The sequence below is a fragment of the Salmo salar genome, chromosome 05 (assembly GCF_965601325.2).
Source record: "Salmo salar chromosome 05, fSalSal1, whole genome shotgun sequence".
Taxonomy (NCBI): Eukaryota; Metazoa; Chordata; class Actinopteri; order Salmoniformes; family Salmonidae; genus Salmo; species Salmo salar.
The window spans coordinates 6,537,867-6,609,955 of NC_138295.1; the positions used below are offsets into that span (position 1 = coordinate 6,537,867).

Below are 72,089 nucleotides of genomic sequence, written 5' to 3' on the forward strand. Positions count from 1 at the left end.
AGGACCATGTGATACAGGACACGTCTATTTCCAGGACCATGTGATACAGGACACGTCTATATCCAGGGCGATGTGATACAGGACACGTCTATATCCAGGGCCATGTGATACAGGACACGTCTATATCCAGTACCATGTGATACAGGAAACATCTACTTGTACGTGTTTACATCACTGCAGCTCAAATGGAATCTGCATTCATTTTTTTATAAAATAAGAACCTTTGAAAAGTGATCAGCAGTGGCAGCTTATCGACCTTGACGATTCATCATTAATGCTGAGTTTCTACTAGTACGAGGAGGATGGAGAGGAGAGAGTCATTATTCTGTATGGCTGACTGCCTGCATAGAGAGATTTTTCCCTATGAGACGCTGTGAGATGTGGGGGGGGGGGGGCAGTGCTGTGTAGGCAGATGTGATATGTGTGTGTGTGCATCATGTATGATAGCATAGCGTGAGGGACCCTGCTACTTGAGACGGAGGAGATAGTGAGGGTTGCGGTGAGGGACCCTGCTACTTGAGACGGAGGAGATAGTGAGGGTTGCGGTGAGGGACCCTGCTACTTGAGACGGAGGAGATAGTGAGGGTTGCGGTGAGGGACCCTGCTACTTGAGACGGAGGATAGTGCTGTCGTTCTTTTCTTCCCTTCCTCAGAGATTTACTTGGTTAAGCTGTGACCTCATCATGCTGTACGTATGATACCCACCCTCTCCCTCCCTCCCTCCCTCCCTCCCTCCCTCCCTCCCTCCCTCCCTCCCTCCCTCCCTCCCTCCCTCCCTCCCTCCCTCCCTCCCTCCCTCCCTCCCTCCCTTTGGTGAGGGGCTGGGGCTGCCTACTCCAACATTATCAGCTACTGGATGCTGGGCTGGGCATGGGAAACATTTCACATTTCTGTTTCGGTTCCTGTGTGTTGCGTGAGCAGTGAGGACACGGAGCGAGTGAGCGAGACCCGAGAAGAGATATGAGGGAGCGTGTATCATCGTGCATGTGCATTAACTTAGCTAACAGGCAGCAGCAGGAGCAGCAACAGCTGAGAGATATATAGAGAGAAAGACAGAGACAGAGAGAGCGAGAGAGAGAGAGAGGATGGAAGAAGGAGGAAAATAAGACCGGGCACAAGGAAACAAAAGCTGCAGAGAGAGAGAGAGAGAGAGAGATACTGTTCCCTTCTTGCCCTCCACTAAAAGAACAACAGAGGAGGAGGAGGAAGAAGACAAAAGGAGGAGGGAGGCGTACAGTACTGGACATACTGGAACTGAATTCATAGGCTCATTTTTCTTTACCCTCCTCCATGTTTTAGGGGGATTCTACACTAGTAAATTTGACTGCTGCCTTCTTCTTCATCTTTAAAAAGAAAGAAAGACAGAGAGAGAGAAAGAAAGAGAGAACGAAAGAGAGAAAGAAAGGAATAAAGAGAGAAAGATAGAGAGAGAGAAAGAAAGAGGAGGATGTCAGGAAAGAAGGAGTTTGATATGAAACAGATCCTCAGGCTGCGTTGGCGCTGGTTTAGTCATTCATCCCAGAGTTCTGCCGGTGGAGGAGGAGGAGGAGGAGGGGGTGGAGGAGGAGGAGTAGGATGCCTCCAGGAGAGCTTTGATCACAGAGGGACCCCAGTCCAGGGCAGGCTGAAGAATCACTCCCGGGACAGAGGTGGCAGTGGAGGGGGACTCCGGAAGCAGAACAGCAACAGTCCGGTCCATAGTATCCTGGCCCCCATGCCTGTCTATGTCAGAGCCAGTAATCAATCATGGCAACAGCAGAATATTATTCAGCACCTGCAGCAGCAGGACGGCCACGAGCTGCCTAAGAACAGCAGCTCACCTAACAACACCAGGAAGGAGGACTGCTCCAAGAGCAGCCAGGAGAATGTGAAGAGTGTTGAGGAGTCCTCGGAGACGGATGCAAGAGACAGGTATGTCAAAGCAAGAGACTGGTAATGCAAAGCAAGAGACAGGTATGTCAAAGCAAGAGACAGGTATGTCAAAGCAAGAGACAGGTATGTCAAAGCAAGAGACAGGTATGTCAAAGCAAGAGACTAGTAATGCTAAGCAAGAGACAGGTATGTCAAAGCAAGAGACAGGTATGTCAAAGCAAGAGACAGGTATGTCAAAGCAAGAGACAGATATGGCAAAGCAAGAGACAGGTATGTCAAAGCAAGAGACAGGTATGTCAAAGCAAGAGACAGGTATGTCAAAGCAAGAGACAGGTATGTCAAAGCAAGAGACAGGTATGGCAAAGCAAGAGACAGGTATGTCAAAGCAAGAGACAGGTATGGCAAAGCAAGAGACAGGTATGTCAAAGCAAGAGACAGGTATGTCAAAGCAAGAGACAGGTATGTCAAAGCAAGAGACAGGTATGTCAAAGCAAGAGACAGGTATGTCAAAGCAAGAGACTAGTAATGCAAAGCAAGAGACAGGTATGGCAAAGCAAGAGACAGGTATGTCAAAGCAAGAGACAGGTATGTCAAAGCAAGAGACAGGTATGGCAAAGCAAGAGACAGGTATGTCAAAGCAAGAGACAGGTATGGCAAAGCAAGACACAGGTATGGCAAAGCAAGACACAGGTATGTCAAAGCAAGAGACAGGTATGTCAAAGCAAGAGACAGGTATGTCAAAGCAAGAGACAGGTATGTCAAAGCAAGAGACTAGTAATGCAAAGCAAGAGACAGGTATGTCAAAGCAAGACACAGGTATGGCAAAGCAAGACACAGGTATGGCAAAGCAAGAGACAGGTATGGCAAAGCAAGACACAGGTATGGCAAAGCAAGACACAGGTATGTCAAAGCAAGAGACAGGTATGTCAAAGCAAGAGACAGGTATGTCAAAGCAAGAGACAGGTATGGCAAAGCAAGAGACAGGTATGTCAAAGCAAGAGACAGGTATGGCAAAGCAAGAGACAGGTATGTCAAAGCAAGAGACAGGTATGTCAAAGCAAGAGACTAGTAATGCAAAGCAAGAGACAGGTATGTCAAAGCAAGAGACAGGTATGTCAAAGCAAGACACAGGTATGTCAAAGCAAGACACAGGTATGTCAAAGCAAGACACAGGTATGGCAAAGCAAGAGACAGGTATGTCAAAGCAAGAGACAGGTATGTCAAAGCAAGACACAGGTATGTCAAAGCAAGAGACAGGTATGTCAAAGCAAGAGACAGGTATGTCAAAGCAAGAGACAGGTATGTCAAAGCAAGACACAGGTATGTCAAAGCAAGAGACAGGTATGTCAAAGCAAGAGACAGGTATGGCAAAGCAAGAGACAGGTATGTCAAAGCAAGACACAGGTATGGCAAAGCAAGACACAGGTATGGCAAAGCAAGAGACTGGTATGGATGGAACTGAGTCACAACAATCATAGTAATGTTAAGAACAAAGTTCAGTGAAGCCTTAGTCGGTTGTATTTTCCAAAAGGTAAGTGCTTTGGCACCTTGTTTCTGTTCACAGTACGCTACGGTAGAAGTTCACCATATAAGTCTGTATTGACAAATGTCAACATGTTAGCCTGTTATTATTCTAAATAGGTGAAGGCCTAAATTGAGTTGCATTATTTTATGTGTCCATGTATATGTGTTATATATTTTATGATACATATTGTCAGTCAAATACAAATACAATGATCAGGTTTGTTTTGAGTTTTTTTTTGTAATTGAGGGTAATTTTCAGCATGAGTTCCCAATTATTAACTATAGAGTAGCTACTAAATTAGCTCTGTAGCTATCATTTTCAAAATGAACTCCAACTGGTACAGCTGTCTTTATAACTCACCTGGGAGGTAGTTCACTGGTACAGCTGTCTTTATAACTCACCTGGGAGGTAGTTCACTGGTACAGCTGTCTTTATAACTCACCTGGGAGGTAGTTCACTGGTACAGCTGTCTTTATAACTCACCTGGGAGGTAGTTCACTGGTACAGCTGTCTTTATAACTCACCTGGGAGGTAGTTCACTGGTACAGCTGTCTTTATAACTCACCTGGGAGGTAGTTCACTGGTACAGCTGTCTTTATAACTCACCTGGGAGGTAGTTCACTGGTACAGCTGTCTTTATAACTCACCTGGGAGGTAGTTCACTGGTACAGCTGTCTTTATAACTCACCTGGGAGGTAGTTCACTGGTACAGCTGTCTTTATAACTCACCTGGGAGGTAGTTCACTGGTACAGCTGTCTTTATAATTCACCTGGGAGGTAGTTCACTGGTACAGCTGTCATTATAACTCACCTGGGAGGTAGTTCACTGGTACAGCTGTCTTTATAACTCACCTGGGAGGTAGTTCACTGGTACAGCTGTCTTTATAACTCACCTGGGAGGTAGTTCACTGGTACAGCTGTCTTTATAACTCACCTGGGAGGTAGTTCACTGGTACAGCTGTCTTTATAACTCACCTGGGAGGTAGTTCACTGGTACAGCTGTCTTTATAACTCACCTGGGAGGTAGTTCACTGGTACAGCTGTCTTTATAACTCACCTGGGAGGTAGTTCACTGGTACAGCTGTCTTTATAACTCACCTGGGAGGTAGTTCACTGGTACAGCTGTCTTTATAACTCACCTGGGAGGTAGTTCACTGGTACAGCTGTCTTTATAACTCACCTGGGAGGTAGTTCACTGGTACAGCTGTCTTTATAACTCACCTGGGAGGTAGTTCACTGGTACAGCTGTCTTTATAACTCACCTGGGAGGTAGTTCACTGGTACAGCTGTCTTTATAACTCACCTGGGAGGTAGTTCACTGGTACAGCTGTCTTTATAATTCACCTGGGAGGTAGTTCACTGGTACAGCTGTCATTATAACTCACCTGGGAGGTAGTTCACTGGTACAGCTGTCTTTATAACTCACCTGGGAGGTAGTTCACTGGTACAGCTGTCTTTATAACTCACCTGGGAGGTAGTTCACTGGTACAGCTGTCTTTATAACTCACCTGGGAGGTAGTTCACTGGTACAGCTGTCTTTATAACTCACCTGGGAGGTAGTTCACTGGTACAGCTGTCTTTATAACTCACCTGGGAGGTAGTTCACTGGTACAGCTGTCTTTATAACTCACCTGGGAGGTAGTTCACTGGTACAGCTGTCTTTATAACTCACCTGGGAGGTAGTTCACTGGTACAGCTGTCTTTATAACTCACCTGGGAGGTAGTTCACTGGTACAGCTGTCTTTATAACTCACCTGGGAGGTAGTTCACTGGTACAGCTGTCTTTATAACTCACCTGGGAGGTAGTTCACTGGTACAGCTGTCTTTATAACTCACCTGGGAGGTAGTTCACTGGTACAGCTGTCTTTATAACTCACCTGGGAGGTAGTTCACTGGTACAGCTGTCTTTATAACTCACCTGGGAGGTAGTTCACTGGTACAGCTGTCTTTATAACTCACCTGGGAGGTAGTTCACTGGTACAGCTGTCTTTATAACTCACCTGGGAGGTAGTTCACTGGTACAGCTGTCTTTATAATTCACCTGGGAGGTAGTTCACTGGTACAGCTGTCTTTATAACTCACCTGGGAGGTAGTTCACTGGTACAGCTGTCTTTATAACTCACCTGGGGGATAGTTCACTGGTACAGTTGCCTTTTTTCTCGCTCACACAATCTAGTCTACAGGACCAAGAAATGCAAACCAATAAAAAATATTGAAATTATTAATTGGACGTCATGCATGGTATCACAGACGAGACGACTTCATGTTTTTGTGCAGATAAAGCTTCCTAAGCCTTTGCTTTATTGCTGTGAGAATAAAGAAGTATATATTGAGTTTGACTCAACCTGGTACCAGACAGCAGCAGCAACCGAGATTTTATTATTAATGTATTCATCCTGGGAGTTAAAGTGGCTACAGGAAGAACACACATTACATCCGAGAGAGAGAGAGAGAGAGAGAGAGAGAGAGAGAGAGAGAGAGAGCAGGTAGACAGACAGACAGGCCCTATAAAACACACAGAGAGAGAGAGAGATGGAGCACAGGCACAGGCAGAGAGACAGGCCCTGTAAAACAGAAAGAGAGAGAGAGAGAGAGAACACAGGCACAGGAAAATAGACAGGCCCCATAAAACAGAAAGAGAGCCAGAGAGAGACAGAAAGAGAAAGAGAGAAAGAGAACACAGGCACAGGAAAGCAGACAGGCCCTATAAAACAGACCAACCAAGGAGGGCCTATAGCAGCACCTAGATCTTCTGCACAGATTCTGTCAGACCTGGGCCCTGACAGTAAATCTCAGTAAGAAAAAAATAATGGTGTTCTAAAAAAGGTCCAGTCACCAGGACCACAAATACAAATTCCATCTAGACACCGTTGCCCTAGAGCACACAACAAAACTATACATACCTCGGCCTAAACACCAGCGCCACAGGTAACTTCCACAGAGCTGTGAACGAGCTGAGAGACAAGGCAAGAAGGGCCTTCTATGCCTTCAAAAGGAACATAAAATTTGACATATCAATTAGGATCTGGATAAAAATACTTGAATCAGTTATAGAACCCATTGTCCTTTATGGTTGTGAGGTCTGGAGTCCGCTCACCAACCAATAATTCACAATTCATAATGGGACAAACACCAAATCGAGACTCCGGCATGGAGAATTCTGCATAAATATCCTCAGTGTACAAACGTAAAACACCAAATATCAAACAATAAAATAATATTGCATGTTCTTATGAAAGAGAAGACTTTCAATTGTTCTCCAGAAACATATCTCAGATTCTGCTTGGAAAATGGCTGTGTGGTTTTTCTTGTCTAGGTGCTGTCCTAACATAATCTAAAGCTATGCTTTCGCCGTAAAGCCTTTTTTGAAATCGGACACTGTGGTTGGATTAACGAGAAGTTTATCTTTAAAATGGTGTATAATACTTGTATGTGTGAGAAATTTGAATTATGAGATTTTTGTTGTTTTGAATTTGGCGCTCTGCGATTTCACTGGCTGTTGACGAGTGGGACGCTACCGTCCCACAAACCCCAGAGAGGTTTTAACCAACAACGCAGTTTTAAGAAAATAACCCCAAAAAGTAAGTGATAAGAATAACAAATAATTAAAGAGCAGCAGTAAATAACAATAGTGGGGCTATGAGATGGCGCCGGAGAAGAAGGCAGACGTTCTACATGCCCCCAGCCGATTATGTTTTTGTTCGTTTATTTGCGTTGTTTGTAACTTATTTTCTTTTACTTATTTTGTACATAATGTTGCAGCTACCGTCTCTTATGACCGAAAATAACTTCTAGACATCAGGACTGCGATTGCTCATCACGGACTAGCAGAATGCTTTTTTTCCTTTCACGAATCTGATGAGCCCGACGCAAAGGATATACTGCTTACTCGGGAACAGGCCCCGATCCCCGTGATCTGCGTGAAGAAGAGGTGGAGAAAGAGGGGCTGATGGGCAGGCTGCCTTCTGAGAATTCGTAGGCGATCGAATAATCCCCCACTTCCCTCCATTCTGTTAGCAAACGTGCAATCCTTGGAGAATAAAGTCGATGAGTTACCCGGAAGATTAAACTACCAACGGGACATTAAAAACTAACATCTTATGCTTCACGGAGTTGTGGCTGAACAATGACAATATCAACATACAGCTGGCTGGTTATACAATGTACCGGCAGGATAGAACAGCGGTGTCTGGTAAGACAAGGGGCGGTGGTCTATGTATTTTTGTAAATAACAGCTGGTGCACGATATCTAAGGAAGTCTCGAGCTATATGAGGTAGAGTATCTCATGATAAGCTGTAGACCACACTACCTACCGAAAGAGTTTTCATCTGTATTCTTCGTAGCTGTTTACATATCACCACAGTCAGAGGCTGGCACTAAGACAGCATTGAATGAGCTGTGTTCCGCCATAAGCAAACAAGAAAACACTCACCCAGAGGCGGCGCTTCTAGTAGCCAGGGAGTTTAATGCAGGGAAACTTAAATCCGTACAGTGACCATGCGTACATGCCCCAACCAGAAGCCATGGATTACAGGCAGCATCCGCACTGAGCTAAAGGCTAGAGCTGCTGCTTTCAAGGAGCGGGACTCTAACCCGGAAGCTTTTTAAGAAATCGCGCTATGCCCTCCAACGAACAGGCAGGACTAAGATCGAATCGTACTACACCGGCTCTGACGCTCGTTGGATGTGGCAGGGCTTGCAAACCATTACAGACTACAAAGTGAAGCACAGCCGAGAGCTGCCCAGTGACACGAGCCTACCAGACAAGCTAAACTACTTCAATGCTCGCTTCGAGGCAAATAACAACAAATAACAAATTCACAGGGCCGCAGGGCCAGACGGATTACCAGGATGTGTGCTGCGAGCATGCCCTGACCAACTGGCAAGTGTCTTCACTGACATTTCAACCTCTCCCTGTCCGAGTCTGTAATACCAACATGTTTTAAGCAGACCACTATAGTGCCTGTGCCCAAGAACACTAAGCTAACCTGCCTAAATGACTACCAACCCATAGCACTCACGTCTGTAGCCATGAAGTGCTTTGAAAGGCTGGTCATGGCTCACATCAACATCATCATCCCAGAAACCCTAGACACACTCCAATTTGCATACCGCCCTAACAGATCCACAGACGGTGCAATCTCTATTGCACTCCACACCGCCATTTCCCACCTGGACAAAAGGAACACCTATGTGAGAATGCTATTCATTGACTACAGTTCAGCGTTCAACACCATAGTGCCCTCAAAGCTCATCACTAAGCTAAGGACATTGGTACTAAACACCTCCCTGTGCAACTGGATCCTGGACTTCCTGATGGGCCGCCCCCAGGTGGTAAGGGAAGGTAACAACACATCCGCCACGCTGATCCTCAACACAGGGGCCCCTGAGGGGTGCGTGCTTAGTCCCCTCTTGTACTCCCTGTTCACTCATGACTGCACGGCCAGGGTACAACTCCAACACCATAATTAAATTTGCCGATGACACAACAGTGGTAGGCCTAATCCCCGACAACGATGAAACAGCATATAGTGAGGAGGTCAGAGACCTGGCCGTGTGGTACCAGGACAACAACCTCTCCCTCAACGTGATCAAGACAAACGAGATGATTGTGGACTACAGGAAAATGAAGACAGTGCACGCCCCCATTCTTATCAACGGGGCTGCAGTGGAGCAGGTTGAGAGCAAACCAAGACAGTCGTGAAAAGGGCACGATGAAACCTATTCCCCCCCAGGAGACTGAAAAGATTTGGCATGGGTCCTCAGATCCTCAAAAGGTTAAACAAATATATAAACCCACCCCAACCAATATACCACTGCACCATCAGAGAGCTCCTATCTGCTCATCACTGACCTCCAAACGACCTCTCATTGCTGCCAAACAAACAACATCTCAACCTGCTTTCTCTGAAATATACAACATAACCCAAAAATAAATAGAAACCTTGACCCCTTCTTATAAAACACTAACAGAGATTTGAGTCAGCAGCTTTAACCATGAGTAAATGATATCTCAATTCCACCTCAATCATCTTCGAACAGAGAAATATCAAAACCTTCTCCCTGTCAACGGCAGTAACTCAGTTGTTTTTCATGATGGCTTATAAGTTCTCTGTTGGTGGTTGACACCCAGTCTGACGTAAAGATCCCATAATGCTTGTGGAATACGTGAGCAGTAGGAGGACGTGTAGCCTAATAACAAAGGAATTGTTACAGAATTTGCAAGATACAAAGAAATCAAAACAACCACCTTTACAATTAAAATGTTGTTTTGTTTCTATTATTTAAATGTGTTGCTACTGACCTAGCCAAACAGGTATCTGTATGAGAGTTCTTATTATTGCAAACATTGTGTGGATCTTAATGTTCCTTAAACCGCCATCAGCAAACTAGGGGAAGTGGTTTGCTAACAAATGCACATTTTCCACTTAAATGTACATTTCCACTTTCCTGAAGTCCCCCAGGCCTCGGCAGAGTAATCATATAGGTAATCTATCGATGTGGAATGCCAAATCTCACTAAGCAATTGAATGTAGTTTTCCTTACCACTGCAAATACTATATTTCTACGAGTGTCGCGCACATCGCTGCCTTGCTTCAGCAGCGGACACTCGCCCGCGAAGCGGATCGCATGCTTGGCACTCGCACACGCGATATGACGATGATCAGCAAATGCTTGGAACACTCGCACAACGCTGTAAATATGAACGATTGAATCAGCAAATGCTTGGAACACTCGCACAACGCTGTAAATATGAACGATTGAATCAGCAAATGAAACCACTAATTCTAAAGGGCCGCAGGTAACTTAGCGATTAAGAGTGTTAGGCCAGTAACCCAAAGTTCTCTGGTTTTTTGACTAAAATCTGTTGTTGTGCCCTTGAGCAAGACTCTTAACCCTAATTGCTCCTGTAAGTCTCTCTGGATAAGTGAATGCTAAATTGCTAAAGTGTAAAAATAAAAAAAATAAAAAATCAGATTGATGCCTTTCCATTTAAACCAACTCAAGGTTTCCTCCTCCCCTGACATTATTATTCAATGTTGAAGAAAATGAATCAAAACCTTACCGGCTATAGCCTTCATTATATATCAAGGCTTGGTAGACATTAAGCTGAGAAGACGTTACAACACTACTTTACTGGTATAATTTACAACACACAGTGTTGTCGCAAATAGCACCCTATTCAATATATAGTGCACTACTATTGACCAGGGAATCGGGTGCCATTTGGGACTCACAAGGGGGGGGGGGTCGTAATAGCGGGGAGGGAGAGATATATTGGGGGCAATAACCATTCTCCATTAATTGCCGTAGCAATTTTCCTCCATGTGCTCTCAAACACAAAGAAACCTGTGGTTGTTCTCTCAACCAGATACCCCTGGTAGGTACAGACACAAAGAAACGTGTAGCTCAGTTGGTAGAGCATGGTGTTTGCAACGCGAGGGTTGTGGGTTCGATTCCCACGGGGGACCAGTATGGGGGGAAAAAAAATGTATGAAATGTATGCATTCACTACTGTAAGTCGCTCTGGACAAGAGTGTCTGCTAAATGACTAAAAATGTAAAAACTTGTTCTCTCAACCAGATACCCCTGGTAGGTACAGACACAAAGATACCTGTGGTTGTTCTCTCAACCAGATACACCTGGTAGCTACAGACACAAAGATACCATACTGTTAAAGAACCTGGCTAGCCTTTAGACCACACAGACATACCCATATTAAAGAATATCTGTAACAACAAATGAAACAGCAGACCATTAGCTATCTGACTGTCAGGAGGATGGTGGGGGACAGAATTATCTGCAGCTCAGGCTTGGTAGTCTCTTGCTTGACTGCTGGGATGAAGTGATATGAATGAATAAATAAATATAACTCTCTCTGCTCCACACATCTGAATGTTAGCATGGCAGATTTACCATAAAGGAAGCAGAGCCATAGCATTATCTAATGGACTAGGGTACTCTATGTGGACTGACTTGGCATGCCATGTGGGTCTTTGTCTGTGTTAGTTTCTCTACCAACCTAATGCAGAGAGAGAGGGGAAGTGGGCTAGCTGCTGTAATCCTGATCAGACTTATAGTTATAATAGGATTTATAAACCATGACCTTTAAATATTGCTTTGGAATGAGTCTTCCTAGAAGACGAGCAAATATCCAATCAGGTCCTCTGTTGGCTGTTGGTAGACTTTGGTGCTTGAAACGCCGTGACCGTCGGGACAGCCCGTTCCAAAATGTATACATGCATGACTGTAAATTGCTTTGGATAAAAGTGTCTGCTCAATGGATTATATTATAGATTATTATTACATAAACAAGCTATTCTAAAATATAGCGTAGGCCTAGAAGATATTCCATAGAAGAAGGGGAAATGGGGGATAGCTAGTCAGTTGTTCAACTGAAATGTGTCTTCCGTATTTAACCCAACCCCTTCAATCCAGCAACCTTCTGGTTACTGGCCCTACGCTCTAACCGCTAGGCTACCTGCCACCTTAAAGAGAGAGTTTTAATATAGTTGATATTTGAATGTACCCTTTTTCAGACTCAGTTTGAATTTACTTTGTCAGATAATGGTGTGAAATAGGTCCCGAAAACAGTTTAGTGGTGCTTGTCACGGTCGTCGTAGTAAGTGGACCAAGGCGCAGCGGGTTGAGTGCTCATTTTCACTTTTATTTAGAACACTTAAATAAACAAAACAATAAACAAACAAACTAACTAACAGTCTTGCAGGCAAAACACAGCATTGCAAAGAACAACCTCCCACAATTCCCATAACAAACACACTCCTAAATATAGGACCTTCAATCAGAGGCAACGATAAACAGCTGCCTCCAATTGAAGGCCCCAATCCCAATACCTAAACATAGATCTAAACACCCTAGCACAGACATAGAAATATACAACATAGAACTTAACCAAAAAACCCCGGACTAATAAATCAAACACCCCTCTACATAAACACATACTCAAACACACCCCGAACCACATAAAACAAATACCCCCTGCCACGTCCTGACCAAACTATAATAACAAATAACCCCTTTACTGGTCAGGACGTGACAGTACCCCCCCCAAAGGTGCAGACCCCGGATGCACCTCATACAAAAATAGACACAAAATAAACCCCCCAAACTAAAGGGAGGGAAGGGAGGGTAGCTGCCGTCACGGACGGTTCCCGTGCTACACCCCCCCCTCCTCAATCCTCCTACTGTGGAGGTGGCTCAGGTTCTGGCCTTAGTCCACCACCTAACCTGTCCACCCCCGCTGCATACCTTTGGCTAAAGCGCCTCGCTGTAGACCTCGGGCTGAAGCGCTTCTCTGTAGACCTCGGGCAGAAGAGCGACTCCGGAAGCTCCAGACTGTAGGTCGACTCTGGCTGCGCCGATTCCGGACTGTAGGCCGTCTCACTTGGTTCCGGACTGTAGGCCGTCTCACTCGGTTCCGGACTGTAGGCCGTCTCACTCGGTTCCGGACTGTAGGCCGTCTCACTCGGTTCCGGACTGTATGCCGTCTCACTCGGTTCCGGACTGTATGCCGTCTCACTCGGTTCCGGACTGTAGGCCGTCTCACTCGGTTCCGGACTGTAGGCCGTCTCACTCGGTTCCGGACTGTATGCCGTCTCACTCGGTTCCGGACTGTATGCCGTCTCACTCGGTTCCGGACTGTAGGCCGTCTCACTCGGTTCCGGACTGTAGGCCGTCTCACTCGGTTCCGGACTGTAGTCCATCTCTAGATGGGGCACTGTCGTCGGACACTCTGGAGAAATGTATTTATGTTGTTGAATCTGTCAGATTAAGGCACTATTTCTGTGTTGTAAACTATTATATTAAGGAAGTATTTCTGTGTTGTAATCTGCCATATTAAGGCAGTATTTATGTGTTGCAATCTATCAGATTAAAGCAGTATTTATGTGTTGTAAACTATTAGATTTAAGCAGTATTTCTGTGTTGTAAACTATTAGATTTAAGCAAGTATTTCTGTGTTGTAATCTATTAGATTTAAGCAAGTATTTCTGTGTTGTAATCTATCAGATTAAGGCAGTATTTCTGTGTTGTAATCTATTAGATTTAAGCAAGTATTTCTGTGTTGTAATCTATCAGATTAAGGCAGTATTTCTGTGTTGTAATCTATTAGATTTAAGCAAGTATTTCTGTGTTGTAATCTATCAGATTAAGGCAGTATTTCTGTGTTGTAATCAATCAGATCAGTAGTTATTTCTGCTTAAATCAAGCTCCACAGTGTTCAGTGTGGAAGGTGTGGGAGGAGGAAGCTGCTGCATCTGTAACCCTACAGCTAGTAAACAGAGAACTGTAGAATAACAATACTATGGCTGAGCCCCAAATGGCACTCTATTCCCTAGATTGTGCACTATGGCATAGAATAGGTGCCATATGGGATGAACATATTCTGGAAGGAAACTGAGATTTTGCTTGCAGTGTTAGGTGCTTGACATTCATATGACATTCAACTGCGATGAATGTTTTAGAATCTGTTATCCACTACCTGTGTTATTCACCACAATGCTGGACTTCAAACAATATCTTGACACTTCCTTCAGGGTTACGAGGAGTAGTTCTGCAGTACTTACCTATAAGTAGTACTTACCTCGTACTTACTGTACCTCTGAAATATTAACTTATTGTACCTCTGAAAAATTAATTTACTTTACCTCTGACATATTAATTTACTGCACCTCTGCAATATTAATTTACTGCACCTCTGATATTAATTTAGTGTACCTCTGACATATTAATTTACTGCACCTCTGACATATTAATTTACTGCACCTCTGACATATTAACTTACTGTACCTCTGCAATATTAATTTACTGCACCTCTGCAATATTAACTTACTGCACCTCTGACATATTGACTTACTGCACCTCTGCAATATTAACTTACTGCACCTCTGCAATATTAATTTACTGCACCTCTGACATATTGACTTACTGTACCTCTGACATATTAATTTACTGCACCTCTGACATATTGACTTACTGTACCTCTGACATATTAATTTACTGTACCTCTGACATATTGACTTACTGTACCTCTGACATATTAATTTACTGTACCTCTGACATATTAACTTACTGCACCTCTGACATAGTAACTTACTGTACCTCTGACATGAATTTACTGTACCTCTGACATATTAACTTACTGTACCTCTGACATTAATTTACAGTACCTCTGACATATTAACTTACCGCACCTCTGACATATTAACTTACTGTAACTCTGACATATTCACTTACTGTACCTCTGACATATGAATTTACTGCACCTCTGACATATTGACTTACTGTACCTCTGACATATTGACTTACTGTACCTCTGACATATTAATTTACTGTACCTCTGACATATTAACTTACTGCACCTCTGACATATTAACTTACTGTAACTCTGACATATTAACTTACTGTACCTCTGACATAGTAACTTACTGTACCTAAAAAAAACTTTACAGCGTTCCTTTGAGCCCGTACAGAGGTGATAGATCTCGGTTTTACAGCCCCAGTCCTTATTCAGTCTAGTTTAGTGTTGCCAAGCAAGGCTGTGTCCCAAATGGCCCCCTATGGGCCCTGGTCAAAAGTACTTCACTATATAGGGAATAGAGTGCTATTTGGTATCAGTGCAAGACTCCCTGAGTCAGACAGGGCAATAACTTACAGATGAATTTATCATAAAGCTCCCCAATAAAGGTTTATACTATAGGCTGTGGTCCACAGCCTCGTATAAATAAAATATTTTCTGAAAAGATGAAAGCCACAAGTTCTCCTGTATTGTGTGGATTCTGTTTCTATGGTGGTGTAGACTGATAACGTACCGTCATAGATGTTGACATTTCTTACATTCTCCCATGTACAGTGTGTTCCAAAAACTTTGAAAACTATGAATCTCCTCATAGAAAAAGCTTTTTAGAATCAGTTCATTCTCTCTGACAGTTGCGACTGATTATTCAATGTAACAAACGACTTAATAAATGTCAGCAAGTGGATTTGCCCCCCCCCCCGTGAAGGACACCAAAGTAACTGGCCTGAATTATTTGCCACAAGTCTAAAGGATTATTTATAGTCTGTAAAACAGCATGTAATCTTCCAGTCTTTGGGGAGCGAGGCTCAGAATACAGCATTAACACAATACTGTGAAGGAGAAGCCAGTTCCCATGCTAAGTCCATGTCTATAAAAAAAAAAAAAACAACACATTTTGTTTGGAAGGCGAGGCGGGAGTTGCCTCGATTGTAAGCAGCCTGTCCCATTGGAGTTAGCGCTCAGTTTCTTTATCCACTTAGGTACGCAGTTTAGTTGTTACACTTTTAATTCGGCTCAGACTGGTGGAGAAAGATGCCGGTTTAGTCTATAAAATGATGTTTGCCTGCCGCATAGCAAGTTGGGTTTTGTCATATCACTATGATGATTGTGTTACTTCGATTGTGATACAATATACCTTTTAAGTCTGCTAGGTACACACTCGTTGTACCTAGCGGTAACGAGTATCATTGCTTTAGTTCTGCAGTACTTACCTATAAGTAGTACTTACCTCGTACTTACTGTACCTCTGAGATATTAACTTACTGTACCTCTGAAATATTAACTTACTGTCCCTCGCAAAATATTAATTTACTGTACCTCTGAAATATTTACTTACTGTACCTCTGACATCTTAATTTACTGAAAGATGCCGGTTTAGCCTATAAAATGATGTTTGCCTGTCGCACAGCAAGCTGGGTTTTGTCGTATCATTATGATGATTGTGTTACTTTGACTGTGATACAATACACCTTTTAGGACTCCTAGGTACACTCTTAGGAAAAAGGGCTCCGAAAAGGTTATTCGACTGTCCCCATGTACAGTAGAAACCTCTGTGTAAAGTGTAAACCCCAAAAGGTTCTACCTGGAACCAAAAAGGTTCTACCTGGAACCAAGAAGGTTCTTTAAAGAGTTCTCCTACGGGGACAGCCGAAGAACCCTTTAAGGTTCTAGAATGCACCTTTTTCCTAAGAGAGTATGCTGTATCCAACTTCTCGTAATTGGTTAAACAAAACACTAAAGTGATACTGTACGTCTCTCAGTTTTTTGTGTATGTGGGGGGTAGAATTCTACCAATTGTGCATTGCATTCCACTTATCAAATAATATTTTCTATTCACAGTCCCATGTCTCAAAAATATTGATATTAGTAGCATTATATGGTCATGTAACTTCTTCCGTGTAGGGCTATAACCATGATTATTTACATATATCCTTCTTCTCCTCCCCTCCTCCTCCTCCTCCTCCTCCTCCTGCTCCTCCTCCTCTTTCTTCTTCTTCTCCTCCTCCTCCTCCTCCTCCACCTCCACCTCCACCTCCTCCTCCCCTCCTCCACCTCCACCTCCTCCTCTTTCTTCTCCCCCCCTCCTCCTCCTCCTCCACCACCTCCTCCTCTTTCTTCTCCTCCCCTCCTCCTCCTCCACCTCCACCTCCCCTCCTCTTCCTCCTCCTCCTCCTCCTCCTCCTCCTCCCCTCCTCCTCCTCCTCCACCTCCTCCTCCTCTTTCTTCTCCTCTCCTCCTCCTCCACCTCCTCCTCCTCCTCTTTCTTCTCCTCCCCTCCTCCTCCACCTCCTCCTCCTCCTCTTTCTTCTCCTCCCCTCCTCCTCCTCCACCTCCACCTCCTCCTCCTCTTTCTTCTCCTCCCCTCCTCCTCCTCCACCTCCACCTCTTCCCCCTCTTTCTTCTCCTCCCCTCCACCTCCACCTCCTCCTCCTCCTCCCCTCCTCCTCCACCTCCTCCTCCTCCTCCTCTTTCTTCTCCTCCCCTCCTCCTCCTCCTCCACCTCCTCCTCTTTCTCCTCCTCCTCCTCCTCCCCTCCTCCTCCACCTCCTGCTCCTCTTTCTTCTCCTCCCCTCATCCTCCTCCTCCTCCTCCACTTCCACCTCCTCCTCCTCTTTCTTCTCCTTCCCTCCTCCTCCACCTCCTCCTCCTCTTTTTTCTCCTCCCCTCATCCTCCTCCTCCTCCTCCACTTCCACCTCCTCCTCCTCTTTCTTCTCCTCCCCTCATCCTCCTCCTCCTCCACCTCCCCCTCCACCTCCTCCTCTTTCTTCTCCTCCCCTCCTCCTCCTCCTCCTCTTCCTCCTCCTCTTCCTCTTCCTACTCTAGGATGAGCTCCAACGGCTCAAATGAGTTGTTCCAGGCTACAAACCATGCGGAACAGACCTTTCGCAAGATGGAGACTTATCTTCAGCACAAGCAGCTGTGTGATGTTGTCTTGATAGCAGGAGATCATAAGATCCCGGCTCACAGGTCAGTGCCTGCTGGGTTAGAGCTATACTGCAAACACTTCAGGATGAATATGGTTGTGTCCCAAGTGACACCCTATTCCCTAATAAAGTGCACTACTTTTGACCACGGCCCCATAGGGCTTTAGTTAAAAGTAGGACACTATATAGGGAACCAATATTATTAAGATAGCCACTTGTAAGAGTACTTTCACTGACCACCATCTCAGACAACACAAGACTTTGATCAACTGTACAGTCAATAGTACTATCTAATTAACCAGGGGTGTTCTTATTTCAGAAGGGCATGCATCAGATAGCAATTTGAGGGCCCAGAAATGACTGTTTACTGAGTGGGTGTGATTTAAAAAAAAAAGCAAAAACAAACCATAGACTTTGATAAAACATGTTTGCATGGCTTCAACAGGGCAATCGAAAAACTTGTCATGACCCCTTAAACATAAATAATTTATTTGACACTTAGTACAACATGAATGATCGTTACACATGCATTTACAAAAGTTGCTCTGTAGAGGACAGACCATAATATCCTCTGTTTTCATATTAAACACATCTCAAAGAAAACTAATTTCCCTGTGCTAGCAGATTTTTAATTACTCTCCACTTCACTTCTTACATTAGCAGACTTGTGAAGCAAATCAGACCGAGACAGAAACACGATTAGAGTTCTTGAGTCTTTTATCGGTTGGAAGTAATTGTAAATGTTGTTTATGAGATACTTTCATTTCAATTTTTTTCAATGTGCTGCTTCAACAAATTGGATGACGTTATGCAGAACACAAGGGGAAGCTGTTAGGGGCAGTTAGAGAATCCATGCGCTGTGTCCCAACATCACTGAAACACCCAGCCAGCCAGCCAGCCAGCCAGCCAGCCAACCATTCTACCTGTAAATCACTGACACACCCAGCCAGCCAACCATTCTACCTGTAAATCACTGAAACACCCAGCCAGCCAGCCAACCATTCTACCTGTAAATCACTGACACACCCAGCCAGCCAACCATTCTACCTGTAAATCACTGAAACACCCAGCCAGCCAGCCAACCATTCTACCTGTAAATCACTGAGCTGTGTCACAACATCATCTGAAACACCCAGCCAGCCAACCATTCTACCTGTAAATCACTGAGCTGTGTCACAACATCATCTGAAACACCCAGCCAGCCAACCATTCTACCTGTAAATCACTGAAACACCCAGCCAGTCAGCCAACCATTCTACCTGTAAATCACTGAGCTGTGTCACAACATCATCTGAAACACCCAGCCAGCCAGCCATTCTACTTGTAAATAAAAGTTGGATTCAGGGCTATATGGGAAAACATGGCACCATAATTGCTCAAGCTGGTAAACTGTCTGTCTGATAAACCACCTGGTGTACTCTCTGTCTGACATACCACCTGGTATACTGTCTGTCTGATATACCACCTGGTATACTGTCTGTCTGACATACCACCTGGTATACTGTCTGTCTGATATACCACCTGGTATACTGTCTGTCTGACATACCACCTGGTATACTGTCTGTCTGACATACCACCTGGTATACTGTCTGTCGGATATACCACCTGGTATACTGTCTGTCTGACATACCACCTGGTATACAGTCTGTCTGATATACCACCTGGTATACTGTCTGTCTGACATACCACCTGGTATACAGTCTGTCTGACATACCACCTGGTATACAGTCTGTCTGACATACCACCTGGTATACTGTCTGTCTGATATACCACCTGGTATACTGTCTGTCTGATATACCACCTGGTATACTGTCCGTCTGATATACCACCTGGTATACTGTCTGTCTGACATACCACCTGGTATACTGTCTGATATACCACCTGGTATACTGTCTGTCTGACATACCACCTGGTATACAGTCTGTCTGACATACCACCTGGTATACTGTCTGATATACCACCTGGTATACTGTCTGTCGGATATACCACCTGGTATACTGTCAGTCTGACATACTACCTGGTATACTGTCTGTCTGATAAACCACCTGGTATACTGTCTGTCTGATATACCACTTGGAGTACTGTCTGTCATGGAGCAGCATTTGGATAGTAAATACAGGCCAAATATTAATGATAAAACAGCTCCCTCTCAGCTCCCTCTCAGCTCCCTCTCAGCTCCCCCACAGCCCCCTCTCAGCTCCCTCTCAGCTCCCCCTCAGCTCGTCTCTCAGCTCCCTCTCAGCTCCCCCACAGCTCCCCCACAGCTCCCTCTCAGCTCCCCCACAGCTCCCTCTCAGCTCCCCACAGCTCCCCCACAGCTCCCTCTCAGCTCCCTCACAGCTCCCTCTCAGCTCCCTCTCAGCTCCCTCTCAGCTCTCTCTCAGCTCCCTCTCAGCTCCCTTTCAGCTCCTCCACAGCTCGCTCTCAGCTCCCCCACAGCTCCCCCACAGCTCCCTCTCAGCTCCCCCACAGCTCCCCCACAGCTCCCTCTCAGCTCCCCCAAAGCTCCTTCTCAGCTCCCCCACAGCTCCCTCTCAGCTCCCCCACAGCTCCCTCTCAGCTCCCCCACAGCTCCCTCACAGCTCCCTCACAGCTCCCTCACAGCTCCCTCTCAGCTCCCTCTCAGCTCCCTCTCAGCTCCCTCTCAGCTCCCTTTCAGCTCCTCCACAGCTCCCTCTCAGCTCCCTCTCAGCTCCCCCACAGCTCCCTCTCAGCTCCCCCACAGCTCCCCCACAGCTCCCTCTCAGCTCCCCCAAAGCTCCTTCTCAGCTCCCCCACAGCTCCTTCTCAGCTCCCCCACAGCTTCCTCTCAGCTCCCCCACAGCTCCCCCACAGCTCCCTCTCAGCTCCCCCAAAGCTCCTTCTCAGCTCCCCCACAGCTCCCTCTCAGCTCCCCCACAGCTCCCTCTCAGCTCCCCCACAGCTCCCTCACAGCTCCCTCTCAGCTCCCTCTCAGCTCCCCCACAGCTCCCTCTCAGCTCCCCCAAAGCTCCTTCTCAGCTCCCCCACAGCTCCCTCTCAGCTCCCCCACAGCTCCCTCTCAGCTCCCTCTCAGCTCCCCCACAGCTCCCCCACAGCTCCCTCTCAGCTCCCCCACAGATCCCCCACAGCTCCCTCTCAGCTCCCTCTCAGCTCTCTCTCAGCTCCCCCACAGCTCCCTCTCAACTCCCTCACAGCTCCCTCAGCATGTCATCATGTAACGGATAATCAATGCATATGAAGACATCAGTACAAGGCTGTTGGTTGTGTTGTGTGTGCAGACTGATCCTCAGTGCAGTGACTGTGTGTCCCAAATGGCACCCTATTAACTCCACATTTATATACTGTAGTGCACTACTTTTGACCAGAGAGTAGTGCACTAAATAGGGAATAGAATGCCATTTGTGAAGGGCCCTCTGATTACTTTGCTGGTTGTTGCTGTGTGCATACTGGTCCTTAGTGCAGTCTCTGACCACTACCTTGTTGGTATTGTCCCGTACAGGCTGGTCCTCATTGCAGTCTCTGACCACTACCTTGTTGGTATTGTCCCATACAGACTGGTCCTCAGTGCAGTCTCTGACCACTACCTTGTTGGTATTGTCCCGTACAGGCTGGTCCTCAGTGCAGTCTCTGACCACTACCTTGTTGGTATTGTCCCGTACAGGCTGGTCCTCAGTGCGGTCTCTGACCACTACCTTGTTGGTATTGTCCCGTACAGGCTGGTCCTCAGTGCAGTCTCTGACCACTACCTTGTTGGTATTGTCCCGTACAGGCTGGTCCTCAGTGCAGTCTCTGACCACTACCTTGTTGGTATTGTCCCATACAGACTGGTCCTTAGTGCAGTCTCTGACCACTACCTTGTTGGTATTGTCCCATACAGACTGGTCCTTAGTGCAGTCTCTGACCACTACCTTGTTGGTATTGTCCCATACAGACTGGTCCTTAGTGCATTCTCTGACCACTACCTTGTTGGTATTGTCCCATACAGACTGGTCCTTAGTGCAGTCTCTGACCACTACCTTGTTGGTATTGTCCCATACAGACTGGTCCTCAGTGCAGTCTCTGACCACTACCTTGTTGGTATTGTCCCATACAGGCTGGTCCTCAGTGCAGTCTCTGACCACTACCTTGTTGGTATTGTCCCGTACAGGCTGGTCCTCAGTGCAGTCTCTGACCACTACCTTGTTGGTATTGTCCCATACAGACTGGTCCTCAGTGCAGTCTCTGACCACTACCTTGTTGGTATTGTCCCATACAGGCTGGTCCTCAGTGCAGTCTCTGACCACTACCTTGTTGGTATTGTCCCGTACAGGCTGGTCCTCAGTGCAGTCTCTGACCACTACCTTGTTGGTATTGTCCCGTACAGGCTGGTCCTCAGTGCAGTCTCTGACCACTACCTTGTTGGTATTGTCCCGTACAGGCTGGTCCTCAGTGCAGTCTCTGACCACTACCTTGTTGGTATTGTCCCATACAGACTGGTCCTCAGTGCAGTCTCTGACCACTACCTTGTTGGTATTGTCCCGTACAGGCTGGTCCTCAGTGCAGTCTCTGACCACTACCTTGTTGGTATTGTCCCGTACAGGCTGGTCCTCAGTGCAGTCTCTGACCACTACCTTGTTGGTATTGTCCCGTACAGGCTGGTCCTCAGTGCGGTCTCTGACCACTACCTTGTTGGTATTGTCCCGTACAGGCTGGTCCTCAGTGCAGTCTCTGACCACTACCTTTTTGTTATTGTCCCGTACAGGCTGGTCCTCAGTGCAGTCTCTGACTACTTTGCTGCCATGTTCACCAGCGATGTGAGAGAGGCCAAACAGGAGGAGATCAAGATGGAGGGGGTAGATCCAGAATCCTTGAGATCTCTGGTTCACTTTGCATACACTGGTGAGTACTCCGCAACACTCAATAATGTATCTCAAATGACACCCTATTTCCTGTTGAAGTGCACTACTTTGGACCATAACCCAAAGGGCTTGGTCAAAATAATGCTCCAAATCAGGAAAATGGTGCCATTTGAACGTATCCACCCAGTAATACCCATGGAGCCGGCTGATGCATAAAGGGCAGCATCAAATCTCCACGTCTGCCAAACTGCCATGTTCTCCCCTGTGCCCCAGGCATGGTAATGTTTTTAGTTATTTTATCCCCTGTGCCCCAGGCCTGGGGATGTTTTTAGTAATTTTCTCCCCTGTGCCCCAGGCCTGGTAATGTTTTTAGTAATTTTCTCCCCTGTGCCCCCGGCCTGGGGATGTTTTTAGTAATTTTCTCCCCTATGCATCAGGCCTGGCAATGTTTTTAGTTATGTTCTCCCCTGTGCCCCCGGCCTGGGGATGTTTTTAGTAATTTTCTCCCCTATGCACCAGGCCTGGCAATGTTTTTAGTTATGTTCTCCCCTGTGCCCCCGGCCTGGGGATGTTTTTAGTAATTTTCTCCCCTGTGCCTCCGGCCTAGGGATGTTTTTAGTAATTTTCTCCCCTATGCACCAGGCCTGGCAATGTTTTTAGTTATGTTCTCCCCTGTGCCCCCGGCCTGGGGATGTTTTTAGTAATTTTCTCCCCTATGCACCAGGCCTGGCAATGTTTTTAGTTATGTTCTCCCCTGTGCCCCCGGCCTGGGGATGTTTTTAGTAATTTTCTCCCCTGTGCCCCAGGCCTGGGGATGTTTTTAGTAATTTTCTCCCCTGTGCCCCCGGCCTGGGGATGTTTTTAGTAATGTTCTCCCCTGTGCCCCCGGCCTGGGGATGTTTTTAGTTATGTTCTGCCCTGTGCCCCCGGCCTGGGGATGTTTTTAGTAATTTTCTCCCCTGTGCCCCAGGCCTGGGGATGTTTTAAGTAATTTTCTCCCCTGTGCCCCCGGCCTGGGGATGTTTTTAGTTATGTTCTCCCCTGTGCCCCCGGCCTGGGGATGTTTTTAGTAATTTTCTCCCCTGTGCCCCCGGCCTGGTAATGTTTTTAGTAATTTTCTCCCCTGTGCCCCCGGCCTGGGGATGTTTTTAGTAATTTTCTCCCCTGTGCCCCAGGCCTGGGGATGTTTTTAGTAATTTTCTCCCCTATGCACCAGGCCTGGCGATGTTTTTAGTTATGTTCTCCCCTGTGCCCCCGGCCTGGGGATGTTTTTAGTAATTTTCTCCCCTATGCACCAGGCCTGGCAATGTTTTTAGTTATGTTCTCCCCTGTGCCCCCGGCCTGGGGATGTTTTTAGTAATTTTGTCCCCTATGCACCAGGCCTGGCAATGTTTTTAGTTATGTTCTCCCCTGTGCCCCCGGCCTGGGGATGTTTTTAGTAATTTTGTCCCCTATGCACCAGGCCTGGCAATGTTTTTAGTTATGTTCTCCCCTGTGCCCCCGGCCTGGGGATGTTTTTAGTAATTTTCTCCCCTGTGCCCCCGGCCTAGGGATGTTTTTAGTAATTTTCTCCCCTATGCACCAGGCCTGGCAATGTTTTTAGTTATGTTCTCCCCTGTGCCCCCGGCCTGGGGATGTTTTTAGTAATTTTCTCCCCTATGCACCAGGCCTGGCAATGTTTTTAGTTATGTTCTCCCCTGTGCCCCCGGCCTGGGGATGTTTTTAGTAATTTTCTCCCCTGTGCCCCCGGCCTGGGGATGTTTTTAGTAATTTTCTCCCCTGTGCCCCCGGCCTGGGGATGTTTTTAGTTATGTTCTGCCCTGTGCCCCCGGCCTGGGGATGTTTTTAGTTATGTTCTCCCCTGTGCCCCCGGCCTGGGGATGTTTTTAGTTATGTTCTCCCCTGTGCCCCCGGCCTGGGGATGTTTTTAGTAATTTTCTCCCCTGTGCCCCCGGCCTGGGGATGTTTTTAGTTATGTTCTCCCCTGTGCCCCCGGCCTGGGGATGTTTTTAGTAATGTTCTCCCCTGTGCCCCCGGCCTGGGGATGTTTTTAGTAATTTTCTCCCCTGTGCCCCCGGCCTGGGGATGTTTTTAGTAATTTTCTCCCCTGTGCACCAGGCCTGGGGATGTTTTTAGTTATGTTCTCCCCTGTGCCCCCGGCCTGGGGATGTTTTTAGTAATTTTCTCCCCTGTGCCCCCGGCCTGGGGATGTTTTTAGTAATTTTCTCTCCTGTGCCCCCGGCCTGGGGATGTTTTTAGTTATTTTCTCCCCTGTGCCCCCGGCCTGGGGATGTTTTTAGTAATTTTCTCCCCTGTGCCCCAGGCCTGGGGATGTTTTTAGTTATGTTCTCCCCTGTGCCCCCGGCCTGGGGATGTTTTTAGTAATTTTCTCCCCTGTGCCCCCGGCCTGGGGATGTTTTTAGTAATTTTCTCCCCTGTGCCCCCGGCCTGGGGATGTTTTTAGTAATTTTCTCCCCTGTGCCCCCGGCCTGGGGATGTTTTTAGTAATTTTCTCCCCTGTGCCCCCGGCCTGGTAAAGTTTTTGGAGCTCATATGGAGCTCTGCTTCCATTGTTCTCTGTAACAACATATCTTGTTAATGTTGCAGGTGTCCTTGAATTGAAGGAGGAGACCATAGAGAGTTTATTGGCTGCAGCCTGCCTTCTACAGCTCTCGCAAGTCATTGAGGTCTGCTGTAACTTCCTCATGAAACAACTCCATCCATCTAATTGCCTGGGGATACGCTCCTTCGCCGACGCCCAGGGATGCATGGATCTGCTCAACGTGGCCCACAACTACACTATGGTAGGAATCTAACCAGGTTTACACAGCCTAAACTCCAAAGAATTACATTCAAATATGTTTTTTTTTGGGCTGTTTGCATGCATTCCTTTTGGAGGTTGCATTAGGTTTACATCACATTGTTAGGGTTGGATGACCATTGAATGCTTAGCTAAAGTACAAATATCATTTTAAACTCTAGGATTTGATTGAAATACATTTGTGTTGGCCTTTTTTTTGGTCAAGGTTAGCTAATTTGTGGCAAATGACGTTGAGACATGTCGGCTAACGTTTTGACAGGTCGGTTGGTTTTTCTAAACTAAAGCTGTAATATTTATTTCAAACATTTTCCACGGGATCAAGAACATTCAGTATTTACTAGATATTGTCCCCTGCTGTCTCCGGCTGACAGAGTAAACAACTTATGGAGATAGCTGTTCTATCTGCTGGGCTCTGTTTAAATAGAGCCCTGTCTAGGACAGTGAGGTTCATCTATGCACGACCACTTCCTGTTCAATCCCTCCAATAATGAACATGGAAGAAGTGTCCCAAATTGCACCTTATTTGCTATACAGTGCACTACCTTTGACCAGAGCCAAGTGCACTATATAGGGAATAGGGTACCATTTGGTACACAACGGAGAGTCACAGAGCTTCCTGTACAACTGTCATCTGGGTTCTGAATCAACAGCTTGTTATTTTGATAAGGATGTTTTTTTTCCGCTAGTTTACGCTGGACGAATGTTCTATGTTTTGTGAAATCCTGTTCCTTTGTGAGAGGAAGTGTAATTTTTCCTCTATATAGACTCAATCCTGCTGTGTCCTAAACCTTGACCTGCATTCTTTGAGCAAGGCCCTGTTGTTAAAGTCCTCATGTTAGATTTCAGTAGGCTTTTGTCAGAATTAGTCTACTTAAAAAAAAAACCCAGACCATTTCAGATTAGTGGCCTTTTAATTGATGCTAGAATTTCTGTTTCAACCTAAGCATCTCATGCACATTTTTTACATTTTCTTCTTGGGTAGATCAACACGTTTCTTTTCCCCAACTGTTTCTTACCTCAGGTTTGTCTTCTTGTATAATGAATGGGGTGTGTCTGAATTGGCATCCGATTCACTATATCGTACACTGCTTTTGACCAGGGCCCACAGGGTTTTGGTTAAAAAGTAGTGCACTATATAGGGAATAGAGTTCTGGTGGAAAGTATTGCACTATATAGGGAATAGGGTGCCATTTTGGACTCACCCTTTAAATGTCTGTGAATCGAAGAGTCTGCAGTGTAGCCAGCAGAATCAATGTATTAAGTTTGTTGTCAGCATTGTGGCTGATGGTAATTACAAATAATGAATCTATACCAACGTCAAACAGCAGTGTGTATTATGTAAGATCTGTCCTTCTGTATTACCAGAACAGATCAATGAAGGAGACTCATTTCATCAGGCTCGTCGCTGCTAAGATACTAAAGCCCAATCATGAAAGATTCTGTGAAGCCAACTGTAATTTGTAACAGATTAACGATCAATTAATAATGCTTACTTTTCGTAATTGTTAGGCACTTGCATCTAAGCAATGTTAAAATGCGTCAACGTTTATTTTTGCTGGTGCAATAAATAACAGCTCGGGGTCTTGTTCCTAGACAACAGATTTTGTTCTAGTCCTTTATATCTCCTGCATGTTGAACATTACAAAGCAGCATAAAGAGCTTTTATATAGCATCATCTGGTACTATCCAGAGAGAGTCATTGAAGAAGCTAGTAGAGACAATAACACAAAGCCATAGTATATATATACACGTACTGTGTTTATAGCCTGGTTATAGCCTGGGATGATGACCAACAACTGGAAAATGAATCTATATAAAGATATATAGCTCCAGACTGAACATCTTTACTTTCTAAACTAGCACCAATCTGACTGTTATGGTCTATTTTACCTCATAACGTTTCAGACCAACAGTTAATCGCTTACTATGCAAATCAGAACATTTTTATTCATTACATTTTCTGGCAGTGTGTTGTCACTATGTTCTCTACTAGCATAGAGATCTGATAATAGTTACGTGATTAATCTGTGGTAAATGAGGAACACACATCCAAGTTGAATGCATTCAGTTCTACTATTGACTAGGTCGTCGTCGTCCCCCCCCTTTCCCTTTCCGCTCTGTGGCTTAGAGGTGATGTTGGCCAATGTTAGCAGCATTGATGTCCACATTTTGTTTCTCATTAGGTTTAAATAAGTTCACCGTCTGATTTATCAACTGGTTTCTTCCTGTGTCAGTCAAATTCTGAGAATCCATCAACCGAGTAACAAATGAGGCATTCGGTCGGTTATTGACTATATATTTAGCTCCTGAGACTGACAGCTCAGGCTGTTTCTTAATCATGTTTTCCAAGAATGTATGATTCTACTTCTGATTTCGGGTACGTAGATAATTCATTTGTTGTTGTAATCAACAATCCACCTACCGGCAAAAGGTTTACCCTACATCTACCAAACCGATTTTATCAACCTAATGTACTTATTTACCCAATGAAATGATTAACTTCTATGTGCAATAAGTGATGTCTTCTTTCCATTTATACATTGTATTTTCTATCCAGGTAGCACCTGACAATTGCATGTAAGTATTTTGCAACCCAACGTCCAGATGAAACCAGGGTTTTGGTGAACCTCATCTGTAAGATTGGGTTGCAGTATTTTCCCTTTCCCACTAAGTCCTCCCCCCTGTTACATCCCTGTTTCCCACTAAGTTCTCTTACCTGTTACATCTCTGTTTCCCACTAAGTCCTCCCTCCCTGTTACATCCCCGTTTCAGGAGCACATCCTAGAGGTGATTCAGAACCAGGAGTTTCTCCTGCTTCCTACGTCTGAGATCGTCAAACTCTTGGCCAGTGACGACATAAACGTACCAGATGAGGAGACCATCTTCCAGGCTCTGATGATGTGGGTGCGGTTCGATGTTCAGCATCGCCAGCAGGACCTCGGGGTGCTCCTGGCCGAAATCCGCCTGCCTCTTCTACCTCCACAGGTAGTCAATAGGTTATCAATGACTTCATCACGAATGGCACCCTATTCCCTATATAGTGCATTACATTTGACCAGAGGACAATGGACCCTTACTGGTTACTGCTTATGGGTTGAAAGACGTACATTTAGGTGATACAATCCCACTGTTTTTGTATGTGTTGTGTATTGTCATACATCTTTTTATGTTGCACTTATGCCATTAAGGGATAATAACGATTTACTGAACTGAACAGAAAATAACTCTCCTTTAATTCCAGCTCCTAGCTGACCTGGAGAATAACAAGATGTTCTCAGATGACCTGGAATGCCAGAAGCTTCTAATGGAAGCCATGAAGTACCATCTGCTGCCGGAGCGTCGGCTAATGTTCCGGAGCCCCAGGACTAAACCCAGGAAGTCTACTGTAGGAGTACTCTACGCTGTGGGAGGCATGGATGCTACCAAGGGTTAGGCCTACTCTGCATTCCCATCTCCTCTATATAGTGCACTAGACCCATAGGGCTCTGGTCAAAAGAAGTGCCCTATATAGGGTTTTGCGTCCCAAATGGCACCCTACTCCCTATATAGTGCACTACTTTTGACTAGAGCCCGATATAGTGAATAGGGTGCGTTTCATAGTCTTAAGGTGGAGACAAGAACAAAGACAGGTGAAGCAGATCAGGGTGTGACATCCACAGGTTTTGATCAATGAGCCCCATTACCAAGATGGACGCCCGCTAATGTGTGACGTCACCGTTGATCTCGCCCGACCACGGCGACAAATGTATTGTTCCAGACTTCAGGTCTATTAGGCTACTAATGTAATGCAGCTCAATCCACACGACTGAGGTTAACCCTTTCATTCCATGGACAAACATGAATTTATCTGATACTAAAATGGATGCTATACAGTCTAGATACACACTACCGTTCAAAAATTTCGGGTAATTTAGAAATGTCCTTGTTTTTGAAAGAAAAGCACCTTTTTTTGTCCATTAAAATAACATAAAATTGATCAGAAATACAGATTAGACATTGTTAATGTTGTAAATGACTATTGTAGCTGGAAACGGCAGATTTTTTATGGAATATCTACATAGGCGTACAGAGGCCCATTATCAGCAACCATCACTCCTGTGTTCCAATGGCACGTTGTGTTAGCTAATCCAAGTTTATCATTTTAAAAAGCGAATTGATAAATAGAAAACGCTTTTGCAATTATGTTAGCACAGCTGAAAACAGTTGTCGTGATTAAAGAAGCAATAAAACTGGCCTTCTTTAGACTAGTTGTGTATCTGGAGCATCAGCATTTGTGGGTGCGATTTACAGGCTCAAAATGGCAAGAAACAAAGCACTTTCTTCGAAACTCATCAGTCTATTCTTGTTCTGAGAAATTAAGGCTATTCCATGTGAGAAATTGCAAAGAAACTGAAGATCTCGTAGAACGCTGTGTACTACTCTCTTCACAGAACAGCGCAAACTGGCTCTAACCAGAATAGAAAGAGGAGTTGGAGGCCCCGGTGCACAACTGAGCAAGAGGACAAGTACATTAGAGTATCTAGTTTGAGAAACTGGCAACTTCATTAAATAGTACCCGTAAAACACCAGTCTCAACGTTAACAGTGAAGAGGTGACCCCGTGATGCTGGCTTTTAATGTGCTTTTCTTTAAAAAAACAAGGACATTTCTAAATAACCCCAAACTTTGAACGGTAGTGTACATTCAATAGAACACATTACCAAGTGTGTTTGATAACACACAATATAGGAAAATGTAGATGTTTAATCAAACACTATGATAGATATAGAGGGTCTTAGGAATCAGAACAGAATAAGATGCAACGCTAAACCTCCAAAAACGATCACCTGAAGTCGTCAGCATCATCCTCCATTTGTATAGGAACTATAGATCTCCTTGTCTCTTCCTATAGGATCTATAGATCTCCTTGTCTCTTCCTATAGGATCTATAGATCTCCTCGTCTCTTCCTATAGGATCTATAGATCTCCTCGTCTCTTCCTATAGGATCTATAGATCACCTTGTCTCTTCCTATAGGATCTATAGTCTCCTTGTCTCTTCCTATATGATCTATAGTCTCCTTGTTTCTTCCTCTATGATCTATAGATCTCCTTGTCTGTTCCTATAGGATCTATAGATCTCCTCGTCTCTTCCTATAGGATCTATAGATCTCCTTGTCTCTTCCTATAGGATCTATAGATCTCCTTGTCTCTTCCTATAGGATCTATAGTCTCCTTGTTTCTTCCTCTATGATCTATAGATCTCCTTGTCTGTTCCTATAGGATCTACGACCATAGAGAAGTATGACCTGCGGACTAACACATGGATCCAGGTGGGGGTGATGAACGGCCGAAGGCTTCAGTTCGGGGTGGCAGTGATCGACAACAAGCTGTACGTGGTGGGGGGCCGAGATGGGCTGAAGACATCCAACATGGTGGAGTGTTACAACCCTTTAAACAAAGTCTGGTCCACCATGCCTCCCATGTCTACACACAGACACGGACTTGGTGGGTTTACAGTTTTTTTCCCAATTATTATTACATTTTATACCTATACTATTGCAAGCGCAAGCACAGCAGATACAGTATGTGTTGTACTGTCTCTACTCGAGGCCCAGGCTTTTGTGGTACAGGACAGTAGAGATTCGTCTCTGCACCACAAGACAGTAAGATCAAACCATCCTTCAGCTGTTCTCTCTCTGTTTCTGTCTCTGTCTCTGTCTCTCTCTCGATTCGATTGACTTCATTGACATGGCAAGTTACTTACATTACTTACATATAACAAAAAATGGTGGGACCAACAGCAATAATAATAGTAGTAGTGGATAATAGATGAAAGCAATAGTAGTAGACCAGTGTCAACATGACTGAGAAGTAACATGACATGGTATGAAAGACAAAACAAAACTGGAAATATTATTGACATTACATTGCCATTTTCAATGGCTGTCCCTCAGGTTGTGGCAGGAGGACACATATCTGTCTGTCCCTCAGGTTGTGGCAGGGGGACACATATCTGGCTGTCCCTAATTTTGGGAAATAAATATTATCTTAGGTCTGAGTATTTGTCACAGTGTAATAGGAATTGCCTTTTTGTCTCTACCTCTCCCCTGGAGCTGAGTGAGCACAGACTGTCGTCTCTGGGCAGCCAGGTTCGCCTGTGACGACCGGTCTCTATAGCCAGACAGTGCTCACTGAGTCTGTATCTAGTCAGTGTTTTCCTCAGTTTTCAATCAGTCACAGTGGTCAGATAATCTGCCACAATGTACTGTCTGTTTAGAGCCAAATAGCATTGAAGTTTACTTATGTGGTGTCTTTTCAATAGGTGATATATTTTTATTTTTGCTTTGTGATGATTTGGTTGGACCAGATGTTCTGAGTGCTGTCCTGAGGCTCTATGGGGTTGGTTTGGGTTAGTGAACTGAGCCTCAGAACCAGCTGGCTGAGGGGACTCTTCTCTGGTTTCATCTCTTGACATTGTAGAGCTGTGTGATGGAACGTTTTGGGGTCACTTGTTTTTAGATGGTTGTAAAATGTGATGGCTCTTTTTTCTATTTGAATAAAGAGGGGGTATCGGCCCAATTCTCTACATGGGTTATTTGGAGTTTTTCTTTGCACTTGCAATACAGTTTTGCAAAACTCTGCACGCAGTATTTTGATTGGATGTTTGTCCCATTTGGTAAATTCACTGTTAGAGAGTGGACCCCAAACTTCACTAACATGAAAGCTACCTGTGTTGGTGATATTTAGTCCTAGGTACGTGTATTTTGTTTATGTGTTCTAATAGAACTGTGTCCAAAGAGAATTTATATTTGTCATCCTGATTTACGGACCTTTTTTGGAATATCATTCTATTCATTTTTTTTTTAGATTAACAGTCAGAGCCCAGGTCTGACAGAACCTGTGATTAATGGTCAGAGCCCAGGTCTGGCAGAACCTGTGGTTAACGGTCAGAGTCCAGGTCTGACAGAACCTGTGATTAATGGTCAGAGCCCAGGTCTGGCAGAACCTGTGGTTAACGGTCAGAGTCCAGGTCTGACAGAACCTGTGATTAATGGTCAGAGCTCATGGCTGACAGAACATGTGTAGATGATCTAGGTGCTACTGTAACCCCTCCTTATTGGGAGACAGTAACACCAGGTCATCTGTGTACAGCAGACCCTCCTTAGTGGGAGACAGCAGCACCAGGTCATCTGTCTACAGCAGACCCTCCTTAGTGGGAGACAGCAGCACCAGGTCATCTGTCTACAGCAGACCCTCCTTAGTGGGAGACAGCAGCACCAGGTCATCTGCGTACAGCAGACCCTCCTTAGTGGGAGACAGCAGCACCAGGTCATCTGCGTACAGCAGACCCTCCTTAGTGGGAGACAGCAGCACCAGGTCATCTGTCTACAGCAGACCCTCCTTAGTGGGAGACAGCAGCACCAGGTCATCTGTCTACAGCAGACCCTCCTTAGTGGGAGACAGCAGCACCAGATCATCTGCATACAGCAGACACTTGATTTCAGTGTTGTGTAGGGTGATACCAGGTGCTGCCGATTCTCCTAATGTTTTTGCCAATTCATGAATGTAGATGTTAAATAGTGTTGGACTTATTGGGCAGCCCTGTTTCACTCTACGTCCCTGAGAGAAGAAGTCTGTTTGTTTGTTGCCAATTTTAACTGCACATTTGTTTTTAGTGTACATTGATTTAATAACATGATATGTTTTCCCTCCAATACCACTTTCTATTAGTTTATTTGTGCCAAATTGAATCAAAATTCTTTCTTGAAGTCTACAAAACACGAATAGATTTTGCCTTTGTTTTGGTTTACTTGTTTGTCCATTAGAGTGTGGAGGGTATAAATGTGGTCTGTTGTACGATCATTTACAAAAATCCAATCTGGCTTCTGCTTAGGACGTTGTGTTCATCAAGGAAATGATGTAGTCTGCTATTTATGAATTTTCCCCAAGTTGCTGTTAACGCAAATTCCTCTGTAATTATTTGGGTCAAATTTGTCTCCATTTTTATAGATTGGTTTGATCAAACCTTGGTTCCAAATATCGAGGGAAAATACCTGCAGTGAGGATAATGTTGAAGAGTTTACTATAGCCAATTTGAAATTGTGGTCTGTATATTTGATAATTTAATTTAAAATACCATGAGTACCACAGGTCTTTTAGGGTTGGAGCGTGCGTAGTTTTCCCAAAAATGATCCTTCTGTAATTGGGATATCCACAGGATTCTGATAGTCTTTGACTGATAATTCAAGGATTTGTAATTTTTCTTGTATATCTTTTTTGTTCTGGGCTCTTTGTTATGTTGCTGTAGAGGTTTATATTGCTGTAGAGGTTTGCAAAGTGATTTCTTCACATATCCCCATTTTGGATAACCAATTCAAATTTTCCCAGAAGTGGTTTGATTCTCTGGATTCCTCATTTCCATCCAGCTGATTTCTAATGTGCTGTTCCTTTTTTGTTCATAGGGTGTGTTTGTATTGCTTCAGTGTTTCCCCATATTGAAGGCGTATATTTTTGTTGTCTGGTTGTCTGTGTTTTTGATTAGATATATTTCTCAATGACTTCCTTAGATTTCTACAATCATTATCAGACCATTTTACATGATCTATTGTTTTTGGTTTGCTCTTATGTTTCTTTCGATTAGCCATGGAGGCACATTTGTTAAATATAACGTTTATGTTCCAAATGGCCAAATTTACACCTTTGTTGCTGTAGGAGAATGTTAAGGCTTAAACGTTGTCCATTTGTTGGGTATTTTTTGGCTAGTAATTGCGTTTTGGTAGATGTCTGTACTGTTTGCACTCCATCTATAGGCCGGGTTTAGTAGCATGTCATTTACTGGGCCGTGATGCTTCATGGTTGGGTTGCGCTCTTCTCAGATTCACTGTGATTTTACTGTGGTCTGAGAGAGGTGTTAGTGGGCTGACTGTGAAGGCTCTGAGAGACTCTGGGTTTAGGTCAGTGGGCTGACTGTGAAGGCTCTGAGAGACTCTGGGTTTAGGTCAGTGGGCTGACTGTGAAGGCTCTGAGAGACTCTGGGTTTAGGTCAGTGGGCTGACTGTGAAGGCTCTTAGAGACTCTGGGTTTAGGTCAGTGGGCTGACTGTGAAGGCTCTGAGAGACTCTGGTTTGAGGTCGGTGATGAAGTAGTCTACAGTACTACTGCCAAGAGATGAGCTGCAGGTGTACCTACCAAAAGAGTCTCTGTCTCTCTCTCTCTCTCTCTCTCTCTCTCTCTCTCTCTCTCTCTCTCTCTATATATATATATATTTGTCTCTCTCTCTATATATATTTGTCTCTCTCTCTCTATATATTTCTCTCTCTATATATATATGTTTGTCTCTCTCTCTCTATATATTTGTCTCTCTCTATATATATTTGTCTCTCTCTCTATATATATTTGTCTCTCTCTCTCTCTCTCTCTCTCTCTCTATATATATATTTGTCTCGCTCTCTCTCTCTCTATATATATATATATTTGTGTCTCTCTCTCTCTCTCTCTCTATATATATATTTGTGTCTCTCTCTCTCTCTCTCTCTATATATATATTTGTGTCTCTCTCTCTCTATATATATATATATATATTTGTCTCTCTCTCTTTCTCGCTGCCTCTCTCTCTTTCTCTGCCTCCCTCTCTCTATCTCTGCCTCTCTCTCTCTCTTTCACTCTCTCTCACTTACACTATTCCTATAAAACACCTTGGCAGACTACCGTACGCCTGCTCTGTTTTTCTCTTTTCTCATACGTTTCATATCAGGAATGGCTTGATTCACAGTTGAAATCGGTCTATGCCTGTGTACTGAGGATCTCTAGTCATGTATTCATCTCACTCGTCTGTGAGATGTGTGGTTGACTTTTATGAGCTATGGGTGAACATGTTTTCCCCAGAGGTTACCGGGCCTCCTTTGATCGGGGCTGTAGCAGATAGCTCTTATGCTTTGCTTGTGGTGAGCACAGTTTTACTGTGAAGATGTGAGGAGCTGCATGGCGCTGCTGGCTATGGCTATAGCCTGTTGTGTGTGTATTCAGAAAAAGAAGGAACGACAGTACTGTTTCATATGTCAAATCAACCACAGCTGGTTTAAAATGACTATGTTGGTTTAACTTCATTCGTACAGAATGTAGAATGTTTTATACCCGATGTTCCTGTAGAATAATGTTGTACCCTAAACGAGAACGTTACCAGCCAATATACACAGTGCATTCGGAAAGTATTTCAGACTCCTTGACTTTTTTCAACATTTTGTTACGCCACAGCCTTATTCTGAAATGGATTAAATAGTTTATTTTCACTAATCAATCTACACACAATAACCCAAAATGACAAAGCAAAAACATGTTTTTAGACATTTTTTCAAATGTATGGTATAGCAACACCAACTTAAATATCACATTTACATAAGTATTCAGACTCTTTACTCAGTACTTTGTTGAAGCACCTTTGGCAGGGATTACAGCCTTGAGTCTTCTTGGGTATGACGCTACAAGCTTGGCAAACTTGTATTTGGAGAGCTTTTTGCATTCTTCTCTGCATATCCTCTCAAGCTCTGTCAAGTTGGATGGGGAGCATTGCTGCACAGCTATTTTCAGGTCTTTCCAGAGATGTTAAATCAGGTTCAAGTCCGGGCTCTGGTTGAGCCACTCAAGGACATTCAGAGACTTGTCCCAAAGCCACTCCTGCGTTGTCTTGGCTGTGTGCTTAAGATCGTTGTCCTGTTTGAAGGTGAACCTCCGCCCCATTCGGAGGTCCTGAGCACTCTGGAGCAGGTTTTCATCAAGGATCTCTGTACTTTCCTCCGTTCATCTTTCCCCCGATCCTAACTAGTCTCCTCTCAAGCGCTGTCAGGTTGGATGGGGAGCATCGCTGAACAAGTATTTTCAGGTCTCTCCAGAGATGTTTGATTGGGTTCAAGGTTTTACCTCGATCCTGACTAGTTTCCCAGTCCCTGCTGCTGAAAAATATCCCCAAAGCATGATCAAATCAAATCAAATGTTATTGGTAACATACACATGTTTAGCAGGTGTTATTGCAGGTGTAGCGAAATGCTTGTGTTTCTAGCTCCAACAGTGCAGTAATATCTAACAAGTAACATCTAACAATTTCACAACAATACACATAGAAATCTAAAGAAATGGAATCAAGAATATATAAATATTTGGACGAGCAAAGTCAGAGCGGCATAGACTAAAATACAATAGAATAGAATACAGTATATACATATGACATGAGTAATGCAAGATATTTAAACATTATTAAAGTGGCCAGTGATGTCAAGTCTATGTATCTAGGGCAGCAGCCTCCAAGGTGCTAGTGATGGCTATTTAACAGTCTGATGGCCTTGAGATTTTTTTCAGTCTCTCGGTCAAAGCTTGGCTACACCTGTACTGACCTCGCCTTCTGAAGGATAACGAGGTGAACAGGCAGTGGCTCGGGTGATTGTTGTCCTTGATAATCTTTTTGGCCTTCCTGTGACATCGAGTGCTGTAGGTGTCCTGGAGGGCAAGTAGTTTGCCCCCGGTGATGCGTTGGGCAGACCGCACCACCCTCTGGAGAGCCCTGCAGTTGCGGGTGGTGCAGTTGCCGTACCAGGCGGTGATACAGCACGACAGGATGCTCTCAATTGTGCATCTGTAAAAGTTTGTGAGGGTTTTAGGTGCCAAGCCAAATTTCTTCAGTCTCCTGAGGTTGAAGAGGCGCTGTTGCACCTTCTTCACCACACTGTCTGTGTGGGTGGAACATTTCAGTTTGTCAGTGATGTGTATGCCAAGGAACTTGAAGCATTCCACCTTCTCCACCGCGGTCCCGTTCATTTGGATAGGTGGTGCTCCCTCTGCTGTTTCCTGAAGTCCACAATCAGCTCCTTTGTTCTGTTGACATTGAGTGAGAGGATATTTTCCTGGCACCACTCTTCCAGGGCCCTCACCTCCTCCCCTGTAAGCTGTCTCTTCATTGTTGGTAATCAGGCCTACTATTGCCACCACCGTCCTTCACCGTAGGGATGGTGCCAGGTTTCCTCCAGACGTGACGCTTGGCATTCAGGCCAAAGAGTTCAATCTTTGTTTCATCAGACCAGAGAATCTTGTTTCTCATGGTCTGAGAGTCCTTCATGTGCCTTTTGGCAAACTCCAAGCGGGCTGTCACGTGCTTTTTACTGAGGAGTGACTTCCGTCTGACCACTCTACCAATAAATGCATGATTGGTGGAGTGCTGCAGAGATGGTTGTCCTTCTGGAATGTTCTCCCATCTCCACAGAGGAACTCTGGAGCTCTGTCATAGTGACCATTGAGTTCTTGGTCAACTCACACTAGGCTACCTGGGGCGGCATGTTGCTTAGTAGTTAGAGTGTTGGACTTGTAACCGAAAGATTTCAAGACTGAATCCCTGAGCTGACAAGGTAAAAATCTATTGTTCTGCCCATGAACAAGGCAGTTAACTCACTGTTCCAAGGCTGTCATTGAAAATAAGAATTTGTTCTTAACTGACTTGCCTAGTTAAATAAAGGTCAAATAAACAGACCAAAGCACTTCTTCCCCGATTGCTCAGTTTGGCCGGGCAGCCAGCTCTAGGAAGAGTCTTGGTGGTTCCAAACATCTTTCATTTAAGAATGATGGAGGCCACTGTGTTCTTGGGGACCTTCAATGCTGCATAAATGCTTTGGTACCCTTCCCCAGATCTGTGACTCAACACAATCCTGTCTCTGAGCTCTTCAGAAAATTCCTTTGACCTCATGGCTTGGTTTTTGCTCTGATATGCACTGTCAACTGTGGGACCTTATATAGACAGGTGTGTGCCTTTCCACATCATGTAAGATTAATTGAATTTACCACAGGTGAACTCAAATCAAGTTGTAGAAAGATCTCAAGTATGATCAATGGAAACAGGACGAACCTTAGCTAAATTTCGATTCCCATAGCAAAGAGTCTGAAAACGTATGTAAATATGGTATTTCTGTTTGTTTTTTTTGTACATTTGCTAAAATTTCTAAAAACCTGTTTTCACTTTGTCATTATGGGGTATTGTGCGTAGATTGATTAAAAAAAATAAAGTATTTCATCCATTCTAAAATAAGGCTGTAACGTAACAAAATGTGTTTAAAAGTCAAGGGGTCTGAATACTTTCCGAATGCACTGGATAAATATCTATTGTGTTGTACAGTAACTTCCTATTCATTGTTGTTGGAAAATCACTTTCCTCTGTGACCCCAGCAATAGCAGGATTAACAGTGTTTTATATCCATCCTGTTTGAGAACAGACCTGGGTTCAAGTACTATTTCAAATCTTTTAAATACTAAGTTTGCCCTAGCCTGCCTGGTTCTGGACGTGCAGAGTTTGTAGTTTTGGGACTATTCTATTGGTTCCATTAAGCCAAGCAAGCTCAATCAAGCAGAAATTGCGTATTTTAAATTATTTCAAATAGTATTTGAACCCAGGTCTGTTTGGAGAATAGAATAGCCTACATTCAGTCAGTTCCACACAACGGTGACTCATCTAACAGCACTTTAGCTGTTCTAAAATGAGCATCGTGGTTGATGCCTCTGGTTGAGCCACACGCAGGCACATCCACACACACACACACACACACACACACACACACACACACACACACACACACACACACACACACACACACACACACACACACACACACACACAGCGTAGGCTCTGGTTGATGGTTCCCTCTTCTTTCTAACTCTCCAGGTATAACAGTGTTGGAGGGCCCCATGTATGCAGTAGGTGGCCATGATGGATGGAGTTACCTGAATACAGTGGAGAGGTGGGACCCCCAGGCTAGACAGTGGAACTATGTGGCCAGCATGTCCACCCCACGCAGCACTATGGGAGTCACCGCACTCAACGGAAAGTAAGTGGCTGTACTAAAACATTATGACAGCGTACAGTAACAGTTGTTACTAAAACACAAGCTTATAAGACATAAGGCACAAAATGAAAGGAGAATTTCTTACACACTAGAAGCTAATAACCAGCACAACAGGACAAAATAGTTCTGCTTCTTGTTATGTAATACATTTTGGCTAATGCCTGACCTTCGTATCAAAACAAGAATGTTTTTCTTTGTGTGTAAGCCTGAAACTAGACTACCACAGGTCTACGTTACAAAACGCCACACAACAACGGACTGTTTTGCAGTGTGTTTTCACTCTATAAAACCCTTTAAGATTGTCTTCCTGAATCTGGGTAAAAAAATAGACGACAAGGAAGGAAGATGTTTCTACAACCCTCCATTCCTCTCTGCTAAGGAAGTCTGAGATTCTCCCTCCCTTAAAAGAAGATTTCATATCTGAGCAACATCCAAAATCCGATTTGTACCTCTTTTATTGTCCTTACAGATTGTTTGCAGTTGGTGGTCGGGATGGGAGCTCGTGTCTGCGGTCGATGGAATGCTTTGATCCACACACCAACAAGTGGAGTATGTGTGCCCCCATGGCGAAGAGGAGAGGAGGGGTGGGTGTGGCCACGTACAACAGCTTCCTCTATGCTGTGGGTGGTCATGATGCCCCGGCGTCCAACCACTGCTCCAGACTCTCAGACTGTGTAGAGAGGTAAACAACCACTGTCCCAGACTATCAGACTGTGTAGACAGGTAAACAACCACTGTCCCAAACTATCAGACTGTGTAGAGAGGTAAACAACCACTGTCCCAGACTATCAGACTGTGTAGAGAGGTAAACAACCACTGTCCCAGACTATCAGACTGTGTAGAGAGGTAAACAACCACTGTCCCAGACTATCAGACTGTGTAGAGAGGTAAACAACCACTGTCCCAGACTATCAGACTGTGTAGACAGGTAAACAACCACTGTCCCAGACTATCAGACTGTGTAGAGAGGTAAACAACCACTGTCCCAGACTATCAGACTGTGTAGAGAGGTAAACAACCACTGTCCCAGACTATCAGACTGTGTAGACAGGTAAACAACCACTGTCCCAGACTATCAGACTGTGTAGAGAGGTAAACAACCAATCATAGCTCTGGTCTACAATATGGCTGCGTTTCGATTTTTGGGAGTTGCACATTTCCCGAAATGCATTTAACAATGGTGAAAACTCCCTCTAGCCCAGGCTTACACCAATCCAATGCTTTTGAATCCATGACAGAGATGTAAGTACACACTTTTGGGAGAAGTGCAGAGACTTGGGACGTAGCCTATCTCAGTACTGAACTAGAACGTAGCCTATCTCAGTACTGAACTAGAACGTAGCCTATCTCAGTACTGAACTAGAACGTAGCCTATCTCAGTACTGAACTGAGAACGTAGCCTATCTCAGTACTGAACTGGGACGTAGCCTATCTCAGTACTGAACTGGGACGTAGCCTATCTCAGTACTGAACTGGGACGTAGCCTATCTCAGTACTGAACTGGGACGTAGCCTATCTCAGTACTGAACTGGAACGTAGCCTATCTCAGTACTGAACTGGGACGTAGCCTATCTCAGTACTGAACTGGGACGTAGCCTATCTCAGTACTGAACTGGAACGTAGCCTATCTCAGTACTGAACTGGAACGTAGCCTATCTCAGTACTGAACTGGGACGTAGCCTATCTCAGTACTGAACTGGGACGTAGCCTATCTCAGTACTGAACTGGGACGTAGCCTATCTCAGTACTGAACTGGGACGTAGCCTATCTCAGTACTGAACTGGGACGTAGCCTATCTCAGTACTGAACTGGAACGTAGCCTATCTCAGTACTGAACTGGACGTAGCCTATCTCAGTACTGAACTAGAACGTAGCCTATCTCAGTACTGAACTGGGACGTAGCCTATCTCAGTACTGAACTGGGACGTAGCCTATCTCAGTACTGAACTGGGACGTAGCCTATCTCAGTACTGAACTGGAACGTAGCCTATCTCAGTACTGAACTGGGACGTAGCCTATCTCAGTACTGAACTGGAACGTAGCCTATCTCAGTACTGAACTAGGACGTAGCCTATCTCAGTACTGAACTAGGACGTAGCCTATCTCAGTACTGAACTGGGACGTAGCCTATCTCAGTACTGAACTAGGACGTAGCCTATCTCAGTACTGAACTGGGACGTAGCCTATCTCAGTACTGAACTGGGACGTAGCCTATCTCAGTACTGAACTGGGACGTAGCCTATCTCAGTACTGAACTAGAGTAAAAAAACTCAACATTGTGTCTTGTTATAGATTTTATAAGGGTGAAGTATAGCTATGCGTGTGGAAACAGAGAGTTGGGTGTGTGTCTTGTTATGTCCCTTGAGGTGAGGCATTGGCCGTGTTCGAGAGCATCAAAACCGTGATGCATCATGGGTAAATTGTGACTAACTGATTGATCTACTAATGAATAGTGAGGAGTTATTTATGATGCAAGGTGATTTGTAGATCAGTCAGTCTCAACGCCTTTAAAGTTGGCTGCAGTGTCAAACGCAGACATTGACATTGTTCCACATCGCAGATGACTGCCGACTGACAGATCTACAACAAACCTTGCATCATAAATAACTACTCATTATTATTTGTAGATCAGTCAGTCAGTCACAATTTACCCAAGGCACATTACAGGTTTGATGCTCTTGAACACAGCCATTGTCTCTGTCTGTCTGCACGTACAGGTCAAACCCAAGACACGTCATTCTTTCCATTGGAGCTGGTTTTTAGTAGTGTGATTATCTGGCTTCTGCTTCCCTCTGCTGGCTGTTCTGTAAACATCAAACTGTAGCTGATACACACTGCATGTGACCCTATCAATGAACAGAATATCATCGTGTCAAAATAATGAAACAGAAAATGTCATTAAAAAAAGTCTATATAATAAAAAAAAAAATATATATATTGTTGAATTCATCCATGGACAAGCTTAATCTTTTCTCTGTATCTCTTAAATATCTCAGTGCTCACTACACTTCTTCAGGTATTTCCCTTTATCCTTGTATTTCCTCTATGTCACTGCAGGTATGATCCCAAAACAGACACATGGACTACGGTGTCCTCTCTGAGTGTCCCCAGAGATGCTGTAGGTATCTGTCTGCTAGGAGACAGGCTATATGCTGTCGGAGGATACGATGGAACATCCTACCTGAACAGTGTTGAGTCCTATGACGCACAGAACAATGAATGGACTGAGGTAACCTTAATCATTCTATAGAACGTTTCTCGACCCAGAATTTCTCAATTCCAATTGCCAGGCACACCCTTTTATTTCCATACTGTAATAGCTTTTTTAAAGACAGACTGAATTACCTTTTCATTACCCTTTACTGTATGTCTCCAACAGGAGGTCAAACTCAACATTGGAAGGGCTGGAGCCTGTGTTGTAGTTGTGAGAATACCTTGAGGACTACAACTCCCTACAACCCCCTGGAATGCCACACAGAACACATGATATGGTGTCACCACTGATGTCACTGAGAATGTTTTTCCTTCAGTTTTTCTATTGTAAAGACAAACCTCTACTGCATTCCTCACAAACCAATGTTTCCATCAACAGTTATTTTCATTGTCCACTTGAAAGGATTTTATCTTTGATTATAAGAACGTACTTTACCATATCTACGGATCAAGTAGTGGTTAGTTGTGGTTAAAAAAATAGGAAACTCTGCCACACTCTTGTTGTTATGGTTACTCTGTTAAAATGCTCTATCAGAAAATAATGTTCTCTATATGATACAAAGAAAGAAATTACATTTATTAATTGATACTTTGACATTTATACAGCAGCATTCTATATTTGTCTCATCACATAATATTTTTTGGATTTATATGTATATAAATGTATATGTATACCTCTCTTTTAGCCACCTGAAAATTAAATGTACTTTTTCTATGTTTACTACATCTCTGTTGCTAAACTGGATTTCTACTCTTGGACAAAACGTTTTGAAGAAGGATCACTGTGAATAATACTGAAGACAAAGAGTTTGCAAAGTGCAATATCGGGACACTGTACCAGAACAATTTGAGAAAGTTGCTCATGTTGCACATCTTGCTCTTCTTGGATATAGTTTTTTTTTTAGAAAGGAAAGAAATCTAACAAACATTTTTCAAAATGTTTTTCTTTCTTTCTTGGAAGCTATAGCTGAATTACACCAAAGTCATTACCCAGTCTTAGAAATGTTTTGTACATGTTTTAAAAAATATGTTTACAAAATTGTGAATATACAAATATATCATATTGATATTTCGCAAATTTTAGTAGGTTTGCTAAAATTGAAGTCATCTTTATAATTAATATCATGCCTAAACCACTGCATATACTGTCATCTCCAGTGTTTCTTTTTATATTTTGGCATGCTAGTTAATATTAATTTGTAATTAAACAATATTGATATTTTTTGGGGTGTTTCATTAGGATCCCCAGTAGCTGTTGCGAAAGCTGCAGCTACTCTTCCTGGGCTCCACACAAAACATGAAACATGACATTATACAGAACATTAATAGACAAGAACAGCTCAAGGACAGCACTAGATCCATTTTAAAATGGCACATGTAGCCTGCATATCAATACATACACACAAACTATCTTAGTTAAATAGGGGAGAGGCATTACATTTAAATTTTAGTCATTTAGCAGACGTTCTTATCCAGAGCAACTTAGAGTAGTGAATGCATACATTTCATACATTTTTTTTTCTTCCTGTACTGGTCCCCCGTGGGAATTGAACCCACAATCCTGGTGTTGTAAACACCATGCTCTACCAACTGAGCCACACGGTACCTATTGTGGTGTTGTGGTGTGATGTGTTGCTTTATCTGTTTAAAAAAAAAAACTAGTTTGCGGTTCATTTGAGCAACGGAGTTCCACACAATACTGGGTCTATATAATACTGTACGCTTTCTTGAATTTGTTCTGGATTTGGGGACTGTGAAAAGACCCCTGGTGGCATGGCTGGTGTGGTAAGTTTGTGTGTCAGTGCTGTGTGTAAGTTGACTATGCAAACAATTTGTAATTTTCAACACATGAATGTTTCTTATAAAGAGAAGAAGTGATGCAGTCAGTCTCTCCTCAACTCTAAGCCAAGAGAGACTGGCAATGAAGAGCAAGATGTGCCGCTCTGTTCTGGTCCAGCTGCAGCTCAACTAGGTCTCTCCTTGCAGCACACGACTGGACAATAATGAAAATAAGACAAAACAAGAGCCTGCAGGACTTGCTTTTTGGAGTGGGATGACATAAAAGCAGAGCAACTCATTATTATGGACAGACCCCTCACCATATTTACAACCATTTAATCTATATGTTTTGACCATGACAGTTTACAATCTAAGGTAACACCATGTCATTTAGTCTCATCAACTTGTTCAACAGCCACACCATTCATTACCAGATTCAGCTGAGATCTAGAACTTAAGGAATAAATTGTACCAAATGCAATGCTCTTAGTTTTAGAGATGTTCAGGACCAGTTTATTACTGGCTACTCATTCCAAAACAAACTGCAACTTTTTTGTTAAGGGGTTCAGTGACTTCATTAGCTGTAGTTGCTGATGTGTATATGGTTGAATCATCAGAATACATGGACACACATGCTTTGTTTAATGCCAGTGGCAGGTCGTTGGTAAAAATAGAAGAGTAGAGGGCCTAGAGAGCTGCCCTGCGGTACAACACACTTTACATGTTTGACATTAGAGAAGCTTCCATTAAATAAAAACCCTCGGAGTTCTATTAGATAGATAGCTCTGAATCCTGACTGGCACAGCTGTCTAAAGGCACTGCATCTCAGTGCAAGAGGTGTCATTACAGTCCCTGGTTTGAATCCAGCCAGGCTGAATCACATCCAGCTGTGATCGCGAGTCCCATAGGGCGGCGCACAATTGATCCAGCGTCGTCTGGGTTTGGCCGGTGTAGGCCGTCATTGTAAATAAGAATTAGTTCTTAACTGACTTGCCTAGTTAAATATAAATAAATAATATCCACAATATGACAGAGGTTGAAAAGCCATAATGCATACATTTTCTGAATAACAGGTTATGGTCAATAATATAAAAGGCTGCACTGAAATCTAACAGTACAGCTTCCACAATCTTCTTTTTATCAATTTCCTTCAACCAATCATCAGTCATTTGTGTCAGTGCAGTACATGTTGAGAGCTCGTCTCTAAAAGCATGCTGAAAGTCTGTTGTTCATTTGTTTACAGAGAAATAGCATTGTATTTCATCAAACACCATTTTTTTCCCAACAGTTTGATAAGAGCTGGTAGTCAGCTGATTGGTCTGCTGTTAGAACCAGTAAAGGCCACTTTACCACTCTTGGTTAGAGGAAGTACTTTGGCTTCCCTCCAGGCCTGAGGACAAATACTTTCCTCTAGGCTCAGAATAAAGATATGACAGATAGGAGTGGCTATAGAGTCAGCTAGCTTTCCATCTAAGTTTTCAATGCACAGAGTTTGTCATTATTGATCAATAACAAAAAAAAATCCACCTCTCCCACACTAACTTTACAAAATTCAATGCTTTTCTTTCATTATTTTTTTATGCATGAGTACGGTGGCTCACTGTTGGTTTTTGGCATTTCCTGCCTAAGTTTGCCCACTTTGCCAATGAATTAATCATTAAAATAACTGGCAACAGGGCCTCCCGAGTGGTTCAGCGGTCTAAGGCACTGCATCGCAGACCCGGGTTTGTTCCCATGCTGTGTCACAACCTGCCGTGACAGGGAGTCCTATAGAGGGCGGCTGGCTTCTTGGTTAAGTGGGCGGGTTTTAAGAAGCATGGTTTGGCGGGTAATGTTTGGGAGGACCCATGACTCGCCCTTCGCCTCTCCCAAGCCCATTGGGGAGTTGCAGCGATGACACAAGATCGCAATTGGATATCACAAAAAAGGGGGTAAAATACAAAAACATTTAAAAAAAAATAATTGGCAACATCAAATGGTTTTGTGATGAATAAGCCATCTGATCTGATGAAAGATGGAGTTGTATTTGTCCTTCTACCCATACAATTATTTCAAGTACTACAACGTTTTTTCCATCATTCTTTATATTATTGGTCTTGGCTTTCATAATACAGTTTCTTCTTCTTTTTGTATAGTTTAGTCACATAATTTCTCGATTTGCAGTAAGTCAGCCAGTCAGATGTGCAGCTAGACGTATTAGACACTCCCTTTGCCCCATCTCCTTCAATCATACAGTTTTTAATTTCCTCATCAATCCATGGAGCTTTAACAGTTCTAACAGTCAGTTTCCTAACAGGGCATGTTAATCAATAATTGGAGGAAGCACTTTCATAAATTCATCAAGTGCAGCATCTGGATGCTCCTTATTAATCACATCAGACCAACAAATACTTTGACATCATCTACATAAGAGTCACAGCAAAATCTTTTGTATGATCTCTTATATACTATTTTAGGCCCAGCTGTTGGAACTTTGGCTTTCCTGGATAAAGCCACTATATTGTGATCGCTGCATCCAATGAGTATGGAAACCGCTTCAGAACAAAGGTCTACAGTATTAGTAAAAATGTGATCAATACATGTGGACGATCTTGTTCCTGTAGGGTTTGTAAACCCCCTGGTAGGTTGATTAAAACTTGAACCAGATTACAGGCACTGGTTACAGTGAGGAGCTTCCTATTGAGCCTGACACCTTGATGATTATCATCAATATTCAGGTCCCCAAAAAAGTAGACCTCTCTGTAACATCACGTACACTATCAAGCATTTAACACATATGATTTAGATACTGACTGACTGTTAGCACTTGGTGGCGTATAGCAACACCCCTAAAGAAAAGTCTTTAGATATGCCAAGTGAACCACAACACTTAAATAACAGCCAACATAAAATCTTCTCTAAGCGTTACAGGGATATGTCTCTGAATATATACAGCAACACGTCCTGAATTGTCACGACTTCTGCCGAAGTTGGTCCCTCTCCTTGTTCGGGCGGTGTTCGGCGGTCGACGTCACCGGCCTTCTAGCCATCGCCGATCCACTTTTCTTTTTCCATTTGTTTTATCTTTGTCTTACACACCTGGTTTCAATTCCCCCAATTACTTGTTCATTATTTAACCCTCTGTTTGTTTGTGAGTAATTGTTTGTCTTGTATACGGTCTGTTATTGTGGGATCGGTATATTGTGTTGTATTTTGTGAATACTTGAGTAAATACGGTGATTACTCATATCTGCTGTCCTGCGCCTGACTCTCTACACCAGCTACACACAGGCCCATTACACCAATAAGCATTCCCGTCTCTTCTATAGATGTTATATCCTTGTATTTCTACTGCTGTATCATCAAATTAACTATCGAAGTGAATCTCAGAAATGGCTAATATATTGAATATTAGCAGGTTATTGATTTTCATTTACCTTATTTCTAAGGCTACATATATGAATATGTGCTATTTTCAGCCCTTTCCTGGGTCAACTATCAAACTTTTTTATCCCCCTTTATAACTGGTGCTTACATGCATCCTTTTGACCTGCTGTTGTCCACATTCTGATGGTTCCCACATTTTTAGACAGGTGTAAATGTTTTAAAAGACGCATCTTCCTGAGCACAAGTGTAAACGGATCGAGACAGTCAAACCATTTAAATCATAATTATACCATCCTCTAAAATCATTGACAGATAGCACCATTCACTTATTTATTTATTTTAAGATGTATTGATGCCATAAGTATTATTTTGAAAAGTAAATCTGTGAAATAATTAGCATACAAGGAAATCTGTTCACAATGCGGACACTATGGCTGGATAAGAGACACATTTTAATACCATGTGTGCATGCAACAAACCTTGATCAGATAGTGATCAGATAAGGAAACCTACATGTTAGCACAAGTTGTAAACGAGGCTTATGTGACAAGGTAAGAACCATGTTTCCCAGGGAACCCTAATCAGTTGTGAACATCTAAAAATGTATAGAAGCATCTCAATGGACATGGAAAGAGGTCTTAACTTTGTATCTGTGCCATTATGGCGTCTGTGACAGGATGGGCAGCGCCACTAAGGCTATCTCCATTTAAAGTAGTACATTTTCTTACTTTTTTTTGTGTTTGAAAAAAAGTGGAAGTGGAGAGTGGAAATGGAGCACAAGCAGTGAGTTGAATCACACCTGCCTTCAGGTCATTGTCTTTCAGTTTTATGTCCCATACTTTCTACAAGGAAACAAATTTAAATGGGCAAAATCTGTTGTTTTATTTCTGGTAGGATCTTAATGTGATCACCCTGTTGCAGGAGAACTTTCAATGCAGGAAATGTAAAACTTGCAATGTATTTGAGGTTTAAAAAGGCTTCTGAAGTTTGTAATTTCCACTTCGAAATTTCAGACTTGATTTTCCCTTATGAAAAATGTGACCGATTGGCTTGATTCGGTCTTGTGTAGCAACATTTTAAATGGTGTTTTTTTTTACATTGGATAAAGGTATATCATACACTACAGCTGAGGAACAATGGGAAAGTAATTCTGCTTTGAAAGTTTGAAAAACTTGTAACCTCACTTTTGACAAAATGGCCGTTGAATGTTTTGGTACCCCTACGGGAGAGGTCTTCTTTGTCTTCACCCATTCAAATCAAATAAAATCTAAGTTTATTTGTCACGTGCTTACTTACAGGCTCTAACCAATAGTGCAAAAAAGGTATTAGGTGAACAAAAGGGAAGTAAAGAAATAAAACAACAGTAAAAAGACAGTAAAAAATAACAGTAGCGAGGCTATATACAGTAGCGAGGCTATAAAAGTAGCGAGGCTACATACAGACACTGGTTAGTCAGGCTGATTGAGGTAGTATCTACATGTAGATATGGTTAAAGTGACTATACATATATAATGAACAGAGAGTAGCAGTAGCGTAAAAGAGGGGTTGGCGGGTAGTGGGACACAATGCAGATAGCCCGGTTAGCCAATGTACAGGAGCACTGGTTGGTCAGCCCAATTGAGGTAGTATGTACATGAATGTATAGTTAAAGTGACTATGCATATATGATAAACAGAGAGTAGCAGCAGCGTAAAAGAGGGGTTGGGGGGGGGGTGGCACACAATGCAAATAGTCCGGGTAGCCATTTGATTACCTGTTCAGGAGTCTTATGGCTTTGGGGTAAAACTGTTAAGAAGCCTTTTTGTCCTAGACTTGGCACTCCGGTACCGCTTGCCATGCGGTATTAGAGAGAACAGTCTATGACTGGGGTGGCTGTGGTCTTTGACAATTTTTAGGGCCTTCCTCTGACACCGCCTGGTGTAGTGGTCCTGGATGCCAGGCAGCTTAGCCCCAGTGATGTCCTGGGCCGTACGCACTACCCTCTGTAGTGCCTTGCGGTCGGAGGCCGAGTAATTGCCGTACCAGGCAGTGATGCAACCAGTCAGGATGCTCTCGATGGTGCAGCTGTAGAACCTTTTGAGGATCTCAGGACCCATGCCAAATCTTGTTAGTTTCCTGAGGGGGAATAGGCTTTGTCGTGCCCTCTTCACGACTGTCTTGGTGTGTTTGGACCATTCTAGTTTGTTGTTGATGAGGACACCAAGGAACTTGAAGCTCTCAACCTGCTCCATTACAGCCCCGTCGATGAGAATGGGGGCGTGCTCAGTCCTCCTTTTCCTGTAGTCCACAATCATCTCCTTTGTCCTTTGTTGAGGGATAGGTTGTTATTCTGGCACCACCCGGCCAGGTCTCTGACCTCCTCCCTATAGGCTGTCTCGTCATTGTCGGTGATCCGGTCTACCACTGTTGTGTCATCTGCAAACTTAATAAGGGTGTTGGAGTCGTGCCTGGCCATGCAGTCGTGGGTGAACAGGGAGTACAAGAGGGGACTGAGCATGCACCCCTGGGGAGCTCCAGTGTTGAGGATCAGCATGGTGGATGTGTTGCTACCTACCCTCACCACCTGGGGGCGGCCCGTCAGAAAGTCCAGGATCCAGTTGCAGAGGGAGGTGTTTAGTCCCAGGATCCTTAGCTTAGTGATGAGCTTTGAGGGTACTATGGTGTTGAACGCTGAGCTGTAGTCAATGAATAGCATTCTCACATAAGTGTTCCTTTTATCCAGGTGGGAAAGGGCAGTGTGGAGTGCAATAGAGATTGCATCATCTGTGGATCTGTTTGGGCGGTATGCAAATTGGAGTGGGTCTAGGGTTTCTGGGATAATGGTGTTGATGTGAGCCATGACCAGCCTTTCAAAGCGCTTCATGGCTACGGACGTGAGTGCTATGGGTCTGTAGTCATTTAGGCAGGTTGCCTTAGTGTTCTTGGGTACAGGGAGTATGGTGGTCTGCTTGAAACATGTTGGTATTACGGACTCAATCAGGGACATGATGAAAATGCCAGTGAAGACACCTGCCAGTTGGTCAGCACATGCCCGGAGCACACATCCTGGTAATCCGTCTGGCCCCGCAGCCTTGTGTATGTTGACCTGTTTAAAGGTCTTACTCACGTTGGCTACGGAGAGCATGATCACACAGTCGTCCGGAACAGCTGATGCTCTCATGCATGCCTCAGTGTTGCTTGTCTGTGATTTAGCTCGTCTGGTAGGCTCGTGTCACTGGGCAGCTCGCGGCTGTGCTTCCCTTTGTAGTCTGTAATAGTTTGCAAGCCCTGCCACATAAGACGAGCGTCGGAGACGGTGTAGTATTATTCAATCTTAGCCAGGGATTGACGCTTTGCCTGTTTGATGGTTCGTCGCATGGCATAGCAGGATTTCTTCTAAGCTTCCGGGTTAGAGTCCTGCACATTGAAAGCCGCAGTTCTACCCTTTAGCTCAGTGCGAATGTTGCCTGTAATCCATGGCTTCTGGTTGGGGTATGTACTGTGGCAAAGAAGGGGGTCGAGTGATAAATGGCAGATATGTGAGAGCAGAACTAATAAACGGGCTCTGCTCTATCACTAAAATGGCCGCCCCGATCAGAACTACAGATCACAAAATGGCCGACTGCCAAAACTACAATTCCCAGAAGCAAGGGGAACCCTCAGAAGGTGGGGCTGCCCCACAGATAAAGGGTCAAGACAAACCAGGAAGAGAGAGAGAAAGGGCTGGAAGGATCTGTGAATCATAGAGAAAGAGATGATATATATATATATATATATATATCAGCTCGATTTACCATGTATGAGCTGGACTGTTTGGACTTACCTGTTGACGTTTAGACCTGGACCTACCGAGAACCCGATTCGTGTACCGAACCCTGCTATCCTTGTCCTTGCCTGCGGCCTGGGTGGACCAGGATGGAGAAACATACTCACAGGTACTGTCCTGTTTGAAAGAACTCTCATTCTGGGGTGATTTTGGTGCCAGTTTCCCACTTAATTTGTGACAAATGCTCCTAATCTTGAAGAGATTTGCCACAGTACGTACAGTCACTGTGGGGACGATGTCCTCGATGCACTTATTGATAAAGCCAGTGACTGATGTGGTGTACTCCTCAATGCCATCGGAAGAATCCCGGAACATGTTCCAGTCTGTGATAGCAAAACAGTCCTGTAGTTTAGTATCTGCTTCATCTGACCACTTTTTTTTATAGACCGAGTCACTGGTGCTACTTGCTTTAATTTTTGCTTGTAAGCAGGAATCAAGAATCAGCAGGAATCAGGAATCATTTACCAAATTGAGGGCGAGGGAGAGCTTTGTACGTTTCTCTGTGTGTGGAGTACAGGTGATCTAGAATTTCTTTCGCCTCTGGTGGCACATATAACATGTTGATAGAAATTTGGTAGAACTGATTTAAGTTTCCCTGCATTCAGCATTGTTCACACCCTCTTAAGCTTTAGCCCCACCCATCTCTTTAAGGATTCACATGTGAGGCCATGTAATAACCAAACAAAGATTAAGACTAAAGGCTGGTTTATACTATGGGTGTGTTCGTAAATTCAATCTGGAGTGCCAGAGTGCCCTCAGAGTACGCTCTTGGCATTCGTAAACTCAGAGCATTGTCAGATTGTCTGTTCGTAAATTCCGAGTTTTTCACTCTTGGAGCGCACACCGGACGCTCTGGCCTAGGATTAGGATTGATCCGAGTGTTCTGACCTAACAACAGCATTCAAGCTCCCAAGCTAACTAGCTAACTAGCTTAGCTTGGCAAGCTTGCTAGCTCCTTCCAGACACAAATGAGAGAACAGCTCACTCTGACCATTTCACCTGCCCTAGGAGCTGGTTAGCCTGTTTTTATGTTATCCAGACGGATGGTGACAGTAACTGTGCTGCTGGCAACAATTTAATTTACTGATACCGGCCTTATTCAACGGATGTTGAGTGTTCAGAAATTTGTCAGTTATTCCGCGCTTTGGCACATTCAGATGAGTGCTCTGAAATCGGAGTAGATAGCCAGAACGAATTTACCAGCTATGTCTATTGACAGTTGTCGCAGTGACATCATGAACATTCTATTGAAATAGTTACTTGCATAGTGGAGCCTTTTGTTTAGACATGTGGCTAAACAATGAACCATAATCCCAACTCATAACGTTACTAACCAACCAGGTTCAATGTTAGCTAGCTAGCTAACATTAGGCTATAACTAGCAATGCAAATCGCTCTGAGATACAAATAACATTACTACACAGATCATACATGTAACATTAGCTAGTGAGACAGCCAGCTAATATTAGCTAGATAGCTAACAGTTCGCTTTAACTTGCAATGAAAACCACTTCCTGACTTAATTAGAAATGTATAATATCTGAAAACGTAGCTCGTTGGACTATCTTACCTGTATACGTGGATGAATACATCTCCTTCTCTATGGTTGCCGTTAGTTTGAAGATGTAAACCGGAGTCAGGTATTTTATACAATAGCCTTCTGTGTGTTCTCTTTTTGACTCCCTCTGCATATTTGCGATCAAACGCCAGCATTTTCTCCATCTCCTTAGCTATCATACTCTGCTTCCACCTGACATTCCACTGATTTCAAAACTCCGTCCTCCAGAAAGTGGAGAGCAACACTTGTGCAGTTCTACTACATGATATCTTTCAAAAAAGCCACGTTAGAAAGGATTACCTACACGTACTGAGCAGCTCATGTTATAGACAGAAGCGTGCTACATGGCAGACAATTCCAAACTCATCTCTCTGCATGTCCAGCCCACTCATTAATTTTCAGCCAATCATGGCTAGCGGGAAGGTTCCTGACTTTTTCTTTGGATAAACCAACTAGGCTCGTAATTAACAATTGTATTCGTATTTACAGATGGCATACAAGTTTGTTATTAAGGCGCATGAAAGTTCACGTTCCAGAAGACATTTCGTAAAATAAACCTATTTTGATAAAAAAAAAATAAAGTTTACGTTCAAATGGCTCTCCTGTGGAGTAGTGACGTGTGACATACGCCTAGTTTCCTGAAACGAGTCACATATGTGTCAACCTCTACAAAAATGTCCTCTACTTATAATCCACATAATAACTCAGATTTCCTGTCGCTGCATGATTATTTTCCTGCTGTAGCAAACTGTCTCAAATGAAAATGCTACATCTATAGCAGACTCTGTGTACGGTGATCAACCATCTCTGCAGCACTCCACCAATTAGGCCTTTTTGGTAGAGTGGCTAGACGGAAGCCACTTCCTCAGTAAAAGGCACATGACAGCCAGCTTGGATTTTGCCAAAAAAAGCACCTAAAGGACTCTCAGACCATGAGAAACAAGGTTTTCTGGTCTGATGAAACCAAGATTGAACTCTTTGGCCTGAATTCCAAGCGTCACGTCTGGAGGAAACCTGGCACCATCCCTACAGTGAAGCATGGTGGTGGCAGCATCATGCTGTGGGGATGTTTCTCAGTAGCAGGGACTGAGAGACTAGTCAGGAAAGAGGGAAAGATGAATGGAGAAAAGTACAGAGAGATCTTGATGAAAACCTGCTCCAGAGCACTCTGGCAGAGGTTCACCTTCCAACAGGACAAAGACCCTAAGCACACAGCCAAGACAACGCAGGAGTGGCTTCGGGACAAGTCTCTGAATGTCCTTGAGTGGCCCAGCCAGAGCCTAGACTTGAACCCGATTTAACATCTCTGGAAAGACCTGAAAATAGCTGTGCAGCAATGCTCCCCATCCAACTTGACAGAGCTTGAGAGGATCTGCAGAGAAGAATGCAAAAAGCTCTCCAAATACAGGTTTGCCAAGCTTGTAGCGTCATACCCAAGAAGACTCGAGGCTGTAATCGCTGCCAAAGGTGCTTCAACAAAGTACTGAGTGAAGGGTCTGAATACTTATCTAAATGTGATATTTCAGTTTTTTTAATGAATTTGTTAACATTTCTAAACGTTTTATTGCTTTGTCATTATGGGGTATTGTGTATAGATTGATGAGGAAAAAACATTTAATCCATTTTAGAATATGGCTGTAGCGTAACAAAATGTGGAAAAAGTCAAGGGGTCTGAATACTTTCCGAATGCACTGTATGTTCAGATGAAAACAAACCTAGAACAGGATAACACTGGTTATCACTGGCTGAGATGCATGGATAACACTGGTTATCACTGGCTGAGATATCTGGATAACACTGGTTTTCACTGGCTGAGATACCTGGATAACACTGGTTATCACTGGCTGTTACTTCAACCAAAAATACTATCTATCATAATAGGAATGAGAATACATGAACAATTAAATAATTGTCCTTTATGTGTGTGACTACATTGTCTGTGTATTTGTCGCTTTTTTTGTGAGTTTGAAAAAGACCTCTGATAACAGCCATTTATGTATGCAAGGTTTCTTCTACAACATAATCTGCCTGAAAGAGGCTTTGAAAGCACTCCTGAAGTACTCTGTCCCTTTGAACATTCCATGCACTCAGACTAACCCTTCTACACAGGCAGGAAGACGTCCATTTATCTGCTTTCTCTTTGAAATAAACTGTTTCTGGTTTGGGAGATGACATTTTATTTTTGATGTTTTTGTTGTCTGTAAAGACATGCAAGATTTCTCTGTAATATTGACTTGAATAGTGCTCTCCAAATGCGCTCCAGATGTTGATGTTATATGTTAAATGACCAGCAGAGGGCACTGTTGTATTGTGGAGGACTTGCTGATGTATACCCTGATGTATACCCAGTACAGACTGCGGAAATCAAAGATCCCAGTCTTCCACTACTGTTAGCAAGAAACGTCAACCTGAATTAAGTGAAATCAGGACAAAAATTTCAGCTAATAACCATGCATAATTATTGAGTTACTATGATGAAATATTAGGAAATTGGATGCTATGTTTTAAAAAAAATATATATGTTTTTAATGAGCCTCTTAATGAGTTATAAGAATTATAACTCGAAGCCAAGTTAAATTTGGTCTGGAAGGATCTAGCACTTCCGGTATGGAAGAGATCCTAAACAGATATGACACTGTATAGCTTTTACTGAGGTCATTTAACACAGGCTTCCAGGACAGATATGGTGGTCTTGTTGGCATCACAACAGATGGAGCAGAAGGGGAATCCATCTATATTCATGGTCTCTGTGATGTGATGGAGATCTTCATATTCATGAATAAGAGCTTGAAGAAAATCCCATCTGATGATGAGGACTGGAGGAGGCCTAGATACCATGCAGAGCTTTTCTGTCTGGGCTGCCTAAAATACACATTAGCAAAGCATCAAATCATACTGGATATCAGTCAGAATAAAGCATCAAATCATACTGGATATCGGTCAGAATAAAGCATCAAATCATACTGGATATCGGTCAGAATAAAGCATCAAATCATACTGGATATCGGTCAGAATAAAGCATCAAATCATACTGGATATCGGTCAGAATAAAGCATCAAATCATACTGGATATCGGTCAGAATAAAGCATCAAATCATACTGGATATCGGTCAGAATAAAGCATCAAATCATACTGGATATCGGTCAGAATAAAGCATCAAATCATACTGGATATCGGTCAGAATAAATTAATGCAACCTCCAAAAAAAGGAAATAGATTGTTCATGAAAGTAGCCATAAACGTTCAAATAAAACGTTAAAACACTAAAATTATACATCGATAAACTGGGATTGCAATCGAGTATCCTCCACTGGATTCGGCTAAACTCTGAAACACACCGCAAGACACGAGGTCAAGGGTAGGTGGGTTAGCCAGCCAAAGGGACAGTAGAAATACCTCCACAACACTTCTAGGCCTGTTTTCTTTAACCTAAAATCAACCAGTTAGAACTAGACAAATTAAGTGGTTGATAAATACACAGTAAAATGATATCCATGACAACAGTGGTGATAAAACAGACACGCTGTGTGTCCCACAATGGCACCCTATTCCCTATGTAGTGCACTACTTTAGACTAGAGCTCTATGGGCCCCGGTCAAAAGTAGTGCATTATTAAGGGAATGGGGTTGCCATTTGGGATACAGCTTACACGGTCCGCAGACACCCAGTGAGACAGCTGGATCTCTGATCAAAGACTGTGGCTAAGTGCTGTAGAATGTCTTTCCCCCCCATATCCCCCCCTCTCCCCCCGTCTCTTCTCTCTAAGGTTGGTTGAATACATTGTCATCTCATTATCTTTGAAAAGAAAAAAGATCTCCCTGTCTAAATAGGAGCGATGTCTCTCACAATAAAATGAGCTGGCGATAGATTGGCTGAGTGCATTCTACTGTCATTATCCCAGTGAGAGATATCATATGCATATCTCATCTGGTTAATGTCTTACACACTACACTGTAGCCTGTAGTATAGACAGTATGGTGTACTGTCACCTATATAGTTCACTACTTTAACTGGAGCTCTATGGGCCCTGGTCCAATATAGGGAATCGGGTGCAATTTTGGGACAAACTCTACAGTGCATTCGGAAAAGCATTCAGACCCCTTGACTTTTTCCACATTTTTGTTACGTTACATGGATGAATGCTTCTCATTCTCTCCTTCTTAGTTTGAAGATGTAATCCGGAGACAGGGGTTTTATACAATAGCTGTCACGCCCTGACCTGAGAGAGACGGTTTATTTCTCTATTTTGTTAGGTCAGGGTGTGGGGTGGGAATTCTATGTTTTTTGTATTTCTTTTTGATGGGCCGAGTATGGTTCCTAATCAGAGGCAGCTGTCTATTGTTGTCTCTGATTAGGAATCATACTTAGGCAGCCTTTTCCCACCTGTGTTTTGTGGGTAGTTATTTTCTGTTTTGTATTTCGTTACCTGACGGAACTGTTTGGCTTTTTGGTTTGTTTCTTTGTTCTAGTGTTTTCATTGTTTAATAAACCATAATGAACACTTACCACGCTGCGCTTTGGTCGCCTCTCTACGACAGCCGTAACAATAGCCTTATGTGTTCTCTTTTCGATTACCTCTGCATATTTGCGATCAAACTCCAGAATTTTCTCCATAGCTATCACAATCTGCTTCCACTGGATACAGTACTAATTTTAAATGTCATATTTCAGTTGTTTTTTTTAATATACATTTGCAAAAGACATTAAAAACCTGATTTTGCTTTGTCATTATGTGGTGTTGTGTACAGATTGATGAGGGTTAAAAATTAGTTGATCAATTTTAGAATAAAGCTGTAACGTAACAAAATGTGGATACTTTCCAAATGCACTGTCCAGGAAACTCCCCGGACCTTAAATGCATTGAGAACTTGTGGTCAATCCTCAAGAAGCAGGTGGACAAACAAAACACCACAAATTCTGACAAACTCCAAGCATTGATTATGCAAGAATGGGCTGCCATCAGTCAGGATATGGCCCAGAAGTTAATTGACAGCATGCCAGGGCATATTGCAGAGGTCTTGAAAAAGAAGGGTCAACACTGCAAATATTGACACTTTGCATGAACTTCATGTAATTGTCAATAAAAGCCTTTGACACTCATGAAATGCTTGTAATTATACTTCAATATTCCATAGTAACATCTGACAAAAATATCTAAAGACACTGAAGCAGCAAACTTTGAACATTTATATTTGTGTCATTCTCAAAACTTTTGGCCACAACTGTACAAGTCTACCTATTGGTATACATACTAGATAGAACTGCAATATCAAACTCATATACGCTGTACATTTAAGCTGAGAGCTTTAGTGGTGTGTATTCCTCAAAGTGGTTATTCATAGGCAAATCTAAAAAAATAAGTCTTTATTTAAATCCAGGTTTAACTGGAGGCATAATATTAAGTTACACATTTCACCAGAGGGTAGGGGGGAACCTACCAAGAGTGTGCAAAGCTGTAATCAAGGCAAATGGTGGCTACTTTGAAGAATCTAAAAAACATTTTGATTTGTTTAACACTAAAACTAGGCATATGTCGCGCATCACTACTTCACAGGAGAGCCATATAAATGTAAATATCTTTTTTTTTTTGTCGAAATGCATTTTTGGGAAGAAATCCCTTCGGAAACATGTGAACTTTCATGTGCCTTAATAACAAACTTGTTAGGCATCTGTATATACAAATAAAGCCCAGTTGGTTTAACTACAGAAAAAGTCAGGAACCTTCCCACTAGTCATGATTGGCTGAGATAATAGTTGGTTGGACATGCATAGAGATGAGTTCTGATTGGTCTGCCATGTAGCATGCTTCTGTCTATAACATGAGCTGCTCAGTATGTGTAGGTAATCCTTTCTAATGCGGCTGTTTTTGAAATACACTGCTCAAAAAAATAAAGGGAACACTTAAACAACACATCCTAGATCTGAATGAAAGAAATAATCTTATTAAATATTTTTTTCTTTACATAGTTACATGTGCTGACAACAAAATCACACAAAAATAATCAATGGAAATCCAATTCATCAACCCATGGAGGTCTGGATTTGGAGTCACACTCAAAATTAAAGTGGAAAACCACTCTACAGGCTGATCCAACGTTGATGTAATGTCCTTAAAACAAGTCAAAATGAGGCTCAGTAGTGTGTGTGGTCTCCACGTGCCTGTATGACCTCCCTACAACGCCTGGGCATGCTCCTGATGAGGTGGCGGATGGTCTCCTGAGGGATCTCCTCCCAGACCTGGACTAAAGCATCCGCCAACTCCTGGACAGTCTGTGATGCAACGTGGCGTTGGTGGATGGAGCAAGACATGATGTCCCAGATGTGCTCAATTGGATTCAGGTCTGGGGAACGGGCGGGCCAGTCCATAGCATCAATGCCTTCCTCTTGCAGGAACTGCTGACACACTCCAGCCACATGAGGTCTAGCATTGTCTTGCATTAGGAGGAACCCAGGGCCAACCGCACCAGCATATGGTCTCACAAGGGGTCTGAGGATCTCATCTCGGTACCTAATGGCAGTCAGGCTACCTCTGGCGAGCACATGGAGGGCTGTGCGGCCCCCCAAAGAAATGCCACCACACACCTTGACTGACCCACTGTCAAACCGGTCATGCTGGAGGATGTTGCAGGCAGCAGAACGTTCTCCACGGCGTCTCCAGACTCTGTCACGTCTGTCACGTGTTCAGTGTGAACCTGCTTTCATCTGTGAAGAGCACAGTGCGCCAGTGGCGAATTTGCCAATCTTGGTGTTCTCTGGCAAATGCCAAACATCCTGCATGGTGTTGTGCTGTAAGCACAACCCCCACCTGTGGACGTCGGGCCCTCATACCACCCTCATGGAGTCTGTTTCTGACCGTTTGAGCAGACACATGCACATTTGTGGCCTGCTGGAGGTCATTTTGCAGGGCTCTGGCAGTGCTCTTCCTGCTCCTCCTTGCACAAAGGCCGAGGTAGCGGTCCTGCTGCTGGGTTGTTGCCCTCCTACGGCCTCCTCCACGTCTCCTGATGTACTGGCCTGTCTCCTGGTAGCACCTGCATGCTCTGGACACTACGCTGACAGACACAGCAAACCTTCTTGCCACAGCTCGCATTGATGTGCCATCCTGGATGAGCTGCACTACCTGAGCCACTTGTGTGGGTTGTAGACTGTCTCATGCTACCACTAGAGTGAAAGCACCGCCAGCATTCAAAAGTGACAAACATCAGCCAGGAAGCATAGGAACTGAGAAGTGGTCTGTGGTCTCCACCTGCAGAACCACTCCTTTATTGGGGGTGTCTTGCTTATTGCCTATAATTTCCACCTGTTGTCTATTCCATTTGCACAACAGCATGTGAAATTTATTGTCAATCAGTGTTGCTTCCTAAGTGGACAGTTTGATTTCACAGAAGTGTGATTGACTTGGAGTTACATTGTGTTGTTTAAGTGTTCCCTTTATTTTTTTGAGCAGTATATATTACAAAGAACTGCAAAAGTGTTGCTAATTATTTAATGCTCTCCACTTTCTGAAGGACGACCGTGCCATGCTGACTCTGACTGAAAATTCATCAGACGATGAGGAACTCCCTGATTTTAGGTAAAAACATTTTAATTGAATCAGACATTGTAGTCTTCTGAAACGGCAATCAACAGTGTTGTTGTCACGGAGGAAGTTGACCGAGTTTTGAAATCAGTGGAATGCCCGGTGGAAGCAGAGTATGATAGCTAAGGAGATGGAAAAAATTCTGGCATTTGATCGCAAATATGCAGAGAGAGTCAAAAAGAGAACACACAGAAGGCTATTGTATAAAACACCGGTCACCGGATTAAATATTCAAACTAAGGGAAACCATGGCATCCGTGACAGAGAGGGAGAAGTGTTCATCCATGTATACAGGTAAGAGAGTCTAGCTAGCTACTGTTTCAGATATTATACATTTCTAATTTTGTCAGAAAGTTGTGTTCATTGCAAGTTAAAGCATACTGTTAGATAGCTAGCTAACGTTAACTGGCTGGCTCACTAGCTAAAGTTACGTGTTTGATCTGTGTAGTAATATTATTAGTATCTCAGAAAATTATTTACATTAAGTCCCAATATTTAGGTACCCTATTAGATTTAAAAAAAAATGTTATTCATTCTGGTATGAGAACGGTAGCCCCTATGTGTAAAAGCAGGTGTCTGCGGAAAGCTGAGTATCTTGGCTATTGATCGGTGCCTTCAAATCTTTGGTGTGACTTATTACCATATATGGGAATACACATTTATAAAGACTGCTACCTACATTCCAGCTAGCGTTATGAAGAATAAAGAAAATAAACACGGAATACGTTGATACACACCAAAAGCCGGGACTTCACAGATCATGAGGATGTCTTATTTATCTGCCTGTGACCTACCGTTATTGATCACGAGAGTCAAAATGTTTATTTTACAAAGTTTTCACCAAACAACAAACAACTTACAAGGTAAGCTTCGATTGGGTCTGTGTTTGAGCTGTAGCTAGATGGGGGGTATCAAATGAATCCTTATTTAACTTATCCTAAGTTAATCCTTAGGTTGGTAGGAACAGATCCAGTGTTAATGTTATCTGATGATGTATGTCTTAATGGCAACATCAAATGTCCACCGAGTGACTATCTTCCCTCATCAAAAATATGACTTTGCCTGGTTACGCGCTGTAGGTATACATTACACAGGGGATTGGCTACTATGGCACCTTGACAGTATTGTAGCCAATGAGATAAGCTTTCCAGGGATATGCAGTTGACCTGGGTGGGACAAAGCAAGGCCTAAAACCTTTTATGCGTAATGCAAACTATTTCTACCTGGTTCAGAGACGAAACGCACCGAGCACTCTACATTACATTGTAAACAGATTTCATCGCTTTAATTTCATTGCTTTAGCATAAAAAATGGCTTCTCAAGAAAAAACCAACTAAGGCAATAAGTAAAAACATGTAACAGGAACCTAAAAAGAAGGTAGCTACGAATAAGCATATCGACATGGGGGGGGGAAGGAGCTATTTGGACAACGAGGATTTCGAACCGACCAACTAAGATTGCTTTCTAGAAGGATTGGATCCACTTTTAGATCTGTAACAAAATTATTTTCATGACCTTTTATATAGCTTATTTACTATATGTATTTTTTTTTTTTTTTTTTTTTTAACAAGTTGTCTGCTTTTTGTGCTTTGGAATTAGTTTACATAGGCCTATGTAAGAAGTCATTTCAATGTTATATAATTTCAAGGTAGTTATTGTCTATGTTTCATATTAGTTCACTGTTTACTGTTCTAAGTTTCATCCTTGGAACTTTGGAGGGTTCCACTAAGCTCTCATGACCAATGGAGGGGCCACTAAACTCTCATGACCAATGGAGGGTTCCACTAAGCTCTCATGGCCATTGCAGAGGCCACCTAAACTCTCATGACCAATGGAGAGGCCACCTAAACTCTCATGGCCATTGGAGAGGCCACTAAACTCTCATGGCCATTGGAGAGGCCACCTAAACTCTCATGGCCATTGCAGAGGCCACTAAGCTCTCATGGCCATTGCAGAGGCCACTAAGCTCTCATGGCCATTGGAGAGGCCACCTAAACTCTCATGGCCATTGCAGAGGCCACTAAGCTCTCATGGCCATTGCAGAGGCCACCTAAACTCTCATGACCAATGGAGAGGCCACCTAAACTCTCATGGCCATTGGAGAGGCCACTAAACTCTCATGGCCATTGGAGAGGCCACTAAGCTCTCATGGCCATTGCAGAGGCCACCTAAACTCTCATGGCCATTGGAGAGGCCACTAAACTCTCATGGCCATTGGAGAGGCCACTAAACTCTCATGGCCATTGGAGAGGCCACTAAACTCTCATGGCCAATGGAGAGGCCACTAAACTCTCATGGCCATTGGAGAGGCCACCTAAACTCTCATGGCCATTGGAGAGGCCACTAAACTCTCATGGCCATTGGAGGGTTCCACTAAACTCTCATGACCAATGGAGAGGCCACTAAACTCTCATGGCCAATGGAGAGGCCACTAAACTCTCATGGCCATTGGAGAGGCCACTAAACTCTCATGGCCATTGGAGAGGCCACTAAACTCTCATGGCCATTGGAGAGGCCACTAAACTCTCATGGCCATTGGAGAGGCCACCTAAACTCTCATGGCCATTGGAGAGGCCACTAAACTCTCATGGCCATTGGAGGGTTCCACTAAACTCTCATGGCCATTGGAGAGGCCACTAAACTCTCATGGCCATTGGAGAGGCCACTAAACTCTCATGGCCAATGGAGAGGCCACTAAACTCTCATGGCCATTGGAGAGGCCACTAAACTCTCATGGCCATTGGAGAGGCCACTAAAGTCTCATGGTCATTGTTTATTTGTGCCACTCACCTCTGCCTTTGTCTCCAAAGTGTTACTGTTTGCATTGTGTCTGTGCATCACACCTTCTATGTGAGTCACTGTAGAGATAAAGTTTAGCCTTGGTGTTTTTACTTTACAGTAATGTCGTTTTTGTAAATTTAGTCAACTGTAATTCTACGTGTCTTACAACAATATGTCTTTATTTTTTTCATCACAGGAGGAAGCAGAGTATTTGGATGATGACGTTTGGGAGCCACCCGTCCCCAGCAAGCTCCCCCGCCGGTCAGGGTCCTGGCCCCACTCCCCTTCAACCACCCCCACTGCAGACCCTGGCACCACTCCCCTTCAACCACCCCCACTGCAGACCCTGGCCCCACTCCCCTTCAACCACCCCCATTCCAGACCCTGGCCCCACTCCCCTTCAACCACCCCCATTCCAGACCCTGGCCCCACTCCCCTTCAACCACCCCCACTCCAGGCCCTGGCCCCACTCCTCTTCAACCACCCCCACTCCAGGCCCTGGCCCCACTCCCCTTCAACCACCCCCACTCCAGGCCCTGGCCCCACTCCTCTTCAACCACCCCCACTGCAGACCCTGGCCCCACTCCCCTTCAACCACCCCCACTGCAGACCCTGACCCCACTCCCCTTCAACCACCCCCACTCCACACCCTGACCCCACTCCCCTTCAACCACCCCCACTCCAGGCCCTGGCCCCACTCCTCTTCCACCACCCCCACTGCAGGCCCTGGCCCCACTCCCCTTCAACCACCCCCACTCCAGGCCCTGGCCCCACTCCTCTTCAACCACCCCCACTGCAGGCCCTGGCCCCACTCCCCTTCAACCACCCCCGCTGCAGACCCTGACCCCACTCCTCTTCAACCACCCCCACTGCAGGCCCTGACCCCACTCCCCTTCAACCACCCCCACTGCAGACCCTGACCCCACTCCCCTTCAACCACCCCCCACTGCAGACCCTGACCCCACTCCTCTTCAACCACCCCCGCTCCAGGCCCTGACCCCACTCCTCTTCAACCATGGGCTCCCGAGTGGCGCAGTGGTCTAAGGCATCGCAGTGCTAGAGGCGTCACTACAGACCCTGGTTCGATTCCAGGCTGTTTCACAACCGGCCTTAATTGGGAGTCCCATAGAGCGGCGCACAATTGGCCCAGCGTCGTCCGGGTTAGGGTTTTGCTGGGGTAGGCAATCATTGTAAATATGAATTAGTTCTTAAATGACTTGCCTAGTTGAATAATGGTTAAATAAATAATGATCTAGGCCTCACCAGAGAAGTGGGAGAGGCAGCGGAAGCAGCACAACAGAGGGAGATGAAACTGAGGACAGGTTGCGTACGGTCCTTGAAGATGATGAGGAGCCAGAATGATTTAGGTTAAAACCCAAATGACCCGAAGGCCCACAGTTGATTAGTGATGAAACATACACCCGCTTACAGCTGTTTCAGCTTACTTTACCACCTCTGTACTGGGAACACCAGTTAGTAATACCAACAAGTATGGGGACAAGAAGCAGCAGGGGGAGGGATGCTGTCCTGGAAACCTGTCACCATGGGTGACATGCTCAACTACATTTCCTTGGTGATTTACATGGGACTGGTAAATGTATCAAGTTGACAACTGGAGCAAGTCCCCACTCTATCGGTTCGAGTTCCCCACCTCCATCACTGATTCTTGGCCATCAACCATATTCTTCACATGAGTGACCCACAAAAGGATCAGGAGAATGCCCAGAAAAAGGGGTCTGCAGGGTATGATCGTCTTGCAAGAGTCAAGCCCCCTTGATCATGACGTGGTGAAGGCACGCAAAACTCACTTCAAGCCTGCTCAAAATCTATCTATAGATGAGCGCATGGTTGCCTCAAAGGCTCGATTTGACTTGAAGCAATATATGAAAAACAAGCAGACCAAATGGGGCTACAAGATTTTTGTGCTAGTCGATTCAGCCTGCCTACACGTCAAACTGTTTCATCTATGAAGGCAAGACGATCACACCCACTGGGAAGGGCCTTAGTAATGACTCTGTCATGAGGCTGATGGACTTCACCTTACTTGGCAATGGGTACAAGCTCTCTGTGGACAATTTTTATACTAGTCCCATGCTTTTATAGACCTCTTGAAAAAGTAAATAGGGGCTTTTGTCACCATTCGTCTTAACATAATCGTGTTCCCCAAGACAAAGGTAAACGACATGACAAAGACAACGGAGAGGGGGACCATACGTTGGATCAGGACTAACAAGTGGCTTTTTGTAAAATGGAAGCACAATAGGGAAGTAACCATGCTCACCACACAGCGTAAGACATTCAATAACGACCATGTCCCAAGGAGGGTGAAAAAAGCCAATGTTCCCGTTTCTGTGAAGGACTACAATGCCAGCATGGAGGGTGTCAACCTATCTGATGTTCTGATAGGCTACTACCAGGTCTTCCACAAGACCAGGAAGTGGTATGAAACTTTTCTTTACCACTATGTGGACATTGCTACAGTAAATGCTTTCATTCTCCACAAGCAGTAAGGCCAAAGCAAAAGGACAAACCCTCTCTCCCAGTTGGCCTTCTGAGAGCAGCTGGTGTTGGAAATGGCTGAATTGGGGGCCCAAAGCAACCTCACAACCATCACAAGACCCCCCCCACTCAAGGTGAGCGCCATTATCCATCACACATGCCAAAAGACGAAAGGAAAGTAGGGGGGAAAGTATTGCACAAAACACAGGGGGGAAAAAAGGGGGGAATTCTAGATCTTCTGTCTGAAATGCCAGTTCACTTTTTGTTTCCTGGTCAGAGAGGGACTGCTTCAAAGACTATCACAACATGCACAAGCTACGGTGAAGGTGAAATCTAATCATCTACACCTGGGATGTAAAACAAACACGAATGCCATTTGTAAATAGTACAGCTTATTTAAAAAAAATGTTTTATGATAGACATAGGTGTGCAACCAAGTTTGTGTTTAATAAGATTTTGTTTTTATACTGATTATTTGTATGTGGGACCAATACGTTGGATATGCCAAGGCTAAACATTCAGGCACTTTGGAGAGGTTGAAAAAACACTTGGATTTCCCCTGTGTTTGAGAAGTTGGTGTTGTAGAAATGTCGTTTTTATAGCCAACAATAACTTTTAGGCACATCCAGTGTGCAAAAACACTGCAATTACCACATGCGGACACTTTGGAGAGGTTGAAAGGACACTTGAATGTACCCTGGATACCCCATAACTCCACCACAATGTTTGAGTGAGGTTCATATGGTAGAAATGTTATTTTATACTGAACACATAGCATTTAGGAATTGCAAATATGCAATAGCACTGGAATGATCTAATTTACAGACATATGCCACGTTGGAGAGGTTTAGGGACACTTGGAAACATCCCGTGACCACACCTGACACCACTTACTAAAACATCTGCCCATTTCTAATTGTTAGGTCTATCAATCCCATTTTTTTCTGATATTGTTCACATGTTGTGGAAGCCATCTGATGTGTTTCCAGCTCTAGTCATCAATAACTCACTTATAGCTTGTCAATGAAAGATGACTTTCAAAATAAAACTAATTAAAAACAGTTCTATTGCGAGCACTTGATCTTGTGTATTCTGAACTATGTAACTCCTATCTATCTACTGATAATGTCCACATACTCTCCCAGATGTCTTCTCTCCAAATATACCATGTCAGAACCATGTAATTACACATGAATAGCGATTACTTTTGGGTATGCCTATTTAGGCGGAAATCTACATTTTTAATCTAGAAGAAAAAGAAACGCAAACCTATTAAGGCGAGGTGCTGGCTAGCGGAGTAGAAAACTTGAAAATAAGGGAGAGCCGCACACTCTAGTAGCTCAGATGCAAAAATGTAATATCCAACGTTTCTACAGCCAAGCTGTCTTCATCGGGGTATTCATCATACCCATTCATCATACCCTGATGAAGACAGCTTGGCTGTCGAAACGTTGGATATTACATTTTTGCATCTGAGCTCCTAGAGTGTGCGGCTCTCCCTTATTTTCAGGAAATCTACATTTTGCCATTATATTTAAAAGGTTAAAGTATACTGTTAGCTAGCTAACATTAACTGGCTGGCTCACTAGCTAACGTTACGTGTATTATCTTTGTAGTAATATAATTAGTGTCTCAGAAAGCCATTTGGACTGCTAGTTATAGCCTAATGTTAGCTAGCTAGCTAACATTGAACATAGTTGTTTAGCTTTAGGTACCTGCAGATTCATGCATGTTAGCAAAGTTATAAGTTGGAATTATTGTTAATTGTTTAGCTAGCTAGTTTAATGTCTAAACAAAAGACTCCACTATGCAAGTAATAATTTCACTGTACTGTTTACACCTTCTGTACATGTGACAAATAAACTTGGACTTTAATTGATTTAGTGTGTGTTTACCAGAATGTGAAGAACAACATGACCTGCACCAAGTCAAATTAGGGTATAACGTTAGGCCAACGAGACAATGTACAAGTTCTAAAATTCTCAGGTAGATTGCCCTGCTATTATTTTGTCTCACTCAAAACCATAAGCTATTTTCTGTAATTAGCTCGTCAATAACTTGTAAAAAATGATCTTGTGAGTTTATTTTCCTGTAATAATGAATACAAATTAGCTAAAGTTAAGACGTTGTCAGCTATATGATATGGTCATTATTTCAACTAGCTAGTAAGCTAACTTAACATTAGCTAGCTAACAAGCTAGAAATGAACCAAAAAATTGTTTAGAAACTTGCTTTTAGTTGCCTGGTTTGCTAGATTGACATATACTAAATTCATTTGGTTGGGTTTATTGGTGTTAAAATACACCATTTATGCAATTTTGAACCACCAGGCTGCTGATGTCCTGCAGCCTGTAGTTTTTGTGTTTACACTTTTTTAAAACAACAATGTAAAAGTTTAATGTCGGACGACAATACAATGTTCATGATGTCACTGTGACAACTGTATACAGACATGTCGATATACGTAGTATAAATCAGCCTTTAATCTTCAAATCTTTGGTTGTTTACTACACTCCCTTACTCACTCTTTTTAGCACATGGCCTCACATGTGAATCCTTAAAGTGATGGATGGGGCTAAGGCTTAAAAGGGTGTGAAGAATTCTGAATTGGTGTAGACGAAGAAGAGCTCTCCAGTAGGTACCAAAACATTCAAGGGCCATTTTCTCAAAAGTGGGCTTACAAGTTCATCTACTTTCAAAGCAGAATTACTTTCCCATTGTTCCTCAACTGTAGTGTATGAGATACAATTTTCTAGCTCTGAGTCTCTACTTTTATCCAATGTAAAAAACACAATTTCAAATTTTGTGTTTTACATAAGATCAAGCCGTTCGGTCACATATCAGCATTTCTGATTTTACAAAAACATATACGCCTATATATCTTAGATAGACATACTGTACTGTAACTTCAGACATGTAAATGTTATTTCCCAATCAATAACATATAGTGTTGATGTTATATACTTTTCTCTTCTTCTCCATATAGTGATGACATCATCTAGTCTTCTCTTCTTCTTCTCCTGTCTTCTTCTTCATATCATACAGTCTAGTGGTTGTTGGTTGGATCTTGACAATGCCATAGTCTGTCAGGGCTGATTGTCAAACATTCCCACATGGTAGCTAGCTACCACATGGCATCTACAATTAGACTACAGGTGTACATGACTCCAACACCATGCTTAAGTTTGCTGATGACACGACGGTGGTAAGACTGATCACCGACGATGATAACACAGTCTATAAGGAAGAGGTCAGTGACCTGGAAGTGTGATGCAGTGCGGTGCCAGGAGAACAACTTCTCCCTCATCTTCAGTAAGACGAAGCAGCTGATCGTTTACTTACAGGAAACGGACGGCCAAGCATACCCCCATCCACATCAACAGGGCTTTAGTAGAGAGGATTGAGAGCTTCAAGTTCCCTCTGTGTCCACATCACTAAGAAATGATCATGGCCCACACACACACCAAGACAGTTGTGATGAAGACACGACAACCCCCTCAGGAGGCTGAAATGATTTGGTATATGGGCCTCTTAGATTCTTTAATCTTAGGGATTAAATCCCTTTAGCGGGATCGATTTGACAACATCCGGTGAAATTGCAGAGCGCCAAATTCAAATTAAATTACTATAAATATTTAACTTTCATGAAATCACAAGTGTAATACATCAAAATAAAGCTTAACTTATTGTTAATCCAGCCACTGTGTCAGATTTCAAAAAGGCTTTACGGCGAAAGCAAACCATGTGATTATCTGAGGACAGCACCCCGCATACAAACACATGAAAATCAGATTTCAAACAGGCAGGTGCGTGACAAAAGTCACAAATAGCGATACAATATATGCCTTATCTTTGAAGATCTTCTTCTGTTGGCACTCCAAAATGTCCCAGAAACATCACAAATGGTCCTTTTGCTCGATAATGTCCTTCTTTATGTCCCAAAAATGTCCATTTATTTGGCGTGTTTGATTCAGAAATACACCGGTTTCAACTCGCCCAACATGCCTACAAAGTATCTAATAAGTTACCTGTAAACTTGGTCCAAACATTTCAAACAACCTTCCTAATCCAACCTTAGATATCCTAAAAGGTAAATAATCGATCAAATTTAAGACAGGAAATACTGTGTTTAATACCGGATAAAAATAACGTGAAGCGTGTTCCAGGTCACGCGCACCAAGACTTGAGACCATCTGAGTGACACATGGAAAGAACAGAACTACTTCTTCATTTCTCAAAAGAAAAACATCAACCAATTTCTAAAGACTGTTGACATCTAGTGGAAGCCATAGGAACTGCAACCATATTCCTATTAAAAAGGGTTCCCATAGAAACCTAATATTTTCCCTGGATGGATTGTGCTCAGGGTTTCACCTGCCAAATCAGTTCTGTTATACTCACAGACATTATTCAAACAGTTTTAGAAGCTTCAGAGTGTTTTCTATCCAAATCTACTAATAATATGCATATCCTAGCTTCTGGGCCTGAGTAGAAAGCAGTTTACTTTGGGCACGCTTTTCATCCAGACGTGAAAATAGTGCCCCCTATCCATAAGAAGTTAAAAGCTCTACAGCTGCACCAGTGAGATCATCTGCATCACCGCCTGGTACGGCAACTGACCGCAAGGCGCTACAGAGGATAATGCGTACGGCCAAGTACATCACTGGGGCCGAGCTCCCTGCCATTCCAAGACCACTTTAACAAGCGATGTCATAGGAAGGCCCTAAAAATTGGTCAAATACTCCAGCCAGCCAAGTCAGACTGTTCTCTCTGCTACTGCACGGCAAGCGTTAGCGATGCACCAAGTTTGGAACCAACGGCACAGCTTCTACCCACAAGCCATAATACTGCTAAATAATTTGTTAAATAGTTAACCTCTATGGGCTATGTGGGACTCAAGCGTCCCACCCCTGGTACACCCAATCAACAACAGGTGAAATATCAAGAGCGCCAAATTTGAAAACAATTAAATGTCATAATTCAAATTTCTCAAACATACAACTATCTTACACCCTTTCAAAGATAAACATCTCCTTAATCTAACCTGTTAGGGCTAGGGGGCAGCATTGACACGGCTGGATAAAAAACATACCCGATTTAATCTGGTTACCACTCCTACCCAGTAACTAGAATATGCATATACTTATTACATATGGATAGAAAACACCCTACATTTTCTAAAACTGTTTGAATGGTGTCTGTGAGTATAACAGAACTCAACTGGCAGGTCAAAACCTGAGAGATTCCTTTACAGGAAGTGGCCTGTCTGACCATTTGTTGAACTTCTTTTCCATCTCTATCATTTACTAAGGATCTCTGCTCTAACGTGACACTTCCCACGTCGTCCATAGGCGCTCAGAGCCCGGGAAAAAACAGAATGTCGTCATTCCAGCCCCAGGCTGAAACACATTATCGCCTTTCTCAAGTGGCCGATCAAGAGACACTGGCTTATGCGCGTGACCCCGACCGCCCCCGCCTTTGGGATTTTTTCCTCTGTTTGCCGAAAAGGAGATTCCCTGTCGGAATATTATCGCTTTTCTACGAGAAAAATGTCGTAAAAATTGATTTTAAACAGCGGTTGACATGCTTCGAAGTACGGTAATGGAATACTTAGAATTTTATTGTCACGAATTGCGCCATGCGTGTGACACTTCTTTACTATTTCGGATAGTGTCTGGAACGCACGAACAAAACGCCGCTATTCGGATATAACGATGGATTATTTTGGACCAAACCAACATTTGTTATTGAAGTAGCAGTCCTGGGTGTGTATTCTGACGAAGACAACAAAAGGTAATGAAACTTTTATAATAGTAAATATGATTATGGTGAGTGCTAAACTTGCCGGGTGTCTAAATAGCGAGCCCGTGATGCCTGGGCTATGTACTTAGAATATTGCAAAATGTGCTTTCACCAAAAAGCTATTTTAAAAATCGGACATATCGAGTGCATAGAGGAGGTCTGTATCTATAATTCTTAAAATAATTGTTATGCTTTTTGTGAACGTTTATCGTGAGTAATTTAGTAAAATGTTAGCGAATTCCCCGGAAGTTTGCGGGGGGTATGCTAGTTCTGAACGTCACATGCTAATGTAAAAAGCTGGTTTTTGATATAAATATGAACTTGATTGAACAAAACATGCATGTATTGTATAACATAATGTCCTAGGGTTGTCATCTGATGAAGATCATCAAAGGTGAGTGCTGCATTTAGCTGTCTTCTGGGTTTTGGTGACATTATATGCTGGCTTGAAAAATGGGTGTCTGATTATTTCTGGCTTGGTACTCTGCTGACATAATCTAATGTTTTGCTTTCGTTGTAAAGCCTTTTTGAAATCGGACAGTGTGGTTAGATTAACGAGAGCCTTGTCT

At 43.6% G+C, this 72,089-nt stretch overlaps 1 protein-coding gene across 1 annotated transcript; it reads left to right on the forward strand.

Annotated features, from left to right (window-relative positions):
- The first annotated feature begins 808 nt into the window (after nt 1–808).
- LOC106604165 (kelch-like protein 4) lies at nt 809–43,076 on the forward strand. The gene is made up of 11 exons (XM_014198583.3): nt 809–1,911; nt 17,540–17,683; nt 22,364–22,500; nt 25,068–25,264; nt 28,054–28,266; nt 28,523–28,709; nt 30,541–30,765; nt 38,957–39,119; nt 39,607–39,819; nt 42,195–42,366; nt 42,517–43,076. The coding sequence occupies exons 1-11, from the start codon at nt 1,448–1,450 to the stop codon at nt 42,574–42,576; spliced, it is 2,175 nt and encodes a 724-aa protein (XP_014054058.3). The 5' UTR covers nt 809–1,447; the 3' UTR covers nt 42,577–43,076.
- Nucleotides 43,077–72,089: the final 29,013 nt, after the last annotated feature.

Excerpts from the sequence above, each read along its gene's own strand:
- LOC106604165 (XM_014198583.3), top strand. The coding sequence starts at position 1,448 with ATGTCAGGAAAGAAGGAGTTTGATATGAAACAGATCCTCAGGCTGCGT. Across the intron at positions 1,912-17,539 it reads GAGACGGATGCAAGAGACAG|GATGAGCTCCAACGGCTCAA; the intron begins GTATGTCAAAGC and ends TTCCTACTCTAG. Across the intron at positions 39,120-39,606 it reads GTCACCGCACTCAACGGAAA|ATTGTTTGCAGTTGGTGGTC; the intron begins GTAAGTGGCTGT and ends TTGTCCTTACAG.